This window comes from Vigna umbellata, chromosome 4 (genome assembly GCF_029865625.1).
Source record: "Vigna umbellata cultivar VRB3 chromosome 4, Vumbellata_1.0, whole genome shotgun sequence".
In the NCBI taxonomy this organism is placed as follows: domain Eukaryota; kingdom Viridiplantae; phylum Streptophyta; class Magnoliopsida; order Fabales; family Fabaceae; genus Vigna; species Vigna umbellata.
This window is the reverse complement of record NC_142168.1, coordinates 43,182,720-43,254,808: the sequence shown is the minus strand read 5'-3', so window position 1 is coordinate 43,254,808 and position 72,089 is coordinate 43,182,720. Positions and strand designations below refer to the sequence as shown.

Below are 72,089 nucleotides of genomic sequence, written 5' to 3'. Positions count from 1 at the left end.
CAAAATCATTTTGAAGTCATTTCTTATGAGTAGTTTTCAATGAGTAAAATGCATAGAAAGTAACGAAGAGGCCCTTGACTTTCGAGACTATGTTTGTCATTCAATTCATAACATGATTCTATCTTTAGATTCATTATGGTGTTGTCTTGTAAATCCATTTCGTATCCACTTTCATACAAATATAAGAGTGATTTTAATTTTAGACTCAAATATGAATTCCATTAAAGATAAAATAAAGTACTAATATTATAATATATGTTTCAAGAAGAGCAAATCAAAAAGGAAACGGAAATCATCAATAATGCAGCAACTGTTAGGAAATTTTGTTCATTGACTTCATTCAATCACGACTTTTGATTGAAATGATCTTTTATGGCTTATAAGAGCTATTTGAGTGTTTCATTTCAATAATTTGTTGCGTGTTGGAAATATAATCAGTCCACATGGTTGTGTAGTCTGTGCTTATTCAGATCTGGACTTAATACTTACAATTGTGCTTAAGAATCGGGTTTGAATGTACCCATTCTTGTCATATAAGAATCTTGTGTCTCATCTCTGTCCTTGTTGAGGAACAGTATACTCATATCCACGTTCATATCGACTCTTGTAGTATCTCAAATATTTACTAAAATAAATTTTTACAAAAAAGAAGTCACATCAAGGGGGCCATGATATTGTCAAGGACATTTTTATTCCAATTGTTATTAGAGGACATTTTTATTCCAGTATATATGTATTATTAGGGACATTTTTATTCCAATTTCATATCTTTGTTATTAGAGGATGTCAAAGCTCTTCTATTTATTTATTGTCCTCTTTTCGTTTTCTTAATACAAATAAAACACTTGTGTTGTCTCATAAACACGTTTCAACTAAATGTCTCTCTCTCTTTCCTATAGTTTAACAGTTTGAATGACTAGTCAACTGCAAAGCAACAATGGTTGATTGGATGGATGATGGTTGCAGTTCCTTCCACAATGACAAAATACTCATTAGAGACCATGCTAGACCATTCTATAAATTGCTTTTTTGGTATAATTTTAAACGAGGAAGAATATTCTAAATTTCTATTGTTTCAAGATGAACGGAAGTGACTATCCTTACAAGTCTTATTTTTATCCTACATTTGAACTATATTTTTTTATGGGGCGCCTAAGTCCTACATTAAGCAATATGAGATACTCCGTTTGTTTCCTTAATAGCTAGCTTTTGAGGGTGGATTTACCAAGTGCTTGGATGTATAAATTGGTATCAAAGTTGGTTGTCAATGTATTTGAAAGGGCTATCTGTGGAGGGTTTTGACCGGTTAAGGGTTCTAACAATGGAGAGTCGTGTGAATTATCACTAAGTGAAATGTGGTAGAGTAAAAGCTGGTTATGATTCTTTGCTCTAGTTTCTCACCATGTGTGTCCCTCACCCATTTAACTGTTCTGCACTTTTAGTTTATTCTGAGATATCCGTGTTTGACTATGCCAACTCAGTCATGTCTCCGATGTTTGAATTCATGCATGCTTTATTTTTCTTCTCATTCCACATTGATGATACACATTATCCAATTGTTTTCTTTTCTCATGTCCTTTCCATTACCTAGATCTGATGATCATAACTCTGCTTTAAGGGAACATTTTTTACGTCTTTATTTGTCCCGTGTTTATGCTGATTAGGTATAGAAATGAAATGAATTCATTTCTCTAAAAAATGATCTCAACATCTTCCATGTGGGGTAAATGTGATTCGAAAATGATTAGGGAACTATTATTATTGTGTTCCTTATTCTCCTTTTTGTACACCTAGGTTTCATTCTTAGTTTTGAATTTGTTTTTTTGGTAGCCTGTTGTTTTCAACTTGTTCACCTAACTTCTCAGTGGTCTGCATTTGCAAAAGAGGTCTAGCTTTACACATTCTAAGTAAAGAATTTAACTTCATGATCTGTCCTTATGCATTCAGTCTTAAATTAGTTAGGTAGAATTGGGAGCATTTTATTGTGATTCTTGTCTAATTCAGCTTATCATTCCTCTATTTTTGAAGTTCTCTTTTTTTGAGCTTGGTGAAATATGGTTTTCAATTGTTTAAGCTGTGATGATAGTCGTATGTATGTTGTATATTTGACTAATTATAGGCTTTGCATCGTTTGGTGCAATTTGATGGAATGATTAGTACCATATTTCTCTTATGTAATGAGTTTTGTTGCCCTGGATTGTTTTTCCTAGACTTATCTATCATTATTTTTTTGCAAGGGAAACTTCTACTCTTCTAAATAAATTTCTCTAGAACTATGATTTTTTATCCTATTTTCATTTCTTGCAATTGTTTTATTCCATAGGATTGTTTATATTAGATTTTACAGTGGTTCCTAGTGGTTCCTGAGCCAAAGTTTTGATTTTGTGGTTATTATAGTTAGAGCAGAGTTCATAGTACACAATTGGTTAAACATTTGCTGATGCTTGTTCTCTACAATTTTACGAGTTTGTGTTGGTTTGATTGGAATATATATGAATTAAACATGGAAATATTCTTTGATATCATGAGTCATATGTATTTTGAGCTGATGTTTGGTTTTACATTGTGTCTATCTGGCTATAACAGTAATGGTTAAACTCATTTTCTCTGTAATGAAAACTTTCTGCAGTTACTTGAAAAGGGGTGTTAATGATCGGGGGAGGGTAGCTAATGATGTTGAGACAGAGCAGATTGTCCTTGATGAAGAAGCTGGCTCTTGCAAGGGGAAAATTAGTTCAGTTGTGCAAATGCGTGGATCAATACCACTTTTTTGGTCACAAGAAGCATCAAGATTTAGCCCTAAGCCTGACATAATTTGTACGAAATAGTTGAGATTAATATTTATCTTGTTCATTGTTCAATTTCATGCTGTTATAAACTATAACGCAGGAAATTCTCTGTTTTTTTGTTCTTTTTTTCCTTTTTGACTTCCAATGCAGAGGTATGATCCGACATACGAAGCAACTAAATTGCATTTTGAAGACCTTCCTAAGAGATATGGCAATCCAATTATTGTTCTGAATCTTTGACTCGGCTCAGCAGGTCCCACTTGGTCAAGTATAGTTGAGTTGGGTTGGGTGGGGTTCAGTTCGATTCAGTTCGATTGGGGTGGGTTGCGTTAGGTTCGATATGTTTTAGTTAGGTCCAGTTCATTTCAATTCAATTATATTCGATTTGATCTAGTTAGATTGGGTTTAGTTCAATAGGGTTCGACTCAGCTCGATTTAGTTCGACTCTAGTCAGCTTGATTTTTTTCAACTCAACTCGACTCGATTTTGTTCAACTCGGCTCGACTCAGCTTAGTTCCGTGGTTAAGTTCAGTTAGACTCGTCTCGGCTTGATTTTGATCGATTCAATTCAGTTGGGTTGAATTCGTTGGGATTAGATTCGATTCAATCTGGTTGGGTTAACTATGAATTATTTATACTATATTTTACTATTAAAACTAAACTACTTTTATAAAAACTGAATTATACTCATTTGTTTTTCAATTTAAAAAAGCTAAACATTTTTTACTTCAAACTATGTATTGTATTACTTTTGCTGATGTTTTGTTTCTAACAACACAAACATAAATAATAAAGATATATATATATATATATATATATATATATATATATATATATATATATATATATATATATAAACTATAGATAAATAAAGTTCTTTTCAAGTCTCTAAAATGTTATAATAATTATTAAAATAAAATTATTAAATTTATACTAAAATAATTATATATTCTAAGAAAACTAAATTTTATTATATTGTAATTATGTTACAATAACCGTTTGATATTTTAATAATATGATAAAATGTTACATATTCAAGAACTTACATTACTTCCTCCATTTCCTTCGTGTCAAAAGTCTCATTAACCCTGATGAAAGAACACCAAAAACTCAAACCACATTTTACAAACATTTATTGGGAAAATTTTCCACAATAGAAAGCAAAGCAACACAATGCAAATTATTTGAAAACTAATTTAATCTGAAAAACCATCTTCGGCATTTTATTCGTCCAGTTCCATCGTTCAAAACAAAATTGACATCGGTGTTTCTCTCAACTTTCTCAAACGCCATCCCCACTAGTGTTACCTGAACCAAAATAATGTAAAGCAAAGAAAGCAATAAGAAGGCATTGTCAACATAAAGTATTGTACATTATTAGGCAAACAAAAATTTTCATAGATCGTGCTCTTAAATTAGTCATTATGAATTTCGTAAACAGACAACAGATGACAATAACGCAGTCAATGCATATATTTTACAATCTTAAGCAAACATTAAAGTATGTAAAGTAAGAGTTTAATTTTCATGCATGATCAATATAAAGATGTCTCCTCCACTTTCAAGTCTTTAACCAATTAAACCCAAACAAAAATACGACATAGTTTTCCATATTTCGAGCAGGGGTACCATGACATTACTAATATATGTTTTTCCCCATGTAATAAACAAAAAGGCAATGGCATACCAATTCTTATAAAATGAAAGAAAAAATATTCAAAAATGACTAATGAAAGCGCTACGCATACATTGTTCAGATCTACGCCGTTGATCACGAAATTCGATTTTTCGTCACCGGTTTGAGAGGCTTCACGGATCTGCTTCACCGTCACCGGCACCAAACCCTGAGTGTCCCGACTCTTCAACGATCGAAACACACAACACAGTTAGTAGAGCACAGTGTTTCGCTTTCAAAACGAAAAACAAAATTAGTTGCAACTAGTGAAATTAGGTTAACACCAACGCGTTCGACTCATATCTCACAAAATAAATTATCCTAAGTGCGTGCGTGTTTTGTTTGGTGGTTTCTATTTTGCAGAAGAATGGAAAATTACAAAAAAGAGATCGATTGCATACTTTTGACGGTGCGGGAGAGGAATTGTCACGTCTCATTAATTACACTGCTGAGTCACCTAGTTGTTTTCATAAATGCCCCACGTCACTTGTTCAGAGACATTGAACACCCACTCTGCACTCCATGCATGTACACCACTTGTCAAAATGGAAGCTTCTTAAGTCAGTAGTGGGGTGCAGGTGTCGACGGGAGGGACATTCGTCCGTTTGAAAGTGGGAATGAACAAAAGTGATTTCTCTGAAAAATCTCCCACTCTCCTGTGCGCACCTTCTTCCTCCCAAAACTCAGATTTCATTTTCTCCTCTTTCTCTCTAGAAAACCTTTCACTTCTCTCTACTGCAACTCACCATCCTCTGCTCCGATTATTGTTTAGGCACCGTAGATGGATCCCCGTTGCCTTGAGCTTCCACCAGAACCGAACACTTTAGAGTTCTGAAACCGGTAAGTTCGTTTCCCTTCAAACTGTAGTTCTTGTGAGCATGCACGCCCAAACTCTGGGTGCTGGAATTCTTTAGTTAAATACTGAACTGTTTCCATCTATCTTTGATGATTGATTCAAAGAGTAGTAAGCGTTGCGGGTAGAAGGAATTTGTAAATTTACAAGTCAAGTTGCACATTGTAGGACGTCTGTTCACGTTAGAGGTAAGGGAAGCTTATTAAATTTAATTCCTATGTTTGCACTGTACTGTATGCACGTTTTGTGTGTTGTATGAAGTATGAAATTGTGATATTTGATTTTTGGTATATGATTATGATCATGAGTTGATGTATAAAAATGATGAAATGTACTATGGTATGAGTAAACTGAAATACGAAATGTATGATGGGATGAATATATGGAAGTATATGCTGAGAAATGTGTTTAATGTAAATGAAACTTTGAATATGAATTTTCATATGATATTGAACGTTCGTCATCGAACGGTCTTTGACCGTTCGGTGTTATTACCAAATTTCGTTGGGATTGAATTCTTTCATTCGGAAAGGATTTCAGTCGAGGACGAACGCCCTCTTGTATTAGAGCTACGTTTGAGCTATCGGCCGAACGTAGATATCCTGAGTATTTTGTGAGAAGTGAGAAGTTTATAAATATACCTTTGGACTCTTAGTCATTTTGAAATCTAATTTCACTATCGTGTAGTACCCTTACTACTTTTCTTTATTATGAACTCAATCAGCGAAGGGTCTTATTCCAAAGCGTACTTCCTAAGTGGCGCTCGGTCTTATACCGAACGCTCGTCCCGAAGCGTACGTCTTAAGTAGCGCTCGGTCTTATACCGAACGCTCGTTCTTTTCCTTAATTACCAAACGAGTAGAAATAGCGTTCGTCCAAAAGTTCGGTAACGTTCGTCCAAAACTTCAATAAATACATATTACCGCGTTCGGTCATTAACTAGCGGTTAGTCTATTTGATTAAATCGCACTCTGTATAAGTATTTAAACACCTTGTGGTGTCTCTATCCATTCGGATTCGATCTATAGTTATTGTACTTAACTTATTATGAGTATCATTCGAATTGTTCTAGAATCAGTTCAGTTAACTGATTCAAGTGGTCATAACGTTCGTCACCTGAAAGGTGTTCGTTTCTTTCTGTTCAGAAACGAGGGTTATTCTGTATCATGTTAACGTTCGTCCTCATTTTGAAGAGGGTTGAACGCTCGTCATTTTATGAAAGTGGAACGAAAGATTGAATTGATATTAAAGTAGAAAACTGTAATGCGCGAACGGTATAAGAAATGAAATTATGGTTGTGGATTTTGAACGAGCGTTCCAGGGAGGAACGACTCTTGGATGAAAGTTGAGATTTATAAAGTATGAATGTGGCAAGCTTAGCTGGCGGTTCATCCTGATGTTCCGTGAGTGCTCGTTCTCAAGTAGAGAGGAGTATGTCATGCGTGGGAACGGCAGGAGGTCCTAGTCCATAACTGTAACTTGGACGGAACAGACTAACCTCGGGAGGTAGCTGATGTAACATTCCAGTTATTATATCACCGAGTGCACGAACGTCGTAGCTACACAGAATTCATACAGTCCGGACAGTCAGTCTAGTATCAGGAATTGTTTGAGTTAAAGGATTGATTGAATTATATGTTGTGATTTATTTGACATGATTGATGTGTTATGAAATGCATGTTGTTACTTGAATTAAATTACATAAGCTTACCTTTCGTTTTTCCTTGTGTTGTCTATTGTACTTGTACGTCTGTCCTGTCTGTGCAATGATCATCCGTGTGGATGTGAGCAGATGGAGAGACTTTGCTTGAGGAAACGCTGGAAGAAGAAAATTTGGAGGAAGCAAACCTCGTAGATGTTGAAGTGAAGGCCGAACAGTAGTGCGTTCGGTTATCTATTAGTTTAGCTATATTAGCGTACGGTATTTGAGCGACCACTTCCCTTTTTGTTTATTTTGACCGTTCGGTATTTTTATTTTGTAAACCGTTCGATCAGGTATACTCAATTTGTACACCTTTAATATTTGTTTAGTTTTGTAAAGCGTTCGGCCACGAGCGTGCTTTATCTCTTTTATTGCAAGACTGATTTGATATATTAATATATGTGAATATTCTATTTTATATGGTTATTATTGTATTTTATGGGATGTTACAGGAATCGTTGAAGTTAGACGGCTGAGAGGACATGAATCCACCGCTGGAGAAGCCGGCGGTGGCATCGAATTGGGAGCTGGAGAACATCTTCGAAGCCCTAGAAAGAGAGGGAAGCGAAACAGTTGATGGTATATGTTGTGGGTTATGTTATGCTTTGAATGAATTAATCAAAATTGCGCGTCGTTTTTTATTTTGATTCCCGCCAAGGACGTTTCCCTTTTTCTTTTCCAGCCGTATAGGGTTTCAACTTTCAGCTCCGAACCCTCCCCGTTTGTTTTCTAAGAAATAAAATTAATTAAAGGCTTAACTATATTCTTTGAAAAATATAAATCATTTTAATTTAGTTTATTATGAAGAGGATATTTAATAAAGTTCACATCAATGTCTTTTAAATATTATTTAAAATAATTAATATAAATCAATTTTATTTTAGTTGTAATAAATTGAAGGTTTAATCCTTTTCGACATCCCTATTTATGTACGAATGTCTCAAATGGGTCCTCGTTTTCTAAAGTGTATCAAAATGGTCCTTAATTTTCAAAATTGATATCAATTGAGCCCTTGCCGTTAAGTTGGCTAGACGGCGTTAAAAAAATTGATGAGTGGATGCTGAGATGACGAACGAACGCTCGTCCACAAGCGAACGAACGCTCGTCCACCAGCGAACGAACGCTCGTCCACCAGCGAACGAACGCTCGTCGACCCCCGAACGAACGGTCGTCCAGTGTGGAACGAACGGTCGTCCAGCAATAAGAGGTCGACGAGCGTTCGTTCGCTGGTGGACAAGCGTTCGTTCGCTGGTGGACGAGCGTTCGTTCGTCATCTCAGCATCCACTCATCAATTTTTTTAACGTCGTCCAGCCAACTTAACGGAAAGGACTCAATTGATATCAATTTTGAAAATTAAGGACCATTTTGATACACTTTAGAAAACGAGGACCCATCTGAGACATTCGTACCTAAATAGGGATGTCGAAAAGGATTACACCTAAATTGAATTGAATATAATTGTGTTTTGTTTATAATAAGATTTGAGTGGCTTGAAAACTTTTCATGAATGTTCTTGACTATCGAAACATAAACAAAATATTCATCTACAAAAAGTTCTCTAATTTACAAATCAATAAAAAATAACATGTATTTATAATGTTATAAGTCCTTAAGAAATCAGTTACACAAAAATCATAATATCAATAATAATAATAATAACTTATGATATACCCTATACTTAGTAATAATAAAAGATAATACAAACTAATAAAATATATTATATTATGTTGATATATAATATTAAGAATATATAAAATATAATCAAACTACTAATATTTTATCACATATTTTGTTAATATATTTTAATTAAGTTAACAAGTATATTTTTAGACATTATTAACCACATTAGGTGAATAGTGTTAAATAGACTAGCAACGTTATTTAGATGTTATTTTATTTGTTGGTTTTAGTTACATTGAAATCTACATTTTTAAAGGATTGAAAATGAATATATTAGTTATTGGATTTGAAGTCTCGTTTATAAGTTTTGGAAGTTTAGACAAATTTGTTGAATTTCTATAAAATAATTTATATGTGTTTGATTTTTCTTGTATTAAGGTGAAATTTTGTATTTGAAGTTATGGACTTCGTTAGATTCTTTCTATAGACTCATGTCATATACAGTCTAAATGTACTCTAAACATTTAGACATAAATCATTTGTTTAATTTTATAATTTTAGAAGTTGTTTTTTTTTTTCTTTCCTTTTCTCTCAAATTTAGAATTGTTGTTTCATTTTCTGTCTCTTGTTGTGATATTATTTTTTTATATATGGAAAAGTAATTACTGAAAACTAATTGATGAATTCAATATATACAAATCAGATTAAAATTTGCATCAATCAATTGATGCTATGAGATTGTTCTTCTTTTTTCTAATTTAAATTTATTTTGTGATTGTAATCTAATGTGTTTATTTTTAGAAATCAATTGAATCTTTATTTGATAATTAGGTAAAAATTAGATTAAATGATATTTTAATTTGATTAATTTAATTGGTTAATTGTTTCAATTTATATCTAAATTTTTAGATAATTATGATAAGGTGAATTGTATGGAGCTTCAATTTGTAAATTGACTTTTTTATCTTCTTATTTTATATTTTTCAATCTTTGTTTTATGTTTTTAATTCATTTTCGTTATAAAAAACCCAAATTACTTTATATGAGAAAAAATGCTACAAAATGAATACAATCAATAACTAATGTGTCTTTTGATAATAGACTCAGTATTAATGTGTCTTTTTTATAATAGACTTAGTATTAATGTGTCTTTTTGATAATAATAGAAAATATTGCACAAAATATTGATATTCAATCCTTAGTTTCTCACTGATGAAAAAATTGTTCAACTATCAAATGGAGTTTGTAGAAAGCAAACAACAATTACAAATTTAATACAACAATCAATGTTGAATGTTGAAACACCCAAGAAGATATCATTTTCAAAAAGATATCAGTCTCCATCAACTTTTAAAAAAGATATATGATTTATCAATTCTTAATACAACTACCATAAGACAACATTGAAACAAATAAATGATAACAAATTAAAAAGAATTTGTCAATACAAATAGAAATAATCATAAAGATTTTATAACTCAACACAACTTTGATTATTTGAAGCTAGAAAACACTTTTCAAATTATGAAACAACTTTGTTAATTTTAATATAATTCAGTCAAAATAATTGCAAAATTACTTCAAAGATTGAGATTGAATGTCTATTTATAAAGTTTTTAAAAGGTTTAATCTTTTCGACATCCCTATTTATGTACGAATGTCTCAGATGGGTCCTCGTTTTCTAAAGTGTATCAAAATGGTCCTTAATTTTCAAAATTGATATCAATTGAGTCCTTTCCGTTAAGTTGGCTGGACGACGTTAAAAAAATTGATGAGTGGATGCTGAGATGACGAACGAACGCTCATCCACCAGCGAACGAACGCTCGTCGACCTCTTACTGCTGGACGACCGTTCGTTCCACACTGGACAACCGTTCGTTCGGGGGTCGACGAGCGTTCGTTCGCTGGTGGACGAGCGTTCGTTCGCTGGTGGACGAGCGTTCGTTCGTGATCTCAGCATCCACTCATCAATTTTTTTAACGCCGTCTAGCCAACTTAACGGAAAGGACTCAATTGATATCAATTTTGAAAATTAAGGACCATTTTGATACACTTTAGAAAACGAGGACCTATCTGAGACATTCGTACATAAATATGGATGTCGAAAAGGATTAAACCTTTTTAAAACACTTATCTAAAATACAAAATTACGCTTTTATTGATTGTATGAAACATATAATCAATTATTTTAATTGAATTTTGAAAACTAATTATAGAGCTTTCAGCATTTTAAACAATTAAGGAGCATAGTTGTAAGGCAACAACAATAGTTTGGAGATTGACCATAATCTCTTGTTTGATGACCTTCGAGACAAGGTCATTCGATTGAAATTACAGGTTGTTCCAAAATTGTACGACCAACTCTGTCAGCATGTGGGTATCCCAATCAAAGTAGTTGTGGATGCCACAGTGAGAACATCATAGCCATACTCTTAAGTTCTTGAAGATTAACCTAGTGTTAAAGGTAGAGCCTTGTTGATTTGTCTTTTGTTGGACCAACAATTGAAACTCTGCAAGCAACATCATAAACATCTTCAATGACGATGGAAACTTCTTAGTTTAGATTGGTGATCATGGTAGCAGGTAAGTGTTTTTGGAAGTTTGAGAGCTTTTAGGAGTGAACAAATTTAGTACATTCTAGTCATCTGAATGAAAAGGAAAGATATATTTTGACATTGCATACGTGTATTTTTTTTATTTATTTGATATTATATTGACTGTACTCTAAATTCAATGAAAAAAATGACATGTATATTATGTTAAAATATTGTGAAAATATATGTGATAATATGTATCATTATCTAAATGAAAACAACAAAATGAAAACTAGATTACAAAAAATTTAGGCGAAATTTTACTGTGTTATTTTTCGTTTAGTAATTTTCTTCCCTTGCCTGTGGTGGTAAGTCGAATGTTGATTGGATCATTGGGCTTAAGAGTGATAGGTATTACGTCATCACTTGATTGGGTCACCAGTGACATTTTAGCGATTGGATTTTGTTTTTGTCATTTATTGGATATTATGATAGGGAATACAAAAAGGATAAAGTTAAAGAAACATATTTAAGTAAGACGACATATTTAATAAAATCAATAAAGGAAGAAAACTACTTTTAAAGTCTTTTTAAAGGTAGATTAGAAGCTTGGGGGTATGAAAAAAAAGATGGAAAGTAAGAAAAGGAAACACTCTTAATGCTTTAGGTAATCGAATTTCATATCTTTTGCTTAAAACATTTTACATGAGTTATTTCACTTGACAAAGACAATGATAATGAGGGTTTTGTCACCATATTTACTTAGCCCTTGAAAATGACATAAGGAACATATCTTTTTATCAAAAGTGTATACGAATGTTTCTTTAACTATATATAATTTTGTCCAATGATACAATGCATAATTAAAACTATATCATAAATTCAACTTTGTAATTTGAAAGTAAATTTTTTATTAATTATTTTTTTGGATTGCACAACCTTAAAGTCATTTTTTACTATTGTATAGTCATTTTTTACTATTGTATAGTGTGAAACCCTTAATAATTAGCATAAATTAACTCTGACACCTCACCACTTAACACGCACCACAATCAATGTTAATCCCATTTAAACCCAACCACTACTCTGATTTCATCTCTGCTGTGCACTGGAAAACGCACCACGTCACACCCTCAGTGCATTAAAAACGCACTAAACTCTGCATGCACACACGCCACTTGTCACGTTGGAAGCTTCCAGTTCAGAGTTGGTATGCAGGTGTCAGCGTGGGAGAAGTTCGTCCAAACGAACGTGAGTTAAACAAAATCAGATTTCGAAAACTCATTCCCTCACCTGCACCACTCATCTTCTTCCTCAGAAATTACCCTTTCATCTTCTCCAACTTCTCTCTAGAAACCCTAAACTTCTTTCTACTGTTACTCATCCATCTCCTCTCCGTTTAACATTCAGAACCGTAGGAACGTTCGTTCAGCTGTGGACTTCCTTTTGGACCGAACAGAACTGGAATCCAAGCTGGTAAGTTCCCTTCTTTAGTAGCTGACCATTTGGGTTTCATGCGAGACCATACTCTCGGTTCATGCATGGACTGTACCTGAGGATTTTCTGGTTTTGATGTTTAGATCAAGTGGGAGTGGTTAGTGAAACTGAGGGTAGAAAGCTGTAAAAGACGAACCCAACTTTTGCATTAGGGCGTACACTGCTATCCAGGTAAGGGAAGCTTATATGTTTAATTTATACTGTATGTTGAATGATCTGAGTTGCATGAATGAAGAATATAAGATTTGAGTTGTATGGATGATCACTGTTATTGTGCATGTATGAATTTCATGAAGTTGAGCTGTTATGAATGGTTACTGAGATCTGATATGAATTCTGGTTTTGATTGATCTGTTATGGATGAACACTGACTTTTATGTATGATATATGTTGTTGATCTTGATTAAAAAGCATGTTGAATTGATTATGTATGAATGGAGTATGTTTATGATATTTGGAAGGATTTGGATATTGAAACTGTATGATAATGATGTTGAAGGTGAATTAAATCTGGAATGAATGTTATAAAGTTGAAAAAAAAATGAAATCTGGAAAATTCTGTTAAGTTTGAGAAATCTGGAATTTTAATCTGCCCTTTTATGAATGACGCTCGTCACTGTACGGTCATAGACCGTTCGGTTTTTCATTAAAATAACTTAGTGGGAATTCGTTCATTTGGAATGAATTCTGCTCGAGAACGAGCGTCCCCAATTTAGTGAATGAGCGTTCGTTTCAGCTCAGTTTAGATAAATATTTGAAACTTTATAAATACGTGACGTTCGGCCTCATGTCGAGCGTTCGTCCTTAATGTCGTTCGGCCTTATGTCGAACGATCGTTCTATAGAGCGTTCGCCCTTATACTGAACGTCCGTCTGAATTGGCGCTCGGTCCTATACCGAAGCGTTCGTCTTAAATAGCGCTCGGTGTATATCCAGCGTTCGTTTTAATTCGTGCTCGGTCATTGACCTAGCGTTCGTCCAAAGCAGGGTTCGGTTTCTAACTGAACGCTCGTCCTTATTATTGAATTCTGAGCGAACGTAATTGACGTTCGTCCAAAGTAAATTTCTGAACGTTCGTTCATTGACAGTAAGAGTTGTTTTCTGTACTTTAAATATTCTGGTTATTTATCTAAGTTATTCTGTAAGATATTTATTCTCTTGATTCAACCTAAAGTTCTTGTACTCAACATCTTCTAAGTATTATTCTGAACTTCTAAATTCAATCTCATTTAAATTCTTTAAGAATTCTTAACGTCCATCAATGAATAAGAGTTCGTTTCTTTTGTTCAGAAACGTGAAATCAAAGGTTCTGTAATAAGTTCGTTTTATTTGATTAAAGAATGCATGACGTTAATGTTAGGAGAGTGGAACACAGAATGGAAAGATTATAACTATGAAAGGATTTGATGGTTGAACACTATGTGATATGATTATACGATTATGGAATTGAACGAGCGTTCCAAGGAGGAACGTCTCATATATGATTGAACATGGAATTGGTAAAGTATGACCGTGGTTAGTTAATGCTGGCTTGGTCCATTCTGATATTCCGTGATGCTCATCTTCACGTAGAAGGGAGTAGTCATGTGTGGGAATGGCAGGAGGTCTTCGTATCCCTCACTTAGCAGGGGCGAATGATTAACCTCAAGTGGAAGCTGATTAGGTATATCCCGGCTATTACACCACTTGGGTGCAAGGACGCCTGTAACTACATGGTTCATACAGTCCGGACGGTCTGTCTTATATATATTTCTATGTTAAATTATATGATTAAGTTACTTGAGGTATGTGTGAATTGAATTATGAACTGTATGTGTGTTGTATTAATTAAACAATATAAGCTTACCCTTGCATTTCCATTGTGTTGTTTACTGTCCATGTATCTCCGTCTTGTCAAAATGCAATGATCATCCGTTGTGGATGTGAGCAGATGGAGGGGCGTCCCTTGAGCAAATGCTGGAAGAAGAAAATTTGGATGAAGCTCATCTGGTGGACGTTGAAGTGAAGGCCGAGCCTTAGAGTGGTTGTTAGTTTAGTACTGTAAATGTTAGTATAGTTTGAACGTTCGGCTAGATGTTTTGTAAGGCCGTTCGTCTTAATTATCTATTCCTCTATAATGACGTACGTTAGTATTTATCTAAGAACGTTCACTCTTGGATTTTCCCTTGTATGCGCTTATGCGCGTTCTTTTGTACTGATGCCGTTCGATTTTAAATCCAGTTTCAATGCAAAGACTGTTTATGTTACTGTTAATTGTAATTAATTCTGAATTATGGTAATTACTGTATTTTGGGATGTTACATTAGTGGTATCAGAGCAGTTTTGTTCCTTAAGGAACACTGTAGGTTGTGAGCCTACTATGTTTGTGCTGTGTATTCAACATTCATTTGATGAGGGTGTCAAACCGTCCAAAGTCAACTAATGATTATTTTCTCTGCTTATCAGAGGGAACAAATGGCACCAAGATCACATCCTCAGCCTGCCGAGAGTGATGCGTCTGGCTACATCAGACTACTGGAATCTGTAATAGAGGCGCTTCAACAGCAGAACGCTGCTTTGATACAGCAAAACACGGTCGCCTTGCAGAGTTTGGAGGCTGCGAGGGCACACTCTGAAGCTACTCAAAGACAGTTGATGGAGATCATAGGAATCACTAGGAATAACACTAACCCAAGGAGGACGCCTTACCCTCATCCAGTATTACCATTTACTTTTGGTGAGCCTCAGTCACAATCCTTGATGAATACCGGTCGGTCAGAACAGCAAAGGAACATAAAATGTTTTAAGTGTGGAGGACCACACTTCCGATCATTGTGTCCTCAACTGGTGGAATCAAAATATTGCCTTCGATGTGGGGGAAGTGGACATGTCAAGAACGAGTGCAGCAGGGGAGGACGAGCAGGGTTGGGATCACCAAATGTTGGAAGAGGTCAACCAGGAAGAGGTAGTCGAGCATAAGTGGGATGAGTCTATGTCTTAACGTACGCTGAAACAACAAACTCAGGTACGCTGATCACCTGCACATTCTTGCGGTATGAAATGCCTTGCTGTACGCTGTTTTAGTTATTGTGATAAGAAAGCAGTTTGGTCTGATAGAGTATATACCAACAATTGCATTAGTTTAATATCCGACATGGAGATAGATGCTTATTATGATATTAGTGAGGGTGTAATTTTCCAGAATTAACTAACTTTGGAGAATACTTCCCGAGAACGGGGTGTTGACGTTCGGTTTCTTTTAAGATTAGACCGTTCGGTAGCAAAAAGTAACTGAACGGTAATAGTAAATACTTGGACTTGTGAGTCTTCCTGAAGAGGTGTCAAGGTTATCTATTCAGAGTAAGGATTCAGTCTCTTTCACACTTATGCTAGGTGTTAGATTAACATCAGTAACTTTTTACAAAATAGCCTTTACATAGTGGATGGAACCCAAGAAACAGTTGAATGAGTTGAACATTTCGTTATGTAGTACGCACGTTTTACTAGCGTACAAGAATGATAAATCAGAATGAAACATTTGAGAGCACTGCTAGGAATGTTAAGGATAAGAAGAATGGTGTGTGGAATTGTTCAAAGCGTGAATTACTGGATGAACAAAGTACAAATACTAGGTCGTGTGTAAACAGTGATAAACCGAGAGTTGGGTTGATTGAGAAGTTTTAGGCACTTAACATTATAAGTGATGATACGAACGTTATTAAGGGCTTGGGTTGGAAGTAGGAAGTGAAGCGTTCGGTAGAACAGATCGAAAGTGAGTAATGAGCAGATTTTGAGTTACGAATGGACGGTGTGTTGAAAGTTCAACTAAGAGATTTTTGTCCTTTATAGTGATTTGGGAGATGGATTTTTTGTAAGGTCATCGCGATCAATTTAATAGCTGGGTTTATAAGCAGAAGTAACTAGGTTTATGTGTTATGGTGTAACACGTTAAAATGTAAAGGAAGAACTTTCGAGATCGCACGACAACAGGATAGGGTTACCTAGAACTTAAGTCAATTACCTTTATAGATCGGTCATAAGGTAGGGGTACTATTAGAATTACTGAGGATAGGCTGACCAAGAAATTTGCTTTATGATCATCGGTTTGAGAACTAACCATAATGATGGGTTTAACTCCACAGTAGGTAGGAAGATTGATTTCTTAGAATCCAAACTGGTAGCAATTCTGATAGACATTTCCAATTCATCTTTGGGTTCCGTGCAATCATTGAAGAGTAAATTAGCATCCGGTTGAAGACTTACTCAGTTATCATTCTGAAGGAATGGCTCGACGAGTAGACCGATACTGACGTTCGCATATTTATACGAACGTCTGCTTTGAATCAATTAGGGGTCAGAGATAAGAATTTTCTTTAGTATAGATAAAGAAGAAAATCCTAGTAAACGATCTCTAAGAATCCTTCTTTTTCTACGATAACCAAGAAAATCCAATCTCTGCCTAAATCTAAAATGTTTGATACTTCCTTTAAACTACTCGGGAATTCCTTATATTCCCTTCTTCAAACAGTAACTGTCATTTAGAATCAGTCTTATATTTTATTCATTGCGGTTCTTGTGATTAATCGTTTGGTTTTTCATCTGACAAACATTCTCCTTCTTCTAAGCGTTCGGTCATGGACGAACGTTCAGGTCTTTTGGCTGCTCGGTTTCGTTCGTTTTCTTTAGCACTCGTTATTTATGTCCTTTATTTGGATTAAGTATACAAATATATATAGTTCACCTTGTCTTGTTTTTCATTAATAATTCTATTCCACGAAATTCATATTATTCTTTCGATGTTTCTCTTCTCTGTCTTGCTGTTTCTTCTGTTTCATTGTTTCACACTCGACTACAATAGAAACCAACTCCCATATTAATTATTTTTCCTCTTGAAAGACTTGTGACTTTTCTTAATAGTGATTTTTCTCGTTCGGTATTTAGGTTACCGATCGATCAACCTTTCAAAGCCATTACTTCCTTATTCAAATGTTATCAACCGTTTACTTACTTCAGAGTTCTTCTGTAGCTCACTCTCTTTCCATAACCATTCAGCCTTACCCAAATTTTCCGTTCGGTATAGTTGGAACCAGTCAGCCTTGAATATTCACTAAGGACGCGCGAGAGTAGGTAGAGCCGTTTGCCTTAAAAGCTGTTTCTCAAATTCATTAGTATTATCAAATCTTAAATAGAATCTGGCGAGTTGAGTATGAAGATATCATTGCCTCCTCAATTAGCGAGTCATCGTCTAGCTTTCACGCATCACCACTCTGGAAGTATAATGGAGACTCGTCTAATGTGCTAGAACTAGAAGATGTTCATATTTAGGGATACCGAATTGTATAGATCCAACCAGTACGCATAGGAGATACCCCAACCAAGTGTTTCAAGAGAAAATCCATCAGATGGGTGAGAGTGGTATGGAGCGAGAAGGATGACAACACTACGAGAGAAGTTGAAGATTTACAAGCAAAGACAAAGTAACTCCGTATACCCTTTAGTATCCCTTAAATTTTCGAGGACGTAAGTGCCGCACACCACTTTGTTGGTTCCATGAAGGAGAGAATATGCTAAATGGATCTGAACTCATCCAGCAAACTACCGAGAAAGTGAAGTTGATTCAAGAAAGGCTGAAGACGTCACTTAACAGGCAGAAGTCGCGGATAGAAGAAGAAGACCTTTGGAGTTCACTGCAGGAGACCATGTATTTCTTAGACTCAACCTGATCACTGGAGTAGACCAAACCGTTCGTCCAAAGAAGCTATCTCCCAAGTTTATAGGACCGTACCAAATTTTGAGGAAGATCGGACCAGTGGTGTATGAACTAGCTTTGCCTCCTCAACTATCAAATCTTTATCCAGTCTTCCACGTTTCCCAACTCCGGAAGTACATAGCCAATCCTTTCCATGTTTTAGAACTGGAAAATGTTCCACTTCGTCACGACAGAACGCTAGAATTTGCAACCTGTTCGCGTGGAAGAATGCGAAGACTGGTGATTTAACTTGGGAAGTGGAGGATGCTATGAAAGATTTGTATTCCCACTTATTTATGGGTAAGTTCTAAATTTTCGAGGACGAAAATTTTTGTAGTTAGGGAGAATGTGAAACCCTTAATAATTAGCATAAATTAACTCTGACACCTCACCACTTAACACGCACCACAATCAATGTTAATCCCATTTAAACCCAACCACTACTCTGATTTCATCTCTGCTGTGCACTGGAAAACGCACCACGTCACACCCTCAGTGCATTAAAAACGCACTAAACTCTGCATGCACACACGCCACTTGTCACGTTGGAAGCTTCCAGTTCAGAGTTGGTATGCAGGTGTCAGCGTGGGAGAAGTTCGTCCAAACGAACGTGAGTTAAACAAAATCAGATTTCGAAAACTCATTCCCTCACCTGCACCACTCATCTTCTTCCTCAGAAATTACCCTTTCATCTTCTCCAACTTCTCTCTAGAAACCCTAAACTTCTTTCTACTGTTACTCATCCATCTCCTCTCCGTTTAACATTCAGAACCGTAGGAACGTTCGTTCAGCTGTGGACTTCCTTTTGGACCGAACAGAACTGGAATCCAAGCTGGTAAGTTCCCTTCTTTAGTAGCTGACCATTTGGGTTTCATGCGAGACCATACTCTCGGTTCATGCATGGACTGTACCTGAGGATTTTCTGGTTTTGATGTTTAGATCAAGTGGGAGTGGTTAGTGAAACTGAGGGTAGAAAGCTGTAAAAGACGAACCCAACTTTTGCATTAGGGCGTACACTGCTATCCAGGTAAGGGAAGCTTATATGTTTAATTTATACTGTATGTTGAATGATCTGAGTTGCATGAATGAAGAATATAAGATTTGAGTTGTATGGATGATCACTGTTATTGTGCATGTATGAATTTCATGAAGTTGAGCTGTTATGAATGGTTACTGAGATCTGATATGAATTCTGGTTTTGATTGATCTGTTATGGATGAACACTGACTTTTATGTATGATATATGTTGTTGATCTTGATTAAAAAGCATGTTGAATTGATTATGTATGAATGGAGTATGTTTATGATATTTGGAAGGATTTGGATATTGAAACTGTATGATAATGATGTTGAAGGTGAATTAAATCTGGAATGAATGTTATAAAGTTGAAAAAAAAATGAAATCTGGAAAATTCTGTTAAGTTTGAGAAATCTGGAATTTTAATCTGCCCTTTTATGAATGACGCTCGTCACTGTACGGTCATAGACCGTTCGGTTTTTCATTAAAATAACTTAGTGGGAATTCGTTCATTTGGAATGAATTCTGCTCGAGAACGAGCGTCCCCAATTTAGTGAATGAGCGTTCGTTTCAGCTCAGTTTAGATAAATATTTGAAACTTTATAAATACGTGACGTTCGGCCTCATGTCGAGCGTTCGTCCTTAATGTCGTTCGGCCTTATGTCGAACGATCGTTCTATAGAGCGTTCGCCCTTATACTGAACGTCCGTCTGAATTGGTGCTCGGTCCTATACCGAAGCGTTCGTCTTAAATAGCGCTCGGTGTATATCCAGCGTTCGTTTTAATTCGTGCTCGGTCATTGACCTAGCGTTCGTCCAAAGCAGGGTTCGGTTTCTAACTGAACGCTCGTCCTTATTATTGAATTCTGAGCGAACGTAATTGACGTTCGTCCAAAGTAAATTTCTGAACGTTCGTTCATTGACAGTAAGAGTTGTTTTCTGTACTTTAAATATTCTGGTTATTTATCTAAGTTATTCTGTAAGATATTTATTCTCTTGATTCAACCTAAAGTTCTTGTACTCAACATCTTCTAAGTATTATTCTGAACTTCTAAATTCAATCTCATTTAAATTCTTTAAGAATTCTTAACGTCCATCAATGAATAAGAGTTCGTTTCTTTTGTTCAGAAACGTGAAATCAAAGGTTCTGTAATAAGTTCGTTTTATTTGATTAAAGAATGCATGACGTTAATGTTAGGAGAGTGGAACACAGAATGGAAAGATTATAACTATGAAAGGATTTGATGGTTGAACACTATGTGATATGATTATACGATTATGGAATTGAACGAGCGTTCCAAGGAGGAACGTCTCATATATGATTGAACATGGAATTGGTAAAGTATGACCGTGGTTAGTTAATGCTGGCTTGGTCCATTCTGATATTCCGTGATGCTCATCTTCACGTAGAAGGGAGTAGTCATGTGTGGGAATGGCAGGAGGTCTTCGTATCCCTCACTTAGCAGGGGCGAATGATTAACCTCAAGTGGAAGCTGATTAGGTATATCCCGGCTATTACACCACTTGGGTGCAAGGACGCCTGTAACTACATGGTTCATACAGTCCGGACGGTCTGTCTTATATATATTTCTATGTTAAATTATATGATTAAGTTACTTGAGGTATGTGTGAATTGAATTATGAACTGTATGTGTGTTGTATTAATTAAACAATATAAGCTTACCCTTGCATTTCCATTGTGTTGTTTACTGTCCATGTATCTCCGTCTTGTCAAAATGCAATGATCATCCGTTGTGGATGTGAGCAGATGGAGGGGCGTCCCTTGAGCAAATGCTGGAAGAAGAAAATTTGGATGAAGCTCATCTGGTGGACGTTGAAGTGAAGGCCGAGCCTTAGAGTGGTTGTTAGTTTAGTACTGTAAATGTTAGTATAGTTTGAACGTTCGGCTAGATGTTTTGTAAGGCCGTTCGTCTTAATTATCTATTCCTCTATAATGACGTACGTTAGTATTTATCTAAGAACGTTCACTCTTGGATTTTCCCTTGTATGCGCTTATGCGCGTTCTTTTGTACTGATGCCGTTCGATTTTAAATCCAGTTTCAATGCAAAGACTGTTTATGTTACTGTTAATTGTAATTAATTCTGAATTATGGTAATTACTGTATTTTGGGATGTTACATATAGTCATTTTTATTAATATGTATTTTCATTTATTTTTAAAAAATAAATAAAGAACCTATCTAACAAAATTCGAAAGCAGAAAATGATTAAATATAAAATCTATTTTAGTTTTTAAAATATTTAACATTGAAAAGGACAACCGAGAGGATAATTGTCTCTTCTAACGTTGAAAGATTAACGGAGTAAACGTAAAGTTGGCGCCAACTAACAACTCTGTCACCGGACACTTCATTAAATACCCCTTTCGCTCCAAAAAGCTCCCACACACCACCTCACAACAACCCTTTTTCCTCTTTCTTTCCTTCCTTTCTCTCTCTTCAGTTCCCAATTCGTAATGCACTAATGAGAGCACCGTTCACCAATGGCGTTTCAGCTGCAAGTCTAGTTTGTCTTTTTTTTTTTCGCAATTTCATTCGCGTTTCTTCTAAGCGTGTGATTCTATTGCAGCAATGGCGTTTGAGCGCTCAACCGCTGCACCGCTCAACTCCGCCATGACCTACGACGAGGACTCCATGGAGCGCAGCAAGACGCCTTGCAAGTTTCCTCTCTCTTATCTCTTATTTTCTCTTTTCTTGGCAGTTCTTGTTTTAATTTTTGTGTTTGTTTGGTTGACTTCACCAATGGCGTTGCATTCCTAGTTTCTCTTTTTCTTTTTCGCAATTTCATTCGTCGCGTCTCTTCTCTCGGTTGCAGCAATGGAGTTTGGGTGCGGGGCGCTCAACTCTGCCATGACCTACGACGAGGCCTCGGCAACAAGAGTTTCGTCAACGCCTTGCAGGTTTCCTCTCTCTTATCTTTTATCTTTTCTCTTTTCTTTGCCGTTCTTGGTTGACTTCGTTTCCGACTTCCGGTTTCCTTCTCGATTAGGTTTGTTTTTGCGATTCTGGTCTTGCTAACACAGGAAAAAACGGTGGCCGTGAGTGTCAATTACTAATTCAGTAGTTATCCAAACTTGTTGGGACTTACCGTGTATCGAGTCAGTGATGCTTGACAATGACATAAATATAAGGATTCTTCTGTGTTGCGTGACAACTAGGGGATGAAACAATTAATAAAAGAATTAAGAAGCTGTTGCAGAAAAAAGCTATTATGTCGGCTTGAAATTTGTTTTAGCTTTTTAGTTAAAAGTAAATGTTAATGTTGTTTTGATATGATAGGAAGATTATGAAAGACATATGAAGGGGAAGATAACCAGAGAGATCCTGTTATTCCTCTTTGCCAAGGGAAACCCTTCTTCTACTACAACTGTGAAAACAGGTTATTAACATCTAAAAAAATACTTCCCCATCTCCTATCTGATAGAAACTTATATTTATAAGTCCCTCTCCTCAACTCTCAAATTTTTCAAATAGACCTCTCTAACTACTCTTACCACCTCCTTTACTATCTGGGTTTTCCAGTTACCAGTCGCCCATTACATCTTGTTGGTTCATTTGCCTCCTTGTATAATGGACCTTTAATATTGGAATATCTTGGCGAGGTTCATAACGTATGATGTTTTCCAATGTGATACAAAAACATATAAAATTGGCCTTTATTTATGCTTATGTTAGATCATAATTCTAACTTATTAATGAATCATTGGGGGTAAAGAAATGTAGGGACTAATCTTGAGAGGTAACCTAAGCTATATTCAAATTAATTGTAAAATACAGGTATACTATTGAAATTTTGTCATATTTTAACACTAATCAACTTTCGTTGTGTGTTCTTTTGTACTAACAATTTGCATTCAATTTTGTTTGGCTTTATTAAATTAATGTTAAAACACTTTTTGTCCTTTCATAAGGAAAACAAGTTGCCAGTCATAATAACATCCAGTTTTTAATCATATGCATTTAGGCTGATGGCTATGTATTCTTTCTTGTTTGTTTCAGGTAAAGAACAAGAATATTGGGAGCAGGACAATATAAGAGAAGAGTATGATCCAGTAGCATACAGGTTTGATAAGATTTCAGTCCTATCCATAGTGATTACATGATTACAGTAGTCACTAGTGAACCTTGTAATTTAATTTATTACCATCAGTTTATTTGTGCAATATTCCTTTGATTGTTTCGGTGCCCTGATTCTTTTTTTAGTTCTTACGAAACTATAAACCATTGATATCTATATTTCTTATATTATAAGATATTCATTTTAGTCCTTACTATTTAAGAAACATCAGGTGTGTTCTGTAGTAGATGGTTGTCACCTCAAAATTATTAGTTACTGGCGATCAAAACCATAAAATAAAATTTGATGGAGATCAAAACCATTAAATTAGTATATTACAGATACAAGAAACATATTTAAGTCTGTTTTTTTTTGTTTCCTTATCTTAGTGGGTTTCAATCTGTTAGTGCACTAGGGATTTTTGAAGCTGTTCTAGTACCTGATCTAATTAGTAATTATTAGAATAAATAGAAGTTTTAGGTTAAGTTATTTCTTGTATAAACTTATGATGTTTTCCAATGTGATACAAAAACATATAAAATTGGCCTTTATTTATACTAATGCTAGATCATAATTCTATCTGATTAATGAATCATTCGGGTAAAGAAATATAGGGACTAATCTTGAGAGGTAACCTACGATATATTCAAACTAATTGTAAAATACAGTTGCTGCTATACTATTGAAATTTTATCATGTATTCTAACACTGATCAACTTTCGCTGTGTGTTCTTTTATATTAACAATCTCCATTCAATTTTGTTTGGCTTTATTAAATTAATGTTAAAACACTTTTTGTGCTTTTATCAGGAAAAAAAGTTATGATTACAAGTGCCAGTCATAATAACATCCAGTTTTTAATCATGTGCATCTAGGTTGATAGCTATGTATTCTTTCTTGTTTGTTTAAGGTAAATGACAAGAATATTGGCAGCAGGAAAATATAAGAGAAGAGATGCCAACTTGTCGCTAGTTATTCAACATTTTCACCCCTATGATCCGGTAGCATGCAGGTTTGATAAGATTTCAGTTCCAATGAAGTATCCGTAGTATAGTGATTAAATGAGTACCGTAGTCACTAATGTTGTACACATAGTATTTCTCTTTCTTTGATGATAAGAGTAATATCAAGGTTGAGAAATAAACATATATATCATTTAATTATACAATTTTAATAGTTTAATATTGTTGATTTGTGCAGTGCTATCATTCTACATAATGAAAATTCTAGGTTTCACATTGATGCTTGTCTCGATCTTTTAAAGCCAACTAGTCAGAATTTGTCTAGCATTCTAAGAGTTTTGTGGAAATACATTCAAACCATCATGAAGATTGTTCTGAATCCATTGGTTTGTTGATATCTCTAGCTCTATATCCATTTTTATTTTTTAAACGTTTTGGTTTTGTTCTGCATCTTATTCCTTCTTTAATGGTCTTCTTAGGCCTTTTGAATAAAAATAATATAAAAAAAAGAATTGTAATTATCTCTCTCTTTCTTTCACATGGACTTTGAGCATGCAAAAGCAAGTGTTGTTGGTCTGGTTAGTAAGTTGAGACCCCCTTGAACTGGTTTTACCAAGATCCAAGGCCATCTATTATTATGTTTTATGTTTGTGACCTTTTCGGTTGGCCTTTTGCATTTCTATTTTTACCCAAACTGGTATTACAATTTTGCTACTCCTTTATGCAATAAACATGCAAAAATAGTTATTTATTCTATGTTGGAAATTTGTTAGTTCATAACTGTAACAACCTATTTTATTATATGAAATTTGGAAAATACAATTTGAATTAAGAGTATAATATTTTTCCTTTATTCCAATCATGGAGATAATACTATATACATATTACCCTTTGAAGACTTCACAGTCGCAGTTGTAGTGTCTTAGAAAGTGAGTTTAGCCTAAGCTTAACCTTAAGAAACTTAACTTAACAATGTTGACTCTTCAATCAATGGCCCAAAAGCATTTATTGCTAACATGCCATTATCTATGTTACTTAATATTAATTTGCACTAGTATATAGTTTTGATATATGGATTAGATGAATTGCCCAAGAAGGTTTCACAAACTGATTTCCCTTGACTTGTTTGGTGCAACTTGGTGTTTATGAACATTTTGGCCTGAATTAATCATATCTTTCTGGGTGCTGAACAATGTGTTTCAAAATTGAAGCTTTCTTCTTCTTGAGTTCATTTAATTGAATTTAATTATTTTTAAAACTGTATGATGTTTTTTAATTTTTCATTATCTGAACTTAATGTATTCATGTTCCAATAGATCTTTTATTTTGGGTTTCATATACTTAATTTTTAAAATAAAGTTTAAGACTAAATTTATTTATCACAATGTAATCAAAAATTGAGTGAATATAATTATTAAATGTTAGACCTCGGAAAACGCAAACCAAAACCCCTTGTCAGTCATTTAAAACGCATCCAAAACCCTCTGCGCAGACGTCAGATGTCAAGTAGCGAAGATTCGAAAATCAGATAGTGGAAGGCAGGTGTCAACGAGTGAGCAGACGTTCATTTTAACGAGAGAAGCAAAACCTGATTTTTCTGAAAAACCCGTTTCACTCACCCCGCATGCACCTTCTTCCCCAGAACTCTGAACTTTCCATCTTCTCCTCCTTCTCACTAGAAACTCTATCTTCTCCTCCTTCTCACTAGAAACTCTATCTTCTCTCTAAGAAAACTAACATTTTCTCTTCTCCGATCATCATTTAGAAATCGTAGAAGTGTTCCCGACGACTCAAGCTTCATCTTGATCGAACAAGTTTCAAGTTTGAGCTGGTAAGTTTTCTCCCCTTAGTCGTTCAATCTTTTGTTACATGCGAAACCAAGTTCTGGTTGCATGCAGGGGTGAAGTCTAAGTTATTTTTGATTTTTATGTGGTTCGGTTTAGTTGGAAGAGTTAAGTGATCGTTGAGGGTAGAAAGCTGTAGTCGGACGAACCAAAAACCTACTTTTAGGCCGTTCAATCACGTATCCAGGTAAGGAAAGCTTATCTAATTTAATTGTATGTTGTTGTACGTTCGTTGTTAATGAATGCATGTTGATGAATGGTTGAACGTATGTATCGAGTATGAATGCTAATATGATTGTCTATGTGGAATATGATTTATTAGTATGATATGAGATGTGCGAATTATGTGAATTGATATTGATATGAATTTTATAAAGTTATGAAGTTAAGAAGTTACAAGTTAAGAAAATGAGTTTGAGTGTAAATAGATTATGGATATGAAACTTCGCTATGATAAAATACGTTCGTTACTGAATGGTCATTGATCGTTCGGTTTTCCTGTTGAACATAGTTGAAATGAGATTCTTTCATTTGAGAAGAATTCTAGTTGAGGACGAGCGCCTTCTTATTGTAATACTGTGCTTGAATGATCGGTCAAGCGTAGTTGCATCTGAGTGTTCAGTAGTAAACCTAAATTCTATACCTATATATATGTAAATGTATATTGATGACAAATTTATGAACACCGAAATACGGCGCCACAAACTTGTTTAACAATCGGCAAGTGTGACCGAATCGTTTCAAGTAATAAACTCGGTAAGACCAAGTATCGTTCTCCCAAAGGACTCACGGCCTAGTTTAGTTATGTGATTCGTTGATTATTTAAGACTTAAGAACGAAATAAGTGGAGTTTAATATGCAAAACAGAAAATAAACATGTATGCATGAATTTGATCAATGGCTAAAACAAAATACAAACACTTCAATGGAATATATGGATGAATATGTTGTTGGGGTTATCAATTTCATCTTATCCACTCTCATATATTTTAGGAATTCAACATTCAATTCATCATTGTTAATGTCACTCTCTAAATTACCTTGTCAAGAAGGCCTATCCCTAATTACGAGTTCATACAATTTCTAGCATTCCTAATAATTAGTTCTTTTAGCACAGGAGCTTAACGACAACCAATATACTATTGGGAGAAATTCCCCGGATCTAGACTTCCCCGTACGTTCCCGTATCGACAAAACCAATAATCATGCATTGAATGAGTTAAACAAAGCAAGCATTGAGCAAAGAGGAAAAATCCTAACTAATGATGAAAGAAAGCATAGGTCTTAAATATAAGATATAAGCACAAATTCCATATATGAGAGTTTCACAAGACAACATTGATTCCCCAACAACAATACAAGGTTTAGTTCACCATATTCATGGTGAAACTAGATGAATAATAATGAAAGAATGAAAGATAAAACCCTAGAAAGGTGAAGAGGTAGCCTGAGCATCCAAGATCCTCCTTCAAAGGGGTGGAAGAGAGGGTGTTTGCTTCGTCCCAACCAAAGATACAAACCCTAGGACGTCCTAAAGCTTATATACTATTCTAAAATTATAGAAAATTTAGGCCCAAGCCCATAAGTGTGCCGCTCAGCGATAAAGTACCGCTCAGCGGTGAGTGCGTGAGTTATTTTCTCCCCTCAGCGGCCATTTTGCCCCTCAGCGGATCCAACGTGACTTCCTGAGTGCCGCTCAACGGTAAACTGCCACTGAGCGGCAGTTGCGGCTTCTCCTTTTGCACTTTTTGATGTTTTTTCTGATTTCATCTCTCTCCTTCTTCACTTCTTTCACCAAATTCACCTTAAAACCTGCACAAAAACACTGAAATCAAGCATAAACCTGTCCAGCTCTCTTATTTATGAAAATATGAATAAAAGCATGATTTCAAGCTAGTTTCTAAGGTTAAATGTTGCTTTTAGTATCAATTTCAAACATAAAAATAACAGTTTTTCAACTGTTATCACAACCCCAAACTTAGAACTTTGCTTGTCCTCAAGCAAACAAGATGTAACTCAATCTTCTACCAATTCATATGATGGTTCACTCATTCAAAAATCTTCTTTTCAAGATAAGTAAAGACTTCAATCAAACTTATGACCAAGATTTCAATCAAGATGTGCACATGCTTTAGTGTTCACAAAGTTATTTAATATCCAACAAATGTTATTTTTTTATGAATGATCAATCAATTAAGCATGGATGTTCATGTGCTCATGGAATACTTCCTCACCAGGTAAAGTGTTTCACACTCAAGTGTATAAGAGGTAATCACTCATTCACTCCACTATCACAATGTCACCTGAATCAACTTTGCCTTTCATTTAACCACAATCAAAAACATTAACAAGCATGCATCATCACAAGGACTTTTCAATGGCTTATAACGTGGCTGGGCTAACAAGAAAATTGGTTTTTGTGGATCACAAAATCCTTGAGTTAAGAGAATCATAACAACACAATTATTCTTATTTTTCTCAACTTTCTTTTGAATTGAGCTTTGCTTTTTCTTTTCTTTTCTTGTCTGTTTATTTTCTTTTCATATTCTTAATTCTTAGCTCTTAGCTCAATGCTTTTCCTTTTTAATGCTTTCTCAACAACCCCATACTTGAACATTTAACAATATCACACAAGATTTTCTAATTAACTCAAGGTAAAGTTTTTCAACAAGGGTTTTCAATTTATGTTCAAGGCAAAGGGTTCAAAGGATAGAACACAAAGTGTTCTCTTTTAATGGGCTAACTTTATGAATTTGGCCAATAAAAAGGGTTCCAACAAACGGCCTTGATCATATGATGCAAAACAAACAATTGATTCAATCATAGAAAACCTGGGCAAAATCATTCATGTTTCCAAAGTAATAGCATTCAATCAATAAAAACTCTGGAGCTTAAAACCTCACATATAAGCTCATTCACATTTGACATACACATCCTGCTTAATCTCACAATCACAATCATAATATCCTGCATTTGTTCACAAAGCTTGTGAATCACCTGTATAAACATTTTATGTACACATCTATCTCAACATCAATCAATCACTAATCATCATCAAGCATTACTTATCACACAATCACAGTCAATAGCAAACCATCATAACAAACCAGGTTTCCAATAGAGTACATCAACCTTAATCTAAAACAAAAGTAAATAAGTTCAGAACACTTAAACCAACAAAAGCATAAGTTCATGATAGCATTCATCAGTAAATGTTATCTCAGCTCCTCATCAATCTGAGCTGTCCTCTGTATCTTTCTTTTCTTGGATCTTATAGTCTTGATTCTTTTTGCCCAATGAGGAGGCCATCCCTACATCAAACATAATTCACAAAACCAAAAGATACATTGTTAAGCATTAGTAAACCACAATGAAGAAATCAGCCCCTTCAATGATGCTCTCTCCCAACCCCAAACTTAGATGGAAAACTAGTGAGCGAGTGAGTGGAAGGGAGATTTTCTAAAGAGGGATGAGGGAAAAGTTGTAGAGAACCTTTGAAAAGGTATGTAGGAGTATGTGTGCAGAGAAGAGTCTGAAAAGAGAAACCAAAACGCAGCTTAGGGTATAAAAATACCCTAATGGGCTCGGGTCCCGCTAAGGGGAACTAAAGCCCATTCTGCGAGAATACCGCTCAGCGGTAAGTTGCCGCTCAGCGGCACTTTCGTGATGTGCTCTTCTCCTTCTTTTCTTAACCTACATGCCTCCTAGACATGCCCCTCACTGGTTCCCTGCAATTCAATGTTCAGAATACTTATGCAAACCCTATTATGCAACTAAAATGAAACAAACAAAAACAATTAATCAACTGGGTTGCCTCCCAGGTAGCGCTTGTTTAACGTCACGAGCCTGACCAAAATCCACCAACACTCATCAGTAGGTGTAAAATAATCTCACCAACACCCATCAGTAGGTGTTACAAACTTACCAACACCCATCAGTAGGTGCAAAATTTTCTTACCAACACCCATCAGTAGGTGTTACACACTTAGCATCCTTCAGTAGATGCTATATCCAGCAAAATTTTTACACAATAATGTTCAACAGATTTAAAAATTACAAACCAAAATAAAATTAGAAGTTCTAAAATCAACTGGGTTGCCTCCCAGCAAGCGCTCTTTTAACGTCATTAGCTTGACCCAGTAAAGCTCAAGTTCCTTCTTCATAGTTGATGTTGTTATCCCACCAACTCCTCAGCTGTTTCCTGTGCATTGTTTTGATCCTTCTAAAGTGTGGAGACTCTATCTCTATCATCTCCTTCTCTTTAAAGCCTTTCACTACCCACAACTTGTTTTTGATTCTCACAGGTGTACCAAGTTGGGGTCTTCCTTTCTTCCAATCACCAGGAATTTTTCCTCCTCTTCCAATCTTCTCTCCTTTATGTACCTGAAACAACAAACAATGGTTACCTGTAACCTTGGGTTCTTCATCTTGATGGCTAGTCATGTGTGCATCTTCAAATGCAGCTTTATAACTAGCTTCTTCCTCCTTTGTTTGCCTCTCATCTTTAAAGACATCTACAATGACTCTCTCCTCTCGGTCCTGGAGTACCACTATACCTTCATTCACATCAATGATAACTCTGGCAATTTTCATAAACAGTCTTCCAAGTATGATAGGTATCTTTTCTGCCTCCATCTTTATCACCACAAAGTCTGCCAAGAACTGGAGTTTGCCAACACAAACTATAATGTCCTTTGCAATCCCACATGGTTCCTTTGAAGATCCATCAGCCATTACTAGATTAACCTTTACAGGTTTCACTTTGACATTGCCGATTTGCTCTAGTAAAGAGTAAGGTATCAAGTTAACACTTGAACCTAAATCAAGAATAGCTTTTTTAATCTTTTTCTTCCCTATGGTACAAGGGATAGAAAAGCCTCCTAGATCTGTCGCTTTTGGAGGGAATGACTCTTTTTTAACAGTTATACACTCCTTTGCCTCATCATCTCTACGTCTTTTCTTTGTAGAGACGTCTTCATCAGATTTAGTGTAAACCGTAATCTGTTGTAGAATCTGCTCCCAAGGTGCATCATTATCCACCATCTTGAATAATTCTGTGAAATCCAGTTATTTCCCTTGATGTATTGGAAAAGGAGAAGTATTTTTGCTCTCTATTTCTCTTCTCTCTTCTGTATCTAACTCAACTTTCTCATCTTCAGCAATCTCTACCACCTTGCATTCTTCTCTGGGGTTAACCTCAGTATTAGCCCCAAAAGTTCTATTTGGCCTTTCTTCCACCTGCTTGGTGATCTGCCCCATCTGAATCTCCAAATTTTTGATAGCAGCTTCAGTGCTCTTTTGGGTAGACTCAGTTTTCTGTATGAAATTATTAAGAGTTTCCTCCATCCTCATGGACCTTTCATTAAGCATAGACATCTGCTGCCATAAGGTGGGTTGCTGCTGCTGCTTATTAAATTGACCAGCTTGCCCAGTTTGCCCTTGACCAATGCTTGGGTGTGGTTTCCACCCTTGATTGTAGTTCCCTTGATGGTATTGATTGGTCATGTAGTTCACATCCTCTACGGCTTCTATTGGAAAGGCACATTGACCATTGATATGGTCGCCTCCACATAATTCGCACAACTGAGATTGTACCTGTGCAGCAGTCTTCAACTCTTTAGGCAATTGTGCAAGAGTTTTAGTAAGAGTCTCCAACTGTTGAGTTAGAATGTTATTTTTGTGCTAGCAGGGCATCATGTGTCTGTAATTGTAGAACTCCTTTCTAATGCATAGGAGTTCCTCTTTCACTGTTAAGCTCATTATCACTAGTAGCCATATTTTCAATAATTTCCGTGGCTTCCTCTGGAGTTTTCCATTTGATATTGCCTCCAGCTGAGGCATCAAGCATCATCTTGGTTTGTGAACCAAGCCCTCCAAGGAAGGTAAGGACTACTTCCTCTTCTTCAAAGCCATGCGTGGGTGTTTTTCTTAACAAGCTTTTGTATCTATCTCATGCATGCCCCAATGATTCTTCCATGCCTTGCCTGAATGAAGAAATCTCTTGCTTGCCTTTAGTCACCTTTGATTGTGGGAAGTACTTGTTTAAAAACTTTGTTACCACTGCTTCCCACTCTGTGAAACTTCCTTCTGGGAAAGAATTTAACCAAAGCTTAGCATTGCCTCCTAATGAGAAAGGAAACAAGCTAAGTTTGATCGCTTCATCTGGCACCCCATTAATTTTCACTGTATTGCAAATCTCATTGAATGTAGTGAGGTGCTCATATGGGCTTTCATGAGATAACCCATTGAATTAGTTGTTTTTCACCAATTGGATCAACGCTGGTTTGACCTCCATATTAGCTGCATTGACTCTAGGTCTAGCTATACTGTTAAAGTGCTGAGGTCCAGCTATATTGGTGTAATCAGCAAGAGTTCTTATGATATTATTGTTCTCCATATTTTCTGTGCTATGGTCAGAACCTTGTGGTGATGGTTGCAACAGAGTTTCCGGAGAAGGGAAAAGTTATCTAGATGTTCGGATTCTTCTCCTCCGTCGACTTCCGTCTAAACCTTCAAGAAGAGGTTCTACAATTATCTTGCTCCTAGTTCGAATTGCCTCCTGCATACACAAGAACACAAAACCCTAGAATATTTGGTTAGCACAAAAAGATATAGGAGAAGATATAAGATTCAAAAAATAAAATAAAATAAAATAAAATAAAATAAAAACAGAAAAAAACAAAAACAGATAGTGTCATTTTAATATGTACTTAGTTAGCCGTTGGATTACCTTGACATTTTAATATGTTGTTTCTAAAAGATAGTGTCATACTTTGACCGTTCAGATTTGAAATCGGAGATACAGATTTATAGATATTAGTTTCGTATCTTCTCAGGGATCTCAATACTGCTTAATTTATGTTTTTAGATCATTTATACATAAATTATGATTTCCGCCTCATTAACCGTTAGATTGGACTGAAACTTTTACCATATGATTTAAACATATTGTTTGTTAGTCTGATTGGTTCAGATTTTAATTATTGATATGAGTGAAGAGTAATCATTCCACGAAATAGTAAATTTATTTGTATTGGATAAATTCTTGAATAATTATATTCTTAAATTGGATGTATAGATGTATTTTGAAAATTTGAAGATAAGTGATATAATATATTCTATATTAGAATATATAATTATATTGAATATTACTGAGTGAGTAATAATTATTTGAGTTAAATCATGAATTGTAAATAAGTTTATGGTAAAATTTGATGGGTGGTATAAGAATTATTGTCATAATTGTAAATTCGAAATTTATTTATTTTCCTACGACTTTGGTAAGTCGGGAGGGAAGATGTTTGAAGTCGGACGCTACTTTGGTAAGTAGGTGAGATAATGAGAAATTAATTTGGCATAAATCGTACTACTTTGGTAAGTAGGCGGAATATTACCTTGTTGTGCTACTTTGGTAAGTAGACAATATTACCTTATTGTGCTACTTTGGTAAGTAGACAATATCATCTTATTGTACTACTTTGGTAAGTAGACAATATCATCTTATTGTACTACTTTGGTAAGTAGACGATATCACCTTATTGTGCTACTTTGGTAAGTAGACAATATCACCTTGTTATACTACTTTGGTAAGTAGATCACCTCGTTAGATTACTTTGGTAAGTAGTCAGTATCACATGGTTATACTACTTTGGTAAGTAGATCACCTCGTTAGATTACTTTGGTAAGTAGTCAGTATCACATAGTTATACTACTTTGGTAAGTAGACGGAAGGGTTGTTGACTGCTTTGCTTTGGTAAGTAGGCAGGTTAATAATATGTTGCATTGACTCTAGTAAATGTATTGATAGTTCTGACTTGAGAAATATTATATAGTATCAATATAATAGTCTGTTCTTGAGTATGTTCGAGATGCATGTATTGGATTGATTGCCACACTGGTGATATTAGTAAGATTGTGGATAATGTATATTTCTTGATTTGGTTAGCTCACCCTACTGTTTGTGTTTGTGTATGTGTATGTGAATGCAATGATCGTATAATGTGTGGTATTATACGGGAGCAGAAACTATTTCAGATGAATTAGCAGATGGTTCTGGACTTGCTTAAAAGATGAGAGATCTGTGGGAAAAAGGAGACATGGGGAATTTCTAAAATAAATCTGTTTTAAATTTCAAAAGTTTATGAACTGTGTGGAATTTTATTTTCAGAAGACTTGTGTTGTAATAAAGAATGTAATATTTTGTAGGTGTTGAAAAAAAAATTATATATGTATTTTATGGAACATAAATTGTAACGCCTAATTCGGGGTGTTACACTGTTTGGTATCACAGTAATGGTTTTCGAAAATCTTTTGGGGCTTTTGGGAAGTGAGCTCGTATACTTGTGTTGTGTGACTCTGTGATTTGTTGTGATGATTATGTAGCTCTGTTGGAGAGTAGTGGTTTGAAAGGTAGAGATATGCATTGTTTTGACTTGTGTTTGAATTACTTTATTTCGACATATATGGTAGAACATGGCACGTCGATCTAACAATGTTGGTCAAACACCTCCAATTGATGATTTCAATCGGGTTGTTGATCGGATGATCAACGCAATGGAGAGGCAGTATACCACTCAGGAACCGAGGACATATTCGAGGTTGAATGACTTTTTGAGGCACAACCCAACGAGGTTCAATGGAAGGGCTACGCCAGATAAAGCAGATGCTTGGATCAAGGACATTGAGAAGATCTTTCATATGATCAAGTGCACAGATGAGGAAAAACTAGATTACGCAACCTTTATACTGAAAGAGGAAGCAGAGTACTGATGGGATGGTATGAAGCGACTGATGGAATCTGATGAAGAGGCTATTACTTGGAACAGTTTCAAGGACAAGTTTTTGGAAAAGTACTTCCCGACTAGTGCCAAGATCGAAAGGGAGCAAGAATTTTTGGCCTTGCGTCAAAATGGGATGTCGGTGCAAGAGTACATCGATAGGTTTGAGTATCTCATCCATTTTTATAGTCAGCACATGACAGAAGGGTGGAAGTGTCAAAGATTTGAGCAGGGTCTGAGATATGACCTGAAGACAAAAAAGGTGGAGTTATTGACAATAAACCGAAACCGAGTTGACAAGACTCAGAAGAACAAGTTTATTAGAGGAAAGCCATGGAAGAAGCCATATCAGCGACCCCAACCGCTTATACCAACAGTTGTGAAATGTTTTGAATGCGGTGGTGCGCACTACAAGAGGGATTGTCCTAAGCTCTCTAGAGTGAAGGTTGAAGAGAAAAGGTGCTTTGTGTGTAACAAGCCAGGACATTTCGCTCATGTTTGTCCAGAGAAGAAGATAGCACATGCACCACAACAACCAAGTTCTTCTGGCGTGAAGCCCAAGATAACTGGAAGGGTTTTCGCTTTGACCAGTGAAGAGGCTGCAAAGCCAAGTAATCTCATGCTTGACACATGTGTTTTGATTTGGTAAACGTGTACATGTATTGTTTGATTCTGGAGCTACGCACTCCTTTATTTCTTCTACTTATTTGAAAGACTTAAGTATACCGGTGAGTAATCTAAGGTATGAATTGATGGTTTCTACACCAACATCGGGTCAGATCTCAACCAGTTCAATCTGTGTTGGATGCCCGATTGTAGTCTTCGGACGCAAGTTCAAAGTGAACTTAATCTCCTTACCTCTGCAAGGCTTAGATGTCATTTTGGGAATGGATTGGTTGACCGTCAATCACGTTCTTCTTGATTGTGGACGACAACGATTAGTTTTTCCAGACTCAGATGGTTTAGAGTTGATCTCAACCAAAGAAGTTCTAAAGGATGTTAGTGATGGGGCCATGTGTTTTGTACTGGTAGCTCAAGAGCAGAAAAGTTTTGAGGTTCAGACGACGGGTATTCCGGTAGTGGAAGAGTTCGAGGATGTCTTTCCAGATGAAGTACCAGGGTTGCCACCGAGCAGGGAAGTGGAGTTCTCTATAGACTTGGTACCAGGAGCTGGACTAGTGTCTATGGCTCCGTATAGGATGGCTCCGAAAGAGCTAGCAGAGCTGAAGAGACAAATTGAGGAACTACTGGAGAAGAGGTTTATCAGGCCAAGTGTGACACCATGGGGAGCTCTAGTCTTGTTAGTAAAGAAGAAATATGGTAGTTCATGGTTGTGCATCGACTATCGACAGCTAAACAAGTTGACGATTAAGAACAAGTACCCACTGCCAATAATTGATGACTTGTTGGATCAATTGCGAGGAGCTGGTGTGTTTTCAAAAATTGACCTAAGGTCTGGTTACCATCAGATCTTAGTCAAACCAGAGGATAGTCAGAAGATGGCTTTTAGGTCACGTTATGGTCACTACGAGTATGTGGTGATGCCGTTTGGAGTGACCAATGCTCCTGCTATATTCATGGATTACATGAATTGAATATTTCGACCGTGGCTAGATAAATTTGTTGTTGTGTTCATAGACGACATTCTTATATATTCAAGGGATCATGAAGAACATCCAGAGCATTTGAGGATTGTGTTGGAAACTCTTAGGAAGCATCATTTGTCTGGGAAATTATCTAAGTGTGAATTTTGGTTGGAGGAAATACAGTTTCTTGGTCACGTGATTTCTGCCAAAGGAATTTCTGTAGATCCAACGAAGGTGGAGGCAATGCTAAAGTGGGAACGTCCAAAGACGGTGTCAGAAGTAAGAAGTTTTGTGGGCCTAGCTGGTTACTACAGGAAGTTCGTCGAAGGTTTCTCCAAGATAGTGGGTCCTTTGACGCAATTGACTCGTAAAGAACAACCTTTCTTATGGACCGACAAGTGTGAAACAAGTTTTGAAGAGATGAAGAAACGGTTGACAAATGCTCCAGTATTAGCAGTTCCTAATACTTCTAAAGCTTTTGAAGTGTTTTGTGATGCTTCATACCATGGGCTCGGTTGTGTATTGATGCAGGAGAAGCGACCAGTAGCTTATGCATCGAGACAGTTGAAGGTGCATGAAAGGAACTATCCAACGCACGACATCGAATTAGCGTCTGTGGTTTTTGCTCTGAGGACTTGGAGGCACTCTCTTTACGGATCACGTTTTCAAATCTTTAGTGATCACAAGAGTTTGAAGTATCTCTTCGATCAGAAGGAGTTGAACATGAGGCGGAGAATGTGGATTGAGTACTTGAAGGATTTTGATTTTGAGTTACAATACCATCCAAGGAAGGCAAATGTTGTAGCCGATGCTTTGAGTAGGAAGCGAATGCATATGTCAGCTTTGATGGTGAAGGAGTTTGAATTAATAGAGAAGTTCAGAGATATGAACTTGGGATTGCAGCTGAGCCAAGATCACCTTTGGTGTTGTCATTTAAAGATCACAAATGATTTCTTGGAAGAGATCAAAGTGGGACAAAAGGAAGACACAAGTCTACAAGATACGGTGGAGTTGTTGGGAACAAATCAAGCTAAAGACTTCAGTTTGGGATTAGATGGTATTATTCGTTTTAAGAATAGAGTCTGCATTCCAGCAAAGGATGAGTTGAAGAAGATGATTCTAGAAGAAGGACACAAGAGTCGTCTTAGCATACATCCTGGTATGACTAAGATGTACAAAGACTTGAAAGAATCCTTCTGGTGGACTGGGATGAAAAAGGATGTGGCAAAGTTTGTATCTTCTTGTTTGGTATGTCAGAAGGCTAAGATAGAACATCAAAGGCCAGGTGGAATGTTACAACAGTTGGATATTCCCCAATAGAAATGGGACAGCATCTCGATGGACTTTGTAACTCACTTACCAAGATCATGGAAGGGTCATGATTCCATTTGGGTGATAGTTGATCGATTAACGAAAAGTGCTCACTTTTTGCCAATCAACCTGAGAATGTCAATGCAGAAATTTGCGGAGTTGTATATTCAGGAAATAGTGAGATTGCATGGTGTACCAAATAGCATTGTCTCAGATCGGGATCCAAGGTTTACGTCAAGGTTCTGGCAGCAATTGCAAGAGGCTTTGGGTTCGAAGTTAAGAATGAGTTCAACTTATCATCCTCAAACATATGGACAAACAGAAAGGACTACTCAGTCATTGGAAGATCTGCTGAGAACGTGTGTATTGGATCATTTGGGAGGTTGGAGTGAGGTTTTGCCTTTGGTGGAATTCACATACAACAACAGCTTTCATGCGAGCATTGGAATGACACCGTATGAAGCATTGTATGGGAGAAGGTGCAGGACACCTTTGTGCTGGTTTCAGGATGGAGAAACAATTTCAGTAGGTCCCGAGTTATTGCAGCAAACAACAGAAAAAGTCAAGTTGATACAAGATCGGATGCGTGCAACACAAAGTCGGAAAAAATCTTATGCAGACAAGAGAAGGAGACCTCTGGAGTTCAACGAAGGAGATCATGTGTTTCTACGTGTAACACCGGTTACCGGCATAGGTAGGGCTATTAAATCAAGGAAGTTGTCACCAAAGTTTCTCGGTCCTTACGATATTCTTAGGAGGATTGGACCAGTAACATATGAGGTAGCGTTACTACCACAGTTGGCGAACTTGCATAATATGTTCCATGTGTCGCAGCTGAGGAAGTATGTCTCTCATCCGACTCATGTTTTGGAAACAGATGACATTCAAGTGCGCGAAGATCTTACTATCGAAGCGATGCAGTAAGGGTGTTAGAAGTTCAAACAAAGAAGTTACGGGGAAAGGAAATTCGTACGGTGAAGGTACTTTGGAACGACGAAACCCAAGACATGACATGGGAACTAGAGGATCATATGATTAAAGAATACCCTCTTTTGTTTGAGTAACAATTAATTTTCGAGGACGAAAATTTTTGGAGTTGGAGTGAATGTAAGACCTATAGAAAAATAAAAGTAATTTTATGTATGTTGTGGTTTTGAATAATTAATTATGGTGTGCATTAGTATGTAGAAAGTATGAAAAATAATAATAATAAATAAATAAATTTTTGGTTAGTGTAATTAGTTTCAAACATATTTTGCATATGTAAGATAAAGATTATTGTTTGTATTTTTTTTACCTTTTTGTTTAGCTTGGTTTTTCTTGTATTAATTATTTGAATTTGATGCAATTTGTGTTGGCAATCTTTGGTTAAAAGGAGGGACATAATTATAAGTTAAATAATAAAAATTAATACTAATATGGAAAATAAGAAAAAAAAAGCATGGAGGTTGATGTTTTGTTTCCCGTGAAACATGGGTGCATGTTTTAGTAAAGGGAACCCATCCCTTTCAATTGTTTGTTTTTCTTTCCATGGTGTTATGGCAAGCATCTTCCAAGAGGCTTCATTCTCTTGGTATAAGCTTCTTATGGCCATAAGAGAGGAGGAAAAGAGAAGAGAGATTTAAGTTAGAATTTTCTTTGAAATTGAGAGTGAAAACAAGAAAAGGTGGTGATCTAGGAGTATCAAGAGTGAATAATTTCTTGCAAGGAGAAGAGGTAGGGGAGCTAATCCTTTCTTGTTATGATCATGAATATGAGTATGAATGTGTTAAAATTTGGTAATGGTAGTTATCTATTGACTTGTGTAAAATTTGGGTTTCATGATTATAATTTCTTATTTTCGAGTTACTATGGTGAAAAATTTCTATTAATTGTTATCACCGTTGGATTTAGCTAAACTTTTAATAGGTGAATCCTAAGACATATTACTAAACTTTGAACGTTCGGATTTGAAAATAGAAGTCTGTACTTGGAGAAATAAATCTTGCAAGTTTGAGTAAATTAGTTACCCTATAGTTCTGTTACTAAGTTGTCTCGGTAAAAATAGAGATTTTGACCTATTTGACCGTTACATCAACCTCAAAATTTGATATATGATCCCTAAGACATATTAATACAATTTGACCGATCGGATTTGGAATTGAAGGTCTATGTTTAGAGAAAGAAATTTCAAGAGTTTGAAATATTTGATGAACACTGCAATTCTGTTCTTAAGTTATAATGGTAAATATTTCATATATATTCCATTTACCGTTAGATTGAGCCCAAACTTTAGTATGAAATTCATAAGACATATTAGGTGATCTTGACCGTTCAGATTTGGAATTAGATGTCTGTGCTTAGAGGAATTCACTCCGCATTTTGAGTTTAACCGAGAACCACTTAAATTTTTGTCTCTGAGTTACCTCGGTAAAACCTCCATATCTACTTAGTTAGGCGTTGGATTACCCTGACATTTTAATATGTTGTTTCTAAAAGATAGTGTCATACTTTGACAGTTCAGATTTGAAATCGGAGACACAGATTTATAGATATTAGTTTCGTATCTTCTCAAGGATCTCAATACTGCTTAATTTATGTTTTTGGATCATTTATACATAAATTATGATTTCCGCCTCATTAACCGTTAGATTGGACTGAAACTTTTACCATATGATTTAAACATATTGTTTGTTAGTCTGATTGGTTCAGATTTTAATTATTGATATGAGTGAAGAGTAATCTTTCCACGAAATAGTAAATTTATTTGTATTGGATAAATTCTTGAATAATTATATTCTTAAATTGGATGTATAGTTGTATTTTGAAAATTTGAAGATAAGTGATATAATATATTTTATATTAGAATATATAATTATATTGAATATTACTGAGTTGGTAATAATTATTTGAGTTAAATCATGAATTGTAAATAAGTTTATGGTAAAATTTGATGGGTGGTATAAGAATTATTGTCATAATTGTAAATTCGAAATTTATTTATTTTCCTACGACTTTGGTAAGTCGGGAGGGAAGATGTTTGAAATCGGACGCTACTTTGGTAAGTAGGTGAGATAATGAGAGATTAATTTGGCATAAACCGTACTACTTTGGTAAGTAGGCGGAATATTACCTTGTTGTGCTACTTTGGTAAGTAGACAATATTACCTTATTGTGCTACTTTGGTAAGTAGACAATATCATCTTATTGTACTACTTTGGTAAGTAGACAATATCATCTTATTGTACTACTTTGGTAAGTAGACGATATCACCTTATTGTGCTACTTTGGTAAGTAGACAATATCACCTTGTTATATTATTTTGGTAAGTAGATCACCTTGTTAGATTACTTTGGTAAGTAGTCAGTATCACATGGTTATACTACTTTGGTAAGTAGATCACCTCGTTAGATTACTTTGGTAAGTAGTCAGTATCACATGGTTATACTACTTTGGTAAGTAGACAGAAGGATTGTTGACTGCTTTGCTTTGGTAAGTGTCAGGTCTCGTTTAAATACACTGCTTAGTCACCTTTTAGCTTCCAGAAATGCATCGCGCCACTTGCTCAGAAGCATTAAAAATGCACTAAAACTCTGATTGCATGCGCTGCCAAGTGTCAAATGGAACATTCTGAAGTCAGTAAGTGGAGTGCAGGTGTCAGCAGAAGGGCGCACGTCCGTTTTTGGGGCGTGGGCAACACAAAGAAATCATTTCTGAAAAACTCTACTCATTATTCTGCACGCTTCTTCTTCTTCCTAACTTTAGACCTCCATTTTTCTCCACCCTCTCTCTAGAAACCTCTACCTTCTCTCTGCTGAAACTTCTCCTTTCTCTTCTCCGTTCACGTTTCAGAAACCATAGAAGTACTCCCGACGCCGTAAGCTTCTTTTGGACCGAACAGATCCAGACCCTGAAACTGGTAAGTTCTCGCTTCTGGTCGTTTGTTCCTGGGTATCATGCATAACCAAATTCTGGTTTCATGCGTAGGTTATAAGTCTAAGTTGTTTCTGATTTTATATGTTTAGACTAAGTTGGAAGAGTGGGAGTGATCTTGAGGATAAAAGTTGTAGTTGGGTGAATCCAGAATCCACGTTAGGACGTTCGTTCACGAATCCTGGTAAGGGAAGCTTATTAAATTTAATTCCTATGTTTGCACTGAACTGTATGTACGTTCTATGTGTTGTATAAAGTATGAATTTGGAATATTTGATTTTTGGTATATGATTATGATCATGAGTTGATGTATGAAAATGATGAAATAGACTACGGTATGAGTAAACTGAAATATGAAATGTATGATGAGATGAATATATGAAAGTATATGCTGAGAAATTTGTTTACTGTAAATGAAACTTTAAATATGAATTTTCATATGATATTGAACGTTCGTCATCGAACGGTCTTTGACCGTTCGGTGTTATTACCAAATTTCATTGGGATTCAATTCTTTCATTCGGAAAGAATTCATGTCGAGGACGAACGCCCTCTTTTTAGAGCTACGTTTGAGCGATCGGCCAAACGTAGATATCCTAAGTATTTTGTGAGAAGTGAAAAGTTTATAAATATACCTTTGGACTCTTAGTCATTTCGAAATCTAATTTCACTATTGTATAGTACCCTTACTACCTTTCTCTATTATGAACCCAAATCAGTGAAGGATCTCGTCCCAAAAGCGTACGTCCTAAGTGGCGCTCGGTCTTATACCGAACGCTCGTTCCAAAGCGTACGTCTTAAGTAGCGCTCGGTCTTATACCGAACGCTCGTTTTTTTCCTTAATTACCAAACGAGTAGAAATAGCGTTCGTCCAAAAGTTTCAGTAACGTTCGTCCAAAACTTAAATAAATATCCATTACCGCGTTCAGTCATTGACGGGCGGTTAGTCTCTATGATTAAATCGTACTTTGTATAAGTATCTAAATACCTTGTGGGGTCTCTATCCATTTGGATTCGATCTATATTTATTGTACTTAAATTATTCTAAGTATCATTTGAATTGTTATAGAATCAGTTCATTTAACTGATTCAAGTGGTCACAACGTCTGTCATTGGAAAGGTGTTCGTTTCTTCTTGTTCAGAAACGAGGGTTATCCTGTATCGTGTTAACGTTCGTTCCCATTTTGAAGTGAGCTGAACGTTCGTCATTTTGTGAAAGTGGAATGAAAGATGGAAACATTACTAAAGTGGAAAATTATAAAGAATGAATGATATTTGAGATGAATTTATGGTTGTGGAATTTGAACGAGCGTTCCAGGGAGGAACGACTCTAGAATGAAAGTTGTGATTAATAATGTATGAATGTGGACAAAGCTTAGCCGACGTTTCATCCTGATGTTCCGTGAGTACTCGTCCTCACGTAGAGGGGGTACATCATGTGTGGGAACGGCAGGAGGTCCTAGTCCTTAGGAGTACTTTGGACGGAACGGACTAACCTCGGGTGGGAGCTGATGAGATTTCCAGTTACTACATCACCCGAGTGTACGAACGTAGTAGTTACACAAGATTCATACAGTCCGGACGGTCAGTCTTGTATCAGGAATTGATTTAGTTATAGGATTGATTTAATTATATGTTGTGGAATATTTGATATGTCTGATGTGTTATGAAATGCATGATTTTACTTGAATTAAATTCAATAAGCTTACCCTGTGTATCTTTCTTTGCGTTGTCGATCGTCATTGTACGTCCGTCTTGTCTATGCAATGATCATCCGTGTGGATGTGAGCAGATGGAGAGGCGTTGCCTGAGGAAACACTGGGAGAAGAAAATTTGGAGGAAGCAAACCCCATAGACGTTGAAGTGAAGGCTGAACAGTAGACGTTCGGTTAGATGTTTAGATTAGATATTTTATTGTGCTGATTTTAGAGCGACCCCTTTTTATTAATTGACCGTTCGGTATTTCTGTTTTGTAAACCGTTCGGTCAGGTATGCTTGGGTCGAGCGTTGTTTTGTAATTAACTTCTTATAAGGCCGTTCGGTTGGAACCTTTGCTTTCGTTAATTAAGACTGATTTGGTTTATCATTAATCGTAATTAATTCTATTATATGGTGTTTACTGTATTTTTGGGATGTTACATTAGTGGTATCAGAGCAGTTTTTTTCTCTTAAGGGACACTGTAGGTTATGAGTACACTGTATTTTTGCTGTGTGCTTAATTTGTGTTTAATGAGTTATTTTCAATTCTTTGAACAGGACTAACGCTCGTTTTTCTCTGTTTCCAGAGAACAAATGACACCTAGACTTCCTCCTCCTCCACAGCCTAATGAGCCAGATGCGTCCAACAACGCTAGGCTGTTGGAAACGGTGATAGATAGGTTGCAACAGCAGAGTAACACACTGATGGAGCAGAACGCCACTCTGATGCAGCAAAACCAGAACGCTATGCAGAGTTTGGAGGCCTCTCGCGCCAACTCTGAGGCTACTCAAAGGCAGTTGATGGAGATTTTAGCAGCAACCAGGCACACTCCGGGGCATCCTCTTCCAACGCTGCCCAACCTACTGCTGAGTGGAGCTTGGAAAGTTTCCTCCAACACCATCCTGCAAAATTCAGTGGAAAATGCCTTCCTGATGAGGCAGACCAGTGGCTGAGGGATATGGAGCGTATTTACAACGCTAAGAGGTGTTCGGATGACAACCGGTTAGCATTTACAAAATACTTGCTGACTGGTGAAGCTAGCCACTGGTGGACGAGCATGAAAGCTATCTTAACGGACGCTCAGAGTCCCATTACTTGGGCGGTTTTCAGGAACAAGTTCTATGAGGAATATTTCCCAGACAGCGTTCGTTACGCTAAGGAAGTTGAGTTCCTTCAACTGGTGCAAGGAGCAAAATCTGTGTCAGAATATACTAACACGTTCAAACATTTATTGAGGTTCAATACAATGGCAACCAATGAGGAGTGGCAGTGTAGGAAGTTTGAGAATGGGCTGAGGAGTGATTTGAAGGTACTAATTTCAAGCCTGTGTATTCGTTCGTTTCCTGCAATGGTTGAGAGGGCCAAGGTACTGGAGAAAAATATGGCTGAGGTCGAACAACAGAAGAGGCAACAAGCAACCAGAGGACCAATTCTATCAAGGACGAATCTGAATCGGAATAGGCCGTCGTACGCTCGTCCAGTACAACCATTGAACTCGAGTAGATCGCAAGCTATGGTGGTTGTCGGACAGTCTGAGCAACATGAAGCGGTCAGATGTTTTAGGTGTAGGGGTCCTCACTACAAGTCTTCATGTCCTCAATTGGTTGGAGGGAAGTATTGCAATCGCTGCAGAAGAAACAGTCACTTGGAGAGCGAGTGCAATATGGGAGGTCGAGCGGTACTGAGGCCGCCAAATGCTGGAAGGGCACAGGTGATAACAGTTGAAAAACTGTTATTTTCATGCTTAAAATTTATAGTAAAAGCAACCTTTAGACTTAGAAACTAGCTTGAAATCATGCCTTTTAGTTATATTTTCATAAATAAGAGAGCTGGACAGGTTTACACTTGATTTGAGTGTTTTTGTGCAGGTTTTGAGGTGAATTTGGTGAAAGAAGTGAAGAATGAGAGAGAGGACATTAGAAAAGACAAGAAAGAGTGCAAAAAGGAGAAGTCGAAGGCACCGCTCAGCGGCAAACTACCGCTGAGCGGCACTCAGGAGGTGGCGTTGGAACCGCTGAGGGGCAAATGGCCGCTGAGGGGAAGAAAGAAGACGCGCAACCACCGCTGAGCGGTAAATACCGCTGAGCGGCACTTTTTGGGCTTGGGCTTTTGTAATCTTTTGTAACTCTAAATTAGTATATAAGGGCTTGCACGTCCTTTAGTTAGGTATCTTTGGCAGAAACGAGGCAAACACTCTCTCTTTTCACCCCTTGAGGGTAGATTGGGAGATGGTGACAGCTCTCCTCTTCTCTTTCTCGGGTTTTTCTATCTCTTTCATACTTTCATTGTTCATCTAGGTTCACCATGAATATGGTGAACTAAACCTTGTATGTTTGTTGGGGAATCAATGTAATCTCTTGAAGCTCTCATATATGGAATCTGTTGTTTGCATCTTTGAATTAAGACATATGCTTTCTTTCATCATTAGTTAGGGTTTTTCCTCTTTGCTCAATGCTTGCATTGTTTAACTCATTCTAATGCATGATTATTGGTTTTGTCGATACGGGCACGTACGGGGAAGTCTAGATCCGGGGAATTTCTCCCAATATTATACTGACAATATTATATTGGTTGCCGTTAAGCTCCTGCGTTTATGAACTAATCATTAGGAATGCTAGGAATTGTATGAACTATTTGATTAGGGAGAAGCCATCTAGAATGGTACATTAGAGAGTGGCATTAACAATGATGATTTGAATGTTGAATTCCTAAAATGTATGAGAGTGGATGAGATGAAATTGACCCCCAACAACATATTCATTCATATATTCCATTGAAAGTGTTTATCTTCTGTCTTTGCCATTGATCAATTCATGCATACATGTTTATTTTTCTGTCTTGCATATTAAAATCTAAATATTTCGTTTGTAAGTCCTAGCTAATCAACAAATCACATAAATAAACTAGGCCGTGAGTCCTTTGGGAAGAACGATACTTGGTCTTACCAAGTTTATTACTTGAACGATTCGGTCATACTTGCCGATTGTGAAACAAGTTTGTGACATCATATTTTGGTGCTTACAAATTTGTCCATCAAGTTTTTGGCGCCGTTGCCGGGGATTCGTGGTTTAACTCGTTAATTTGTGTGATTATTGATTATCTTTGACTTATTTTTTTTATTTTTAATTTAAATTTCGAATTTTTTTTAATTTTATTTTATTTTTCTGTTTATATTTTTCAGTTTGTATTTTATTTGATTTTATTTTATTTTTCTGTTTTCTGTTTTTCTGTTTTCTATTTTTATTTTCTGTTTTTTATTTTTCGGTTTTTATTTGATTTGATTTTATTTTAGGTTAGATTAGATTAGATTTTTTTTTAGGTTAGATTTTATTTTTATTTTTTTTTTAGATTAGATTTTATTTTATTTTATTAGATTTTATTTTTTTATCTTTTTAGGTTAGATTTTATTTTATTTTATTTTATTTGATCTTTAGATTAGGTTAGATTTTATTTTATCTTTTAGATTAGGTTAGATTTTATATTTTTTAGATTAGGTTTTATTTTATTCTATCTTATTTGATTCTATCTTCTAAATCTTTTTATCTTCTGAATATTTATCTATCTTCTCTATCTTTTTGTGCTAACAAATATTTCCTAGAGTTTTGTGCCTAATGTCTGCAGAATGCAATTTGGTCAAGAGTTTAACTATATGGGCACTCAATTCTACCAAAGTAATTTCAACCAATGGTGGGAACCTCACTCAAGCATGGATCAAAGCCAATTTTGGCAAGCTGCCGGACAATTTGAGAACCAACCACAACAACAATGGCAGCAAAAATCCTCTCTATCAGAAAGTTTGGAGGACACCCTTCAACGATTTTTGAAAAGTTCCGACTCTACTCAGAAAAGCATTGAAGAATCATGTAAAAGGATGGAGATGCACTTTCGTTACATTAGTCAGAGATTGGATGATGAGGTTAATACTGAAGTTAACCTTAAGGAGGAAGGGCAAACCAATGTCACTGAAAGTGACAAGATTCTTGATGAGAAAAAAATAGAGGGAGATGCGGAAAAGATAGAGAGAAAAGAGAAAGAAGAGTTGAGTGAGAAAAATAAAGATGAAGAAAAAGAGAAAGAAGTGGTTGAGAGAGAAGAGAGAAAGAAGATTTGTGTGAAAATAAAGAAGTTGAAAAGAAAAAGAAAAGGGAAGAAAAAAATAAAAGAAAAGAAAAAGAGAAAATTTAGGGAGAGAAAAAGGAAGAAAAAGAAGATGAGAGGAAAGAAGAAGAAATCATATGAAAAATCACATCCTCATCTAAAGAAGAATCATAGGAAGGAAAAGAAGTTCAAATGCTTTATGGAAATCTTCAAGAAATTGGAGATTAAAGTTCCTATGATTGAGACACTGCAACAGGTTCCTGGTTTGATCAAATTTCTGAAGAAGTTCAGTAGAAAGAAGAAAAAGAAGATGGAACGTGAGCTTTAACAGGGTCAAGCTAGTGATGTTAAAAGAGCGCTTGCTGGGAGGCAACCCAGTGGATTTACAAACTTTTGATTTGGTTTTGTAATTTATAATTTGTGAACATTATTCTGGACATTATTTTATTGGATCTAGCATCTACTGAAGGATGCTAGGTGATTAAGTATCTACTGAAGGATACTAAGTTTGTAACACCTACTGATGGGTGTTAGTGAGAAAATTTTGCACCTACTGATGGGTGCTGGTAAGTTTGAAACACCTACTGATGGGTGTTGGTGGATTTTGGGTCAGGCTCGTGACGTTAAACAAGCGCTACCTGGGAGGCAACCCAGTTGATTGATTGTTTTTGTTTGTTTATTTTTAGTTAGGATTTGCATAAGCATTTTTAACATTGAATTGCAGGGAACCTATGAGGGACATGTAGGGAAGGCACGTAGGTCAAGAAAAGAAGGAGAGGAGCACTTCACGAAAGTGCCGCTGAGCGGCAATTACCGCTGAGCGGTACTATCGCAGAGGGGCTTAAGTTCCCCTTAGCGGGACCCGAGCCCATTAGGGTATTTTTATACCTCAATCTGCGTTTTAGGGTTTCTTTCCAGGCACAAACACTTCCACACACCTTCTCCTAGGTTTTCCACATCTTTTCCCTCTTCCCTCTTTAGAAAATCTCCCTTCCACTCACGTTCTCACTAGTTTTTCATCTAAGTTTGGGGTTGGGAGAGAGCATCATTGAAGGGGTTGATTTCTTCATTGTGGTTTACTAATGCTTAACAATGTATCTTTTGGTTTTGTGAATTAAGTTTGATGCAGGGATGGCCTCCTCATCATGCTAAAAGAATCAAGACTATAAGATCCAAGAAGAAGGAGAGGAAGAAAATACAGAGGACAGCTCAGACTGATGAGGAGCTGAGATAGCATTTACTGATGAATGCTATCATATGATTATGCTTTTGTGGTTTAAGTTTTCTGAACTTATTTGTTTTTGTTTTTAGATTAGGGTTTGATGTACTTTATTGAACACCTGGTTTCTTATGATGGTTTGCTATTAACTGTGATTGTTTGATAAGTAATGCTTGATGATGCTTATTGACTGATTGATGTTGAGATGATGTGCACATTAAAATGCTTATGCAGGTGATTCACAAGCTTTGTGAACAAATGCATGATATCATGATTGTGATTGTGAAATTAAGCAGGATGTGTATGTCAAATGTGAATAAGCTTATATGTGAGGTTTTGAGCTCCAGAGTTGTTATTGTTGAATGTTATTACTTTGAAAGCATGAATGATTTTGCCCAGGTTTTCTATGATTGAATCAATTGCTTGTTTTGCATCATATGATCAAGGCCGTGTTGTTGAAACCCTTTTTATTGGCCAAATAAATAAAATTAGCCCACTAAAAGAGAACACTTTGTGTTCTATCCTTTGAACCCTTAGCCTTGAACATACACTGAACACCCTTGATTGAAAATTTTTACCTTGAGTTAAGTAGAAGATCGTATGTGGTATTGTTAAATGTTCAAGTTTGGGGTTGTTGGGAAAACATGAAAAGCATTGAGCTAAGAGCTAAAAAGTAAGAATATGCAAAGAAAAAGAAAAGAAAGAAAAAGAAGCAAAGCTCAATGCAAATGCAAAAGCAAAGGCAAAAGAAAGTTGGGAATGAATAAGAAGATTGTGTTGTTATGATTCTCTTAACTCAAGGATTTTGTGATCCAGAAAAACCAATTTTCTTGTTAGCCCAGCCACATTATAAGCCATTGAAAAGTCCTTGTGATGATGCATGCTTGTGATTGTTTTTGATTGTGGTAAAATGAAAGGCAAAGTTGATTCATGTGACATTGTGATAGTGGAGTGAATGAGTGAAACACTTTACCTCTTATACACTTGTGTGATGAGTGAAACACTTTATCTAGTGAGGAAATATTCCATAAGCACATGAACATCCATGCTTAATTGATTGATCATTCATGAAAAATAGCATTTGTTGGAATTTAAATGACTTTGTGAACACTAAAGCATGTGCACATCTTGATTGAACTCTTGGTCATAAGTTTGAGTGAAGTTGTTACTTATCTTGAAAAAGAGGATTTTGAATGAGTGAACCATCATATGAATTGGTTGGAGATGGAGTTACATTTTGTTTGCTTGAGGACAAGCAAAGTTCTAAGTTTGGGGTTGTGATAACAGTTGAAAAACTGTTATTTTCATGCTTAAAATTTATAGTAAAAGCAACCTTTAGACTTAGAAACTAGCTTGAAATCATGCCTTTTAGTTATATTTTCATAAATAAGAGAGCTGGACAGGTTTACACTTGATTTGAGTGTTTTTGTGCAGGTTTTGAGGTGAATTTGGTGAAAGAAGTGAAGAATGAGAGAGAGGACATTAGAAAAGACAAGAAAGAGTGCAAAAAGGAGAAGTCGAAGGCACCGCTCAGCGGCAAACTACCGCTGAGCGGCACTCAGGAGGTGGCGTTGGAACCGCTGAGGGGCAAATGGCCGCTGAGGGGAAGAAAGAAGACGCGCAACCACCGCTGAGCGGTAAATACCGCTGAGCGGCACTTTTTGGGCTTGGGCTTTTGTAATCTTTTGTAACTCTAAATTAGTATATAAGGGCTTGCACGTCCTTTAGTTAGGTATCTTTGGCAGAAACGAGGCAAACACTCTCTCTTTTCACCCCTTGAGGGTAGATTGGGAGATGGTGACAGCTCTCCTCTTCTCTTTCTCGGGTTTTTCTATCTCTTTCATACTTTCATTGTTCATCTAGGTTCACCATGAATATGGTGAACTAAACCTTGTATGTTTGTTGGGGAATCAATGTAATCTCTTGAAGCTCTCATATATGGAATCTGTTGTTTGCATCTTTGAATTAAGACATATGCTTTCTTTCATCATTAGTTAGGGTTTTTCCTCTTTGCTCAATGCTTGCATTGTTTAACTCATTCTAATGCATGATTATTGGTTTTGTCGATACGGGCACGTACGGGGAAGTCTAGATCCGGGGAATTTCTCCCAATATTATACTGACAATATTATATTGGTTGCCGTTAAGCTCCTGCGTTTATGAACTAATCATTAGGAATGCTAGGAATTGTATGAACTATTTGATTAGGGAGAAGCCATCTAGAATGGTACATTAGAGAGTGGCATTAACAATGATGATTTGAATGTTGAATTCCTAAAATGTATGAGAGTGGATGAGATGAAATTGACCCCCAACAACATATTCATTCATATATTCCATTGAAAGTGTTTATCTTCTGTCTTTGCCATTGATCAATTCATGCATACATGTTTATTTTTCTGTCTTGCATATTAAAATCTAAATATTTCGTTTGTAAGTCCTAGCTAATCAACAAATCACATAAATAAACTAGGCCGTGAGTCCTTTGGGAAGAACGATACTTGGTCTTACCAAGTTTATTACTTGAACGATTCGGTCATACTTGCCGATTGTGAAACAAGTTTGTGACATCATATTTTGGTGCTTACAAATTTGTCCATCAACAGGGTCGCGGTGGACAAGCGCAGGCTGTTGGGAGAGTTTATGCTATAACTGGTGCGGAAGCCACAAGCTCAGGTACGCTCATCACCGGCACCTGCTTAGTTTATGGGAAGTCTTGCTATGTGTTGTATGACTCGGGGGCAACACACTCCTTCATCTCGAAGGCGTGCGTTGAGAAATTGGGATTAGCGGAGAGTGAAATGCAGTTTGACTTGGTGATGTCAACCCCAGCAGCTGGTGAGGTTAGGACGTCTACTATGTGCGTTAGATGTCCTATTGAGATAGAAGGGCGTAGATATAAGGTGAACCTCATATGTTTGCCTCTCAAGGAGTTAGAAGTGATTTTGGGAATGGATTGGATGACTACCAATCACATTCTCATAGACTGTGGCGCTAAGGAATTGATTTTTCCTGACGAAGTTGAAGAAGAGTTGTCGGTGACACTCGGGCAGTTGAAAGAAGACATCATGGAGGGCGCTAGTTGTTTTCTCATAATGACGCACGAAGACAGGGAGATTGGAGGTGGGAATTTTGAACGATCGTCCAACACTAAGCACAGTGAAGAACGATCGGTTGTGGACGAATTCCCTGACGTCTTTCCGGATGAAGTGCCCGGATTGCCTCCCGTACGTGAAGTGGAGTTCACGATTGATTTGGTGACAACAACAACACTCATATCTGTCCAACCATACTGAATGGCGCCAGCTGAGTTGGCTGAACTCAAACAGCAAATAGAAGATTTGATGGACAAGAGATTCATTAGACCAAGCGTTTCACCTTGGGGAGCGCCTGTGTTGTTGGTGAAGAAGAAAGATGGCAGCTCTCGGCTCTGCATTGATTACAGGCAACTAAATAAGCTGACCATCAAGAACAAGTATCCCCTACCACGGATTGATGATTTACTGGATCAGTTGCATGGGGCGAGCGTGTTCTCTAAGATCGACTTGAGATTAGGCTATCATCAGATTCGGGTTAAAGAAGAAGATATTCAGAAGACGGCCTTTAGATCACGTTACGGACACTACGAGTATGTAGTGATGCCGTTTGGTGTGACGAACGCCCCAGCCATATTCATGGATTACATGAACCGCATTTTCAGGCCGTATTTGGACAAGTTCGTGGTAGTGTTCATTGACGACATCCTCGTCTACTCCAAGAGCTGTGAAGAATATGAAGACCATTTAAGACTGGTACTTGGAGTTTTGAGAGAAAAGGAGTTGTACGTTAAGTTGTCCAAGTGCGAATTTTGGATGAAGGAGATACAATTCTTGGGACACGTAGTATCCGTTGGTGGAATTTCAGTAGATCTGGCCAAGGTACGAGCGGTATTGGATTGGGAGAGTCCGCGCTCGATCACTGAAATTAGGAGTTTTGTGGGACTCGCGGGCTACTATAGGCGTTTCATAGAAGGATTTTCTAAGATAGTAGCACCGTTAACGCAGTTGACCAGGAAAGACCATCCGTTCGCTTGGACCGATCGGTGTGAATCCAGCTTCCAAGAACTGAAACAGAAGTTGACGAGCGCTCTAGTCTTGGTTATTCCTGACACGTCCAAACCCTTTGAGGTATTCTGCGATGCTTCTCACCAAGGGTTGGGCTGCGTTCTTATGCAAGAGAAGAGAGTTGTCGCGTACGCTTCTCGTCAGCTGAAGATTCATGAGAAGAACTATCTGACACACGACCTGGAGTTGGCAGCGGTCGTTTTTGCTCTGAAGATTTGGAGGCACCATCTGTATGGATCCACCTTCCAGGTCTTCAGCGATCACAAGAGTCTCAAGTACCTCTTTGATCAAAAAGAGTTGAACATGAGGCAGAGGAGGTGGCTTGAGTTCTTAAAGGATTATGATTTCGAGCTGCTCTACCATCCAGGAAAAGCGAACGTGGTAGCGGACGCTTTGAGCAGAAAAGTGGTACATATGTCCTCCATGATGGTTAAGGAGTTAAGTTTGGTGGAGAGTTTCAGAGACCTAAGGTTGCAATTCAAGTTGGAACCGAACGGCATCAAATACTGTAACCTTAGGATAGCAAGTAGTGTATTCGACCAGATCAGAATAAAGCAACGGGAGGACGAAGAACTGGTAAAGATTCTGAACGCGCTCGGTACAGATCAAGCCAAGGAGTTCAATGCTGGAACGGACGGCCTATTACGCTATATGGGTAGGACGTGCGTTCCTAACGACGGTGAGCTGAAGAGAATTATTCTTGAGGAAGGTCATCACAGCCGTCTTAGCATGCACCCTGGCATGACTAAGAAGTATCAAGACCTCAGGAAAACATTTTGGTGGCCTGGAATGAAGAGCGATGTCGCACGCTTTGTGGCGTCTTGTTTAACTTGCCAGCGTGCAAAAGCTGAGCACCAAAGACCGGGTGGGCTACTGCAACCTCTGGAGATTCCCGAATGGAAGTGGGACAACATTTCTATGGACTTCGTGACACACCTACCCCGCACAGTAAAGAATCACGATTCCATCTAGGTCATAGTGGATCGCTTGACGAAGAGTGCTCATTTCTTAGCGGTCAACTTGAAGATGTCTATGACTAACTTGGCCAAGCTCTACATCAAGGAGATCGTTCGTCTGCATGGAGTACCCTCAAGTATCATATCAGACCGAGACACAAGGTTCACTTCACGGTTTTGGCAGTCACTTCAAAGCGAGCTCGGTAGTAAATTGCAGATGAGTTCAGCGTATCACCCTCAGACAGACGGTCAATCTGAGAGGACCATCCAGACGCTCGAGGACTTATTGAGGACGTGCGTACTAGATCACATGGGCGTTTGGGATGAAGTATTGTCGTTAGTGAAGTTCACCTACAACAACAACTTCTAGTCCATCATTGGGATGGCTCCCTTCGAAGCTCTTTACGGACGAAAATGCCGCACGCCACTTTGCTGGTTTCAAGAAGGAGAGAACATATTGACTGGACCTGAACTCATTCAACAAACGACTGAAAAGGTGAAGTTAATCCAAGAGAGGTTGAAGACGTCCAGGAGCAGACAGAAGTCTTATGCTGACAAGAGAAGAAGACCGTTAGAGTTCCAAGCTTGCGATCACGTATTCCTTAGACTGAATCCAACCACGGGAGTCGGCAGAGCTATGCGACCAAAGAAGTTATCTCCGAAGTTCGTCGGACCCTATCAAATACTAAGGAAGATTGGCCCAGTAGCGTACGAGCTAGCCTTGCCTCCTCAACTGTCCAACCTGCATCCGGTGTTTCATGTTTCCTAACTCTGGAAGTATCTAGCCGATCCATCCCACATACTGGAGTTGGAAGACGTTCGTCTTCGCCAAGACCGAACGCTGGAGATGCAGCCGGTACGCATTGAAGATAGTGACACCAAGTACTACAAAAGGAAAGCTGTCCGAATGGTGAAGGTGGTTTGGGACGAGAAGACGGGCGACTCTACCTGAGAAGTAGAGGATGCCATGAAGGACTTGTACCCTCACCTATTTTCGGGTAAGTCTTAATTTTCGAGGACGAAAATTTTTGTAGTTAGGGGGATTGTCAGGTCTCATTTAAATACACTGCTTAGTCACCTGTTAGCTTCCATAAATGCACTGCGCCACTTGCTCAGAAGCATTAAAAATGCACTAAAACTCTGATTGCATGCGCTGCCAAGTGTCAAATGGAACATTCTGATGTCAGTAAGTGGAGTGCAGGTGTCAGCAGAAGGGCGCACGTCCGTTTTTGGGGCGTGGGCAACACAGAGAAATCATTTCTAAAAAACTCTGCTCATTATTCTGCACGCTTCTTCTTCTTCCTAACTTCAGACCTCTATTTTTCTCCACCCTCTCTCTAGAAACCTCTACCTTCTCTCTGCTGAAACTTCTCTTTTCTCTTCTTCGTTCACGTTTCAGAAACCATAGAAGTACTCCCGACGCCGTAAGCTTCATTTTGGACCAAACAGATCCAGACCCTGAAACTGGTAAGTTCTCGCTTCTGGTCGTTCGTTCCTGGGTATCATGCAAAACCAAATTCTGGTTTCATGCGTAGGTTATAAGTCTAACTTGTTTCTGATTTTTATATGTTTAGACTAAGTTGGAAGAGTGGGAGTGATCTTGAGGATAAAAGTTGTAGTTGGGTGAATCCAGAATCCACGTTAGGACGTTCGTTCACGAATCCTTGTAAGGGAAGCTTATTAAATTTAATTCCTATGTTTGCACTGAACTGTATGTACGTTCTATGTGTTGTATAAAGTATGAATTTGGAATATTTGACTTTTGGTATATGATTATGATCATGAGTTGATGTATGAAAATGATGAAATAGACTACGGTATGAGTAAACTGAAATATGAAATGTATGATGAGATGAATATATGAAAGTATATGCTGAGAAATTTGTTTACTGTAAATGAAACTTTAAATATGAATTTTCATATGATATTGAACGTTCGTCATCGAACGGTCTTTGACCGTTCGGTGTTATTACCAAATTTCATTGGGATTGAATTCTTTCATTCGGAAAGAATTCCCGTCGAGGACGAACGCCCTCTTTTTAGAGCTACGTTTGAGCAATCGGTCGAACGTATATATCTTGAGTATTTTGTGAGAAGTGAAAAGTTTATAAATATACCTTGGACTCTTAGTCATTTCGAAATCTAATTTCACTATCGTATAGTACCCTTACTACCTTTCTCTATTATGAACCCAAATCAGTGAAGGATCTCGTCCCAAAAGCATACGTCCTAAGTGGCGTTCGGTCTTATACCGAACGCTCGTTCCAAAGCGTATGTCTTAAGTAGCGCTCGGTCTTATACCGAACGCTCGTTTTTTTCCTTAATTACCAAACGAGTAGAAATAGCGTTCGTCCAAAAGTTTCAGTAACGTTCGTCCAAAACTTAAATAAATATCCATTACCGCGTTCGGTCATTGACGGGCGGTTAGTCTCTATGATTAAATCGTACTTTGTATAAGTATCTAAATACCTTGTGGGGTCTCTATGCATTTGGATTCGATCTATATTTATTGTACTTAAATTATTCTAAGTATCATTTGAATTGTTATAGAATCAGTTCATTTAACTGATTCAAGTGGTCACAACGTCTGTCATTGGAAAGGTGTTTGTTTCTTCTTGTTCAGAAACGAGGGTTATCCTGTATCGTGTTAACGTTCGTTCCCATTTTGAAGTGAGCTGAACGTTCGTCATTTTGTGAAAGTGGAATGAAAGATGGAAACATTACTAAAGTGGAAAATTATAAAGAATGAATGATAATTGAGATGAATTTATGGTTGTGGAATTTGAACGAGCGTTCCAGGGAAGAACGACTCTAGAATGAAAGTTGTGATTAATAATGTATGAATGTGGACAAAGCTTAGCCGACGTTTCATCCTGATGTTCCGTGAGTACTCGTCCTCACGTAGAGGGGGTACATCATGTGTGGGAACGGCAGGAGGTCCTAGTCCTTAGGAGTACTTTGGACGGAACGGACTAACCTCGGGTGGCAGCTGATGAGATTTTCAGTTACTACATCACCCGGGTGCACGAACGTAGTAGTTACACAAGATTCATACAGTCCGGACGGTCAGTCTAGTATCATGAATTGATTTAGTTAAAGGATTGATTTAATTATATGTTGTGGAATATTTGATATGTCTGATGTGTTATGAAATGCATGATTTTACTTGAATTAAATTCAATAAGCTTACCCTGTATATCTTTCTTTGCGTTGTCGATCGTCATTGTACGTCCGTCCTGTCTATGCAATGATCATCCGTGTGGATGTGAGCAGATGGAGAGGCGTTGCTTGAGGAAACACTAGAAGAAGAAAATTTGGAGGAAGCAAACTTCATAGACGTTGAAGTGAAGGCCGAACAGTAGACGTTCGGTTAGATGTTTAGATTAGATATTTTATTGTGCTGATTTTAGAGCGACCCCTTTTTATTAATTGACCGTTCGGTATTTCTGTTTTGTAAACCGTTCGGTCAGGTATGCTTGGGTCGAGCGCTGTTTTGTAATTAACTTCTTGTAAGGCCGTTCGGTTGGAACCTTTGCTTTCGTTAATTAAGACTGATTTGGTTTATCATTAATCGTAATTAATTCTATTATATGGTGTTTACTGTATTTTTGGGATGTTACAGTAAGTAGGCAGGTTAATAATATGTTGCATTGACTCTAGTAAATGTATTGATAGTTCTGACTTGAGAAATATTATATAGTATCAATATAATAGTCTATTCTTGAGTATGTTCGAGATGCATGTATTGGATTGATTGCCACACTGGTGATATTAGTAAGATTGTGGATAATGTATATTTCTTGATTTGGTTAGCTCACCCTACTGTTTGTGTTTGTGTATGTGTATGTGAATGCAATGATCGTATAATGTGTGGTATTATACGGGAGCAGAAACTATTTCAGATGAATTAGCAGATGGTTCTGGACTTGCTTAAAAGATGAGAGATCTGTGGGAAAAAAGAGACATGGGGAATTTCTAAAATAAATCTATGTTTGAATTTCCGAACTGTGTGAAATTTTAAATTTCAGAAGTTTATGAAGTGTGTGGAATTTTATTTTCAGAAGACTTGTGTTGTAATAAAGAACGTAATATTTTGTAGGTGTTGAAAAAAAAATTATATATATATTTTATGGAACATAAATTGTAACACCTAATTCGGGGTGTTACACGGTAGAAATTCACCATTTTTTATATTTATTTGATTATTTTTTATTTTTTGAAAAATATAAAAAGTATTTTTTTATATATGTGAAATGTAAATGTTTTCACCTTATTTTTATCCTTATTTTTAAGATGTAAAATGGAAGAGTTGAGGAAGAAGTAGAAGAAGGAAGAATAATGGGAGATGAATACCAACTTCCACAAAGAACCCTATGGAGCAACGCAGAGAGAAGATGCTTAAACCTTCTCCACAATGACGTCTAAATTATGTAACTCAGAGTGACTTCTAAATTTACATAAGAAGATATTCTTAGAATTATATAATTCAAAAAAATTAATAATATTTTTTAATTATGAAAATTAGAAGCATCCTTTTAATCAAAATATAACTTTTAGATGGTTTAATTCGAACTTCAAACGTATCTTCTAAATTACACAATTTACAAAAAAAAATTATGAAAAAAAATATTTTTTCATAGAAGATGAATATAAGTCATTTTTAAGTTTCGACTTATACAATGAAAAAAGTTTCCAAATTAAAAAAGTAAATAAGAGATCTTCATGCGAAAAAAAAGTATGATGCACAAAAAGAAATTATGAATCCGTGAATACTATATAAGTCCAACAACTCCAACAACTGGTTGTAAGTTAGAAGACGCCACCTAAATGAAAAAAATACTATAAATAATGCAACATATTCATAAAATACTATAAATAATCCCATAAATAAAAATAATTATTATTTTTACATGTTAAATTATTTTATTATAATTAGTAATTAGAACTAAATTATTATATACATTAAGTTTTAATATTATTATATATTTTTATGTTTTAAATAATATAATACACAGAAACTAACGTTTTAAATTATTATCTTTGTAAACGTTATTAAAAAAATGGGGTTCATAGACTGTATGAGAGTCCAGACTCGTTTTTCACCCCTAATTTTGTTAAAGTTAATGGAAATGTCATTGCACGGCCACGAAGACCTCGACGAAGCCGCGACAGACGGCAAGACGTTGGATGACCTCGGCCTGGCGGAGTGGGTCGTTAGTACGTGCCGGGAGCTCGGAATGCGGATGCCATGACACGTGCAGCAGCGTTGCATACCGCCTGTGCTGGAGGGCCGGCACGTGCTTGGCATCGACGAGACTGGGAGCGGAAAAACGGCTGCCTTCGCTCTTCCGATCCTGCATCTTCTCGCTGAGCACCCCTTCGGCGTTTTTGCACTCGTAGTGACGCCCACGCGCGAACTGGCGTTCCAGCTGGCGGAGCAGTTCCGCGTTCTGGGCTCTGCCGTGTACCTCCGCATCACGGTTGTGGTAGGCGGCATGGATATGCTCGAGCAGGCGAAGGATTTGATTGCGAGGCCGCACCTCGTCATTGCCACACTTGGGAGAATCCACGTCTTGCTCCGTGATAACACTGATATTTCTCCTGTTTTCTCCAGAACCAAGGTAGTGAGCTTGTAATTCGATTTACAGCTGCGTTTGTATAAGCAGTTCGGTGTTGGTATAGTTTTCTAGATCCAAAATTTTAAAACCAAAACTTCAAACAAAATTAATCTCGTTTAGGGTTGCACATTGTTCAAATATATGAACCCTGGGAACTCATTAAATGGATTTAGGTTCATAAACCCTAATTATTCCTCCCGTTTTATGAATGACCTGATTTAAAGCAGATTTAGATAAGCATTTTAATTATACTCTTTTACCTATGGTATTATTCATAATTATATGAATTAATATTTGACTTATGTCGCTGCAGTTTGTTGTCTTGGATGAAGCAGATCGAATTCTGGATGCTTGTTTTCAGGAGGAATTGAAATTTATCTTTCAATGCTTACCTGAAAATCGACAAAATCTGTTCTTTTCTGCGACAACTACAAGTAATCTGCAAAAGTTACAAGAACGTTACCAAGATAAGATGTATGTTTATGAGGCATATAGTTGAATCACTTAAGCAACAGGTGATATTCATTCCTAAAAAGGTGAAGGATGTATATTTGATGCATATCTTGTCAAAAATGGAGGATATGGGAATTCGGTCTGCCATCGGGTTTATCTCAACATGCAGGTATATTTCTACATTGTATGTTTATATTCTTTGTTACCAATTTTGTTTTCTATATTATGGTTTGTTATTCATTTTTATGATACGTCCATATCTATATATTTTTGTGGTGCTATAGGAAAATGTGGCCTCTTTCAGCTTCTATTATATCAAACAATCACACCTGATTTATTTGTTTGATGCTTTTGTTTTCGTTAGTTGGTTCCTGACTTGACTATTAATATCTAAATATCCAATATCAGAATTTTATGCTTTTCTTCAATAAATTATTAGGCTGTTATTTTTTGTTTAGCTTCCCTGTCCCAACCTGCAATGAAGTAAAAAGGGTAAACATTCTCATTCCAATATTATTATGATGAAATTTGACTGTCTGTTATTGCATTTCTTTTTCTTTTGTCGACTGTTTATGATGGACTCAATTGAAGCTTATTGTTGTGGACCGTTGTCTAATTGAATCTGTTTGTGGTCTGGTGATATAGTTTCGTGTAATGGTATGACATTCAGTAAATAATTAAAATTTGTGATGTTACAAGAAAAAAAAGTTGTTGTTGTTTGACAATGAAAATTTGGAACTATATACTTTTATTTGGCAAACTGGTTGGACTTGAAATTGGTTTTGGTGTCTCTACTTAGAAAATAGATATTGGACAAACGCAGGATGTTACGTACCTGAGTACGTAAACTAATCAAATACAACCTTTCACTCTCTCTCACACGGAATAGAACAATAAACGAATAATATTGGATGAATGAATCTCTTTTATTGATGGTAATATCTGAATAAACAAGGATAAACAATAATTGGGAGCATAACCTCCTTCAATTACTTTGAGAGCATAACCTCCCTCACAAGACAATAATGTCTGTCACAAAACTCAATAATCAAAAGCCTGTCTTTAACCCTGGACTCTAACCTTATTTATATTAATTATTTCCCGCCCATCTCTTATTAAATATTCCTCTAGAATATATCTGCATTTGATATAAATATCCCTATATTTAATATTCAATAATTTATATAAATATCTCTATATTTAATATAAATATCTCTATATTTAATATAAATATCTCTATATTTAATATAAATATCTCTATATTTAATATAAATATCTCTCCGTATATTATCTTACCACATATCCTTAATTATAAATATCTTATATTGAATATTTCCCTAAATATATATTTATTTACTCTAATTAACTTATATTATATTTATTTACTCTAATTAACTTATACTAAATATTCTCTCTGCTCATATACTTTCTAACCCTTATTATTACCCCTACCTTAGGTCGTAACATTACACCCCGCTGCAAAACAACCTTGTCCTCAAGGTTGGAAACAGGGAGCTGGACCTCATGGCTCCTCATCAATTCATGTCTGGAGGTTCGGGTGGTGGTAAAACCTTCTCTAATGTCTTCCATTCTTCATCCAGCATTCTGGTTACCACTTCTCCTAAATCATAAGCCCTGAGGGAATGGTTTTCAATGTCTTTCAGTACTTCACGTCGCGCTCTTCCTTCTGCCAGTGTACCAAACACTGCAAGCCCCCTGTTCTTTTTGTCAGCCCATCTCTTCACAGACTCCATTGTTCTCTCCAGGGTATTGATTCTTCCATTTGCCCTTCCTTCCAAAGCCTTCATCCTTCCTTCCAATACTAGACCGTTTGGTTCAGGTAGTTTTCTCACGCTCGGTTCTGGCCGTCTCCTCCCGTTCGGCTCGGTAAGTCCTCTCTCTATAGGTTCCGTCCGTTCTTTCACGTTCGGATCCAGCAGTCTGCTATCGTTCGGTTCTGGCCGTTTGCTCACGTTCGGATCCGTTAGTCCACTATCGTTTGGTTCCAGCAGTCCCTTCCCATTTGGAGCTTGGACTTCATGGCGTATTCCACTCAACTCTGCCTTCAACCTCCTTAGGGAGAACTCCATGTTCTTTATTCTCTGCTCCATGCTCTCCAGTTTCCCTTCAACTGCATTTATTCTTCCCTCCATGATGTCTTTCACTCGTCTCTATTAGGATCCGGCAGTTTCCTCCCTTGACGATCCGGCAGTTTCCTCCCTTGACGATCCGGCAGTTTCCTCCCTTGACGATCCGACAGTTTCCTCCCTTGACGATCCGGCAGTTTCCTCCCTTGACGATCCGGCAGTTTCCTCCCTTGACGATCCGGCAGGTCGGACCAATTGTTACGTACCTGAGTACGTAAACTAACCAAATACAACCTTTCACTCTCTCTCACACGGAATAGAACAATAAACGAATAATATTGGATGAATGAATCTCTTTTATTGATGGTAATATCTGAATAAACAAGGATAAACAATAATTGGGAGCATAACCTCCTTCAATTACTTTGAGAGCATAACCTCCCTCACAAGACAATAATGTCTGTCACAAAACTCAATAATCAAAAGCCTGTCTTTAACCCTGGACTCTAACCTTATTTATATTAATTATTTCCCGCCCATCTCTTATTAAATATTCCTCTAGAATATATCTGCATTTGATATAAATATCCCTATATTTAATATTCAATAATTTATATAAATATCTCTATATTTAATATAAATATCTCTATATTTAATATAAATATCTCTATATTTAATATAAATATCTCTATATTTAATATAAATATCTCTCCGTATATTATCTTAGCACATATCCTTAATTATAAATATCTTATATTGAATATTTCCCTAAATATATATTTATTTACTCTAATTAACTTATACTATATTTATTTACTCTAATTAACTTATATTATATTTATTTACTCTAATTAACTTATACTAAATATTCTCTCTGCTCATATACTTTCTAACCCTTATTATTACCCCTACCTTAGGTCGTAACACAGGATTTCTACTTTCTCTGGTATGCATTCCATGCAGCTGAGAATGGAGGCAATTATTTTAACGTTATGAATTTTTCAATATAGGTTTCTTAGTTGATGGGTGAACCAGAGTTTTATTGAATGCATATCTTTGAGGTTTTCGTACTTACTCGGTTTCTTCTATAAAGTGAAAACCAATGATAGTGAAAAAAATGGGTAGAATTAGTATTTGGTTCTATTTTTATGTGTTGATATGTTGTTTATCTCTTTTGTAATTTATTATATATTGTTAAAATAATTTCATCTATGTATCACCATTAAGCCTAAGTAGGGTGTGGCGTGTTAGACAATCTATTAGGTGTACCTATAGCCGCACCTAGTTTTGTACCTAGTTCTGTACCTAGTTCTGTACCTAGTTCTGTACCTAAGTGTCTAGTGTAGTCTCTTAATCTTTCATGTACTCTTGAATCAGTTTTTTCATTATAAATAAAAGATTATGAGAGGGGTCTCTTAAGCCCTTAGGCTGTGTTCGCATGAACAAAATTTACTTTTCATGCGAATTACAGAGCGAGCAAATGTAGCTGCGTCGTGTTCGTTTGAGGGAGAGAGCGAGGAAAAGCGAAGACTGATTTGCGGGATTCATCCATTTTTTGTCACCTGCGAATGTGAGAAGATTTGCGCTGATTTGGGATGAAATGTCGTGTGTGCCCTTAAGCTTTTTACTAAATTCCATTCAAGTGAATCCTATTCAGAATTAAATCGATTCCATAGCACAGTGCACCAGAGATACCAAGTAACATACCAAAACTCGGGTATCCAAGCACATATTGTTGGTTTTGATTTGCAGGATTGTACAGGATTGTGCGTGTTGATGGAATGCAGCAGCTGGTGGTTGAAGATGAAGAAACTGGATCCGCGTGTTTGAGAAGATGATGAACAGTGCCAGTCTCAACCGTAACCGGTTACAGCCTTTGGTTTATCGGTTACAGTGGTGTGAAGGAATGTGAGCATTTCTGTAATCGGTTACGTCTACGTGGTAACCGATTACAGAACTTCGTTGTTTTGGTTACTTGGAGGGGTATTATGTTGAAACTGGAAGCTTGTTTCGACGACGCGTTTTCCCCATTTTCAACCACAAGATACCAAGTACGCAAGGGAGCAGCATCGCCGGCGGACGCGATTCCGGCGCGGCAGTCCTCCGGTTCCCTATCACCGGAGACGATCTTCACCGGAGCGAGCACGATCTGTTACAGGTTCCGCTGTCGGATTCGTCGTCTTCGTCGGAGGCGGATGAATTGGAGGGAGTCCCGGCAGCTACTTACTGCATGTGGATGCCGAATTCGCCGAGAAAATGCAAGAAGAGCAATTCGACAGGGTTGTCGTCAAAGAAGTGGAAGCTTTTTGATTTGCTTCGCCGGAGCAATAGCGAGGGGAAGGAGTCATATCTGTTCCTGACGGCGGAGAAGAAAAGGATGAACGAGCGGTGGAGCATAGAGATCGCTGAAAGACCGAAAGGCAATGGTTTCGCTGAGAAGAAAAAAGCGGCGGTGACAGCGCACGAGGCTTTATATGTTAAGAACAGAGAATTGAGAATGATTAATAAGAAGAAGTCCTTTTTTCCGTATAAGCCTAACTCGGTTGGGTTCTGCACAAGACGTTTTGGCAAAACATTCCCTTCATTCTGAAGACTATGTTCGATGAATATCTATTTTCAATTTTTCTTTCCAGTAAGGAAAAAAAGGATTGGAGAAGTTAGATTAGATTAAGTTTGGTCTTTCTTTTTGGCATTTTTATTTTACTAATCATGATTCATGTAAAAAAGGGTGAAATGAATCAAATGAATGATTAATGTTTAAGTTTTGATTAATGGTAATCATTCTCACTTCAATGACTTATAAATTCACATCACTTCATACTAAATTATATTACAATTTAAATTTACATTTTAAAATACATTCATTTTACTACATTATAACTTTTATAATTTTTAAACATTAATTTTAACAATTATTTGTAATTTTATCCTATTCATAACCATTTTTACAATTAAATATAACATTACAAAATTACATTTTATAATACTTTTATAACTAGGGGCAATTTGTCATCTTCATTTTCTACCAATTAAACTAATTTTTAAAATCTATCACATCAATCAAATCCTACACTAATTCTTATAAACTTTACTTCCAAATCCACTCTCAATTACCCACAAATCCACTCAAGAAAACAACTACAAAATTACCTTCAAATCTACTCAAATCCATTCAAATCATCTTCCACAAATCACCCCAAAAGAACACACCCTTAAAAATGTATTCCTTTTTTTAATCTTAAGTTTACATCAGAACGGGTTGATCTTGCTTTGTTTGTCTCTATCATCTTTGGCATAGTTTTTGCCGCCATTCACTGTCTGCTGTTGCTGTGTGCCACTGGCCACCATTGTCGGCCGTTACAGTTTTCGTCAGCAACCACTAAATTTGGAGTTCCTCTTTGACCAACAGCCAACCATGCAGTTGTGGAACCTAATTCTTGCTGTCTCTGTTTTGGCCTTCAAAGCTTTGTTCCATCACGGTTCGAAGTCATCCTAAGGCTTTAGTTTTTCCTTATTGTTTTTGTCTTCTTGGTCAACAATGACCAATGGAAATGCTATTTCATTCTCTGAAAGCCCCTGCATTACTTCCTTGAAGCTAAAATTATCTATCATGGGCTGCATTGTGGTTCTTTGGCCAAAGACATCATGACCACCTTGAGCAAGATGGAGGAAGCCATGTACCAGCTGGAAAAGCTAAACAATGAAAACAAGCGGATTTCCAGATGTATGCCTTATTGTAGCATTATGTGGAACCAAGACTTTTGATGTCTCTTAGAGCTTTCAAAACATGCCACTCCTTTTAGAAGAAAGCTCAAAACATTTATGCCAATGATACCCAACGTTTCTATGATTTTGCAAACAAGCTTGCATCTCTCAAAATGATTCACCATGATATGGTATCCTTCATGACTGAAGTCCAATCAGCTTTGGAAGAACTCAAAATGTTCTTGGAAGTCTAATCTTTGGAGGAAATCAAAGATGTATGTATGTATGTGCTGTGTCTGTATCCTATAATTTTTTAATTTAGCCGTATCTCTGCGTCTGTCATATCCGTGTCTGGGCTTCATAGCATGGATGGCCTCAATCATATACCCAGCTCTAGTTGTGCCTCATCATGTTGTGGTTGCTTCATTTTTTTTTTCAAGTTTTGTTTGATAGTGATGTGCTTAATTTCTGATTAAGAAAGCTCTAAAACTCTGCCACAAATGACAGCCACAATTCTCTGGTTTACTGCTCTGAATACCATTTGATAAGTTCTCAAGCACTGGAGGAACCCACCCACCCTTAAAGGCTTGCTTTTAGGCACTATAGAACCAAGCACATATGTACTCCATTTGAACATCCCATAGTACTTGATGTGAGACTTAGATATCCCATAATGCTCAAGTTACTAATACTGCATGGAGGTCAAGGATGGAAATTGATGTTGGAAGAAATTTTTGTTTGGCTAATGAAACCTGAGAGCTGTCATGTTATAACTGGTATTCATACAAGGAATGAAAAATGGCCCCTATAATTTGTATATATAAATAATTGCTTGCTTTGCTTTCACTTTTGGTGTGTAACTCCCCACACCAACCGATGTTTAGCATGGCTTTGTTGACAATCCAAGCTGTTTTTGTTCTACTAAGCTAAATTTAGGCCTTTATGTGTGCAAAATATAATTTGATTGTTATTAAATTTTGAAAGCGGTTATTATTTCAACTAGGTAAATAATTATTAGGCATTTGTTGCCATCCTCTTTTTCCTCCAACAATAGCTTATATAGACATCTTTAGTTGAATAATGAGGCATACCTGATTCACATGCATTTCATTATTTCATTTATTTGGAACTGTTTAACTGTGACCAAATCTTAGTGCTCAGGTGTTTGCAATGTAAATGAACAATGTTCTGCTATCATGAATTTGACAGGACTCTGAAAATGAGGTCATTGACTCTGTTGGCTATTTTTGTTTTCTTTATAGAAAGGCTATTTTGTTTCTAAATTCGTATTCAGATATCCCATGTTAAAAAATGGCAGCAGTTACGTTCATCTTTTATTCCTGTTGAAATATGATATTAGATAATGAAGGAGGTAAATAGGTTCTTGAATTTATATAGTGTATCCTGATGTGATGTCATAAAACAATGCTCACGCACTTATGCCTTTTATACTTCAAGTTAGATTGCATACTGAAATGCTAACCCTAATCAAAGGGTCAATTAACTTGCTGTAATTGGCTAAAGAAAATCCCTTTAAATAAGGATCCTAAATGATAGAATTTCTGAAAGTTAGGTAGCACAATGATATGTAAAATAATAAAAGTGATCCTACCCTACTATTGTCATTCTCTTGTAAATAGTTTTTAGATGTTCCTAAATGTTTCCAAATTTCAGAGATTGTCATCGTTTAAGTTTAATGCTAGAAGTTCTTGATCAAGAAGCAGCAGCTCTTTATTCATTCAAATCACAAACTCAGAGGCTTGAAGCTCTTCATCAATTTAAATCAGGAAAGGTTTCTGTACTGCTAGCAACTGATGTTGCCAGTCGTGGATTGGATATTCCTACAGTTGACCTTGTTATCAACTATGATGTTCCAAGGTTACCTTTTCTTGTGCCAATTTCTTTACCTTCTTAATAGACATTTGAAGCATTTCAATTAGCATATTGCACCTATTCATCTCCAGGTTTCCACGGGATTATATTCATCGAGTTGGTCGAACGGCAAGAGCGGGTAGAGGTGGACTGGCTTTGAGCCTTATCACCCAGGTTAGCACATGTTATATTTAATATTAAAGCTTGTATATTTGTTTGTTATTTGAATTGAAGTTTGCAAGTATTGAATTTGTACCTAATACCTAAGAATTTTTGTTTGAAATAAATTGTTAAATTTGAGAGGCCTGTTGCTTATGCAACATCACACTTGAGTGTTGATGTGGCGACTAAACTCATTTAATACTATAGTCGAGAGATACAACTTGTTATTCTGGGTAAAACCTAGGATTAGCACGTCATTCATTTTGAGTGAGCCATGGAAATGGGCATGACAACCCTCCTCATTTGCCCAAGCTTGAAATCAACAATGTTACCATAGACAGTTATATAATTCAACAATTAAATTGATAAACTTTTGCATCTCTGAAAGTTATTAAAGGTGTCATTTCACTAATTTGACACTTAATGACTATTACCATCTAAATTTAGCTTAAAGGGATATTATGAATCTAACCAACTAAACTATAATACCTGCTATGGTTGACGTGAATTGGTTTCTGAGATTTATAGGGGGACCATAGGTACTTTTAAACTGCATGGATCCTAGGGTAATGCCCTAGGTTCTTCCTTTTTGAATTATGTTAGTATCTAAATCGGTACAATCTGTATCCCAGACATACCGATGTAAGTCTGTACTTTTAAACTTGATTGTGGGTGTTGTGCAAACCTTAGAAAAATGAGTTCATACTCTAGATAATTGCCTGCTTGTCTTGTGGATGACAGTGTCTAGGATATCTTGATGTATAACCATTTTTAAGTGTGATGACATAGGTTGTGTGGCCTCTGAATATTCATACTCTAGATAATTGCCTGCTTGTCTTGGGGACGGCAGTGTCTACGATATCTTGATGTATAACCATTTTTAAGTGTGATGACATAGGTTGTGTGGCCTCTGAATATAAATAATTCCATTCTATTGGGAGGAGTTATTACTCAAACATATTAAGAAAATATTTGTTGATCTGTGGTTTTGCTGTGTTTTTTCGGAGGAAGTGTCTTAGTTTTTTCAATTGTTACTCATGTTCGTATAAATGAAATCATTTTAGGATTCTGATATTTTTATTTTTATTGCAAAGGTTTCCTTATTTGTTTGACATTTTCAGAATGATGTTGAACTTATTCATGAAATAGAAGCACTTATTGAGAAACAACTTGAAATGATTGAATACAAAGAAAGTGAGGCGCTTTCTCTCATGAAGAAGGTATGTTTTTGCTAGGCGATTTTTTGTTCTAACTATTGAATTATATATTTAATTTGTTTCCTTTTCTGTGTCTAAATAATTTTTGCATTTTCAATTATGAGCTATGTAAAGGTTTGGTTTTTTTGTTCTAAATTTCTATTTGACTTCTTAATTCTGTGATGTATTGTAGGTTTTCAGTGCTAAGAATGTAGCAGAAATGAGAATGATAGATGATGGCTTTGAGGAGAAAACTAAAGAGCGGAAAAAACAGAAACTGAAAATGCTTGCAGAGAAAGGACTGTTGAAGAAAAATAAAAGGAGAAAAAAAAATAAAGAATTCTCAGAGCAAGGGAAAGAGGTATAAAACACCGAATATCTTCTTTCTCTTCCCGTTATTGACTTGCATAATTGGCCATTTTCCAATCGACTTGTTCACTTTGATGTATTGTGTAGGTTTTCGGTGCGAAGAATGTCGAGGAAATGAAGATGGATAGCATTGAGAGGGAAACAAAAACTAGTGCTAAAAGAAAAATGTTTGTTAATGAAAAAAAGTTAAATCAAAGAAGTAAAGAATTTGCACAGGGGAAGGAAAAAAACAGAAAAAAAGAGAATAGAGGGATCAGCTGATATAGCAAACTCCAAAGAAAAGGGGTAAGAAGTACATTAGTATATTTAAGTAAACGATGATTTCTAATTATGGAAAGAAAAGAGCTTAAAATCAAAAGCCGAAAGAAAAGAGAGGTATCCCGGTGGACGTAGAGAAGCTAAAGGTATTTTGGTAAATGGTTTGTTATTGTATTTGTGTCTTCCTGACTGTTTGTAGAGGTGAGATTAAACACATCTAGGCAATATTCTTCCTTTGATTTTGAGCTCTGATTTTTCCTCTTTATTTGTTTAATTTGAGGTGAAAAAAGGACCAAACAACTGAATTTGAACCTGATGAACATTCCTAGCCGTTGAGAAGCAGGGTGTCATCAATCAATTTTGTAGCCAATTAAATACGTTGCTGATTTAGCTTCTGAAAATTGTACAGGTGGAACATAATTGTCATATTTTGTGAATTCAATTGTTTTATTAATGTGTTGATCCTTTGTATTTGGCTTTTTTAAGCAAGTTCGTAAGTTCAAGTTTGTGAATGGAAAAACGTGAGATGGTGGATATTTTATCAAAGGTTTTTCTCAGCATTATATCATTTATTGCAGATTTTGGGAGGATGAGGTGAAAACAATGAATAGGATGGCTAATAGTAAAAGTGACTAAAATAATCTATCCATTGAAGTGCGGGAGGCCAAGGGAAGAAAGACATTAAATGACTTGTAAAGTGTTTTTATGATAATTAATGTTTTAGAAAAATGGTAAATGATGATTATGTTCCAAGGGAAGTTTTTGTATTTGGAATCAAGAAAAATCGTTTATGAATTAATACAGATTTAGTATTTCGAATTTATAATTCAAAATGTATTATTTATTTTGTAAAAGGAGAATAGAGGGGGAGAAAAAATAAAGAGATTCTGGTGGTGAGCTGAAAGAAGAAGAGGCTTGATAAGGGACACCAAAGGGACACCAGTGGAGGAAAAGGAAAAGAGAGGTGTGCCTATAGAAGAGGAAAACATTGAAAAACAAAAATAGAATATGATTTCAATTTTTATACAAAATTAGAATTGATTTTGTCTCAAGTTTTGATATATATTAATTTAAAATTTAATAAATAAATGAAAATAGTTTTTTTTTTAATTTAATTATATAATTTTTTTTGACATGTTAAATATGTATTATGTTAAATTTAACTTTTAATTTGTTTATGACATTAAATTAAAAAGATTATATTAATTTATTTTTAAAGTTTGGAGAAAATGTATTAAATATTTGAATATGTATAAATTTTAATTTTATACCAAAATTTAGAAATAAAAATATATTTAACTGAATAAAAATGAAAATAATGAATTATTTCACAACTCCTATAAAAGTTGAATTGTATAAGTGTGTGTGAGGAATCTCAAAAAATAAGATTCATAGTTTTATAATTATAGTTGCCTAACCTCAGCAAATGTGAACATTCCAACCAAATCCTTGGAATTTGGTAATTCTTAGAAACTTTACATAAATAATATTGCTTATGAATTATAGCAGGAGTTAGAGAATTTGCTATAATTATTAGATGATTGTATTTTTAATGAATTATTTTAGGAAAATATTTTAAATAAAAAAAGTAATAACACATGTTTTTATATTAGTTTATGTAACATCCCAAAATATAGTAATTACCATAGATTAGAATTAATTACAATTAACAGTTAAAACATGCAGTTTTAATACTAAGCGCAAAGATTTCAAAACCGAACGTTCACACGTACAGAAACAAAATACCATACAGCAGTATTCCAAAGTTAAAAGACGAACGTTTTTACAAACTTTAACCGAACGTCCAAAAGCTAACATAAAACTAAAGCTACAACTAACGAGCGCCCTAGGGCTCGGCTTTAACCTCTACTTCAACAAGGTTGGCGTCTTCCAAATTTTCTTCTTCCAGCATTTCTTCAAGTGGCGCCTCACCATCTGCTCACATCCACACGGATGATCATTGCATTGACAAGACGGACGTACATAACCAGTAGACAACACAAGGAATTGCAAGGGTAAGCTTAGGTAGTTTAATTCATACAACTCATATAACAATTTCACATAAGCAATTAACATACGAGACATACAATCAATACATCAAAGCATAATATAATTCATCCAAACTCTCATAAGACCGACCGTCCGGACTGTATGAATCCATGTAACTACAGGCGTTCTTGCACTTCGGGTGGTGTGGTAACTGGAAACACTTATCAGCTGCCACCCTAGGTTAACCCTATCAGTCCAAAGTACTCAAGAGGACTAGGGCCTCCTGCCATTCCCACACATGACCCACTCCCCTCTACTTGAGGACGAGCACTCACGGAATATCAGGATGAACAGCCATCAGCAGTTTTACCATGGTCATACTATACAACTTATCACATTCAAATCATAGAGACGTTCCTCC

At 36.4% G+C, this 72,089-nt stretch overlaps 2 protein-coding genes, 3 long non-coding RNA genes and 2 pseudogenes across 9 annotated transcripts; all 7 read left to right on the top strand.

Annotated features, from left to right (window-relative positions):
• The first annotated feature begins 12,543 nt into the window (after nucleotides 1-12,543).
• Nucleotides 12,544-14,916, top strand: LOC148200284 (uncharacterized). Its single transcript, XR_015785713.1, has 3 exons — nucleotides 12,544-12,650; nucleotides 12,755-12,842; nucleotides 14,601-14,916. It is a non-coding gene; the product is annotated as an uncharacterized LOC148200284 (long non-coding RNA).
• Nucleotides 14,917-19,126: 4,210 nt separating this feature from the next.
• Nucleotides 19,127-21,499, top strand: LOC148200283 (uncharacterized). The gene is made up of 3 exons (XR_015785693.1): nucleotides 19,127-19,233; nucleotides 19,338-19,425; nucleotides 21,184-21,499. It is a non-coding gene; the product is annotated as an uncharacterized LOC148200283 (long non-coding RNA).
• A 261-nt stretch (nucleotides 21,500-21,760) lies between these two features.
• Nucleotides 21,761-23,609, top strand: LOC148200282 (uncharacterized). Of its 4 annotated transcripts, none has more exons than XR_015785463.1 (4): nucleotides 21,761-21,932; nucleotides 22,005-22,095; nucleotides 22,196-22,335; nucleotides 23,435-23,609. It is a non-coding gene; the product is annotated as an uncharacterized LOC148200282 (long non-coding RNA). The 4 variants fall into 4 exon arrangements; XR_015785462.1 differs by having other exon boundaries at nucleotides 21,769-21,932; nucleotides 22,005-22,091; nucleotides 22,251-22,335; XR_015785461.1 differs by having other exon boundaries at nucleotides 21,767-22,095.
• An 11,479-nt stretch (nucleotides 23,610-35,088) lies between these two features.
• On the top strand, nucleotides 35,089-35,724 carry LOC148200281 (uncharacterized). Its single transcript, XM_088112888.1, has one exon. It carries the CDS (start codon nucleotides 35,089-35,091, stop codon nucleotides 35,722-35,724), a length of 636 nt encoding a protein of 211 aa, XP_087969014.1.
• A 23,313-nt stretch (nucleotides 35,725-59,037) lies between these two features.
• LOC148200280 (DEAD-box ATP-dependent RNA helicase 36 pseudogene) lies at nucleotides 59,038-59,595 on the top strand (annotated as a pseudogene).
• Nucleotides 59,440-70,139, top strand: LOC148200278 (DEAD-box ATP-dependent RNA helicase 36-like). 2 transcript variants are annotated; one of them, XM_088112507.1, is made up of 7 exons: nucleotides 59,440-59,580; nucleotides 59,891-60,199; nucleotides 67,497-67,700; nucleotides 67,787-67,868; nucleotides 68,978-69,076; nucleotides 69,246-69,413; nucleotides 69,509-70,139. In XM_088112507.1, the coding sequence occupies exons 2-7, from the start codon at nucleotides 60,054-60,056 to the stop codon at nucleotides 69,680-69,682; spliced, it is 873 nt and encodes a 290-aa protein (XP_087968633.1). In that variant the 5' UTR covers nucleotides 59,440-59,580; nucleotides 59,891-60,053; the 3' UTR covers nucleotides 69,683-70,139. The 2 variants fall into 2 exon arrangements, with proteins under 2 accessions (XP_087968633.1, XP_087968632.1); XM_088112506.1 differs by lacking the exons at nucleotides 59,440-59,580; nucleotides 59,891-60,199.
• On the top strand, nucleotides 64,095-66,747 carry LOC148200279 (uncharacterized; annotated as a pseudogene).
• Nucleotides 70,140-72,089: the final 1,950 nt, after the last annotated feature.

Bases quoted from the DNA above. Each gene is read 5' to 3' on its own strand.
- LOC148200281 (XM_088112888.1), top strand. From the start codon at position 35,089: ATGGAATCTGATGAAGAGGCTATTACTTGGAACAGTTTCAAGGACAAG.
- LOC148200278 (XM_088112507.1), top strand. From the start codon at position 60,054: ATGTTTATGAGGCATATAGTTGAATCACTTAAGCAACAGGTGATATTC. The intron at 60,200-67,496 runs GTATATTTCTAC...TCCAAATTTCAG, and splicing joins GGGTTTATCTCAACATGCAG to AGATTGTCATCGTTTAAGTT. The intron at 67,869-68,977 runs GTTAGCACATGT...TGACATTTTCAG, and splicing joins CTTTGAGCCTTATCACCCAG to AATGATGTTGAACTTATTCA.